This window comes from Rhamphochromis sp. 'chilingali' (genome assembly GCF_963969265.1).
Source record: "Rhamphochromis sp. 'chilingali' genome assembly, chromosome: 6".
Classification (NCBI taxonomy): domain Eukaryota; kingdom Metazoa; phylum Chordata; class Actinopteri; order Cichliformes; family Cichlidae; genus Rhamphochromis; species Rhamphochromis sp. 'chilingali'.
In genome coordinates, this window is record NC_137933.1 from 5,081,867 (window position 1) to 5,153,623 (window position 71,757).

The 71,757-nt window shown below is 42.0% G+C and overlaps 5 protein-coding genes across 6 annotated transcripts in view; 2 read left to right on the forward strand and 3 right to left on the reverse strand.

Moving 5' to 3' along the window:
* The first annotated feature begins 7,723 nt into the window (after positions 1–7,723).
* Positions 7,724–32,579, forward strand: kiaa0895l. Of its 2 annotated transcripts, none has more exons than XM_080885058.1 (7): positions 7,724–7,927; positions 8,514–9,269; positions 9,359–9,502; positions 9,775–9,907; positions 12,262–12,567; positions 28,600–28,697; positions 30,345–32,579. In XM_080885058.1, the coding sequence occupies exons 2-7, from the start codon at positions 8,562–8,564 to the stop codon at positions 30,504–30,506; spliced, it is 1,551 nt and encodes a 516-aa protein (XP_080741184.1). In that variant the 5' UTR covers positions 7,724–7,927; positions 8,514–8,561; the 3' UTR covers positions 30,507–32,579. The 2 variants fall into 2 exon arrangements, with proteins under 2 accessions (XP_080741184.1, XP_080741185.1); XM_080885059.1 differs by having other exon boundaries at positions 8,517–9,269.
* On the forward strand, positions 14,105–18,328 carry LOC308398420 (uncharacterized protein). The gene is made up of 2 exons (XM_080885060.1): positions 14,105–16,783; positions 17,672–18,328. The coding sequence occupies exons 1-2, from the start codon at positions 16,524–16,526 to the stop codon at positions 17,940–17,942; spliced, it is 531 nt and encodes a 176-aa protein (XP_080741186.1). The 5' UTR covers positions 14,105–16,523; the 3' UTR covers positions 17,943–18,328.
* A 7,412-nt stretch (positions 32,580–39,991) lies between the features above and the next one.
* On the reverse strand, positions 39,992–60,362 carry LOC308398150 (casein kinase II subunit alpha'-like). The gene is made up of 13 exons (XM_080884606.1): positions 60,118–60,362; positions 52,905–53,281; positions 52,708–52,819; positions 47,040–47,141; positions 46,868–46,918; positions 46,644–46,703; positions 45,976–46,059; positions 43,797–43,907; positions 43,611–43,712; positions 43,011–43,111; positions 42,755–42,903; positions 41,609–41,696; positions 39,992–40,437 (listed from the first exon to the last, which is right to left on the reverse strand). The coding sequence occupies exons 2-12, from the start codon at positions 53,009–53,011 to the stop codon at positions 41,623–41,625; spliced, it is 1,053 nt and encodes a 350-aa protein (XP_080740732.1). The 5' UTR covers positions 53,012–53,281; positions 60,118–60,362; the 3' UTR covers positions 39,992–40,437; positions 41,609–41,622.
* A 1,526-nt stretch (positions 60,363–61,888) lies between these two features.
* On the reverse strand, positions 61,889–66,913 carry znf319a (zinc finger protein 319a). The gene is made up of 2 exons (XM_080884305.1): positions 66,377–66,913; positions 61,889–65,389 (listed from the first exon to the last, which is right to left on the reverse strand). The coding sequence occupies exon 2, from the start codon at positions 65,219–65,221 to the stop codon at positions 63,461–63,463; it is 1,761 nt and encodes a 586-aa protein (XP_080740431.1). The 5' UTR covers positions 65,222–65,389; positions 66,377–66,913; the 3' UTR covers positions 61,889–63,460.
* A 4,235-nt stretch (positions 66,914–71,148) lies between these two features.
* jph3a (junctophilin 3a) overlaps positions 71,149–71,757 on the reverse strand; it is a 17,566-nt gene continuing 16,957 nt past the window's right edge. Inside the window, exon 5 of the mRNA XM_080884656.1 lies at positions 71,149–71,757. This exon is cut by the window's right edge and continues 1,193 nt beyond it. The gene's annotated coding sequence lies outside the window, so the exon portion shown is untranslated.

Sequence of the window (71,757 nt, forward strand, 5' to 3'; positions counted from 1 at the left end):
TGTTTTGGGGCTGTCGCCGAGCAACACGGACTTTCAACTCCCGCCACAGATTTTCTATGGGGTTGAGGTCTGGAGGCTGGCTAGGCCACTCCAGGACTTTCAAATGCTTCTTACGGAGCCACTCCTTTGTTGCCCGGGCGGTGTGTTTTGGATCATTGTCATGTTGGAAGACCCAGCCTCGTTTCATCTTCAAAGTTCTCACTGATGGAAGGAGGTTTTGGCTCAAAATCTCACGATACATGGCCCCATTCATTCTGTCCTTAACACGGATCAGTCGTCCTGTCCCCTTGGCAGAAAAACAGCCCCATAGCATGATGTTTCCACCCCCATGCTTCACAGTAGGTATGGTGTTCTTGGGATGCAACTCAGTATTCTTCTTCCTCCAAACACGACGAGTTGAGTTTATACCAAAAAGTTCTACTTTGGTTTCATCTGACCACATGACATTCTCCCAATCCTCTGCTGTATCATCCATGTGCTGTCTGGCAAACTTCAGACGGGCCTGGACATGCACTGGCTTCAGCAGCGGAACACGTCTGGCACTGCGGGATTTGATTCCCTGCCGTTGTAGTGTGTTACTGATGGTGACCTTTGTTACTTTGGTCCCAGCTCTCTGCAGGTCATTCACCAGGTCCCCCCGTGTGGTTCTGGGATCTTTGCTCACCGTTCTCATGATCATTTTGACCCCACGGGATGAGATCTTGTGTGGAGCCCCAGATCGAGGGAGATTATCAGTGGTCTTGTATGTCTTCCATTTTCTGATGATTGCTCCCACAGTTGATTTTTTCACACCAAGCTGCTTGCCTATTGTAGATTCACTCTTCCCAGTCTGGTGCAGGTCTACAATACTTTTCCTGGTGTCCTTCGAAAGCTCTTTGGTCTTGGCCATGGCGGAGTTTGGAGTCTGACTGTTTGAGGCTGTGGACAGGTGTCTTTTATACAGATGATGAGTTCAAACAGGTGCCATTCATACAGGTAACGAGTGGGGGACAGAAATCTTCTTACAGAAGACGTTACAGGTCTGTGAGAGCCAGAGATTTTCCTTGTTTGAGGTGACCAAATACTTATTTTCCACCCTAATTTACGAATAAATTCTTTACAAATCCTACCATGTGAATTCATGGATTTTTTTTTCACATTCTGTCTCTCACAGTTGAAGTGTACCTCTGGTGCAAATTACTGACCTCTGTCATCATTTTAGGTGGGGGAACTTGCACAATCGGTGGCTGACTAAATACTTTTTTGCCCCACTGTATATGATTCACTATATGAAGTAGGCCACATCTGATGTACATATTTACACCAATAATTTAGAAAAGACTTACAAAGCTAAGCAGCTATGAACATATTAACTTTTACAGTATTATACAGTCTATAAGATATTATTTTTTATGTCAGAGTAATACAAAATTTTTCACCTGAATGATGGTGACTACTCCGTTGAAAATGGATGGGGATCTTTGACTATAAATTTTGTCACTGCCCTATGAATTTTATCCACTTTTTCTTTGGTCATTTTAGCCTTTTTGGCCAGGGTGAAGGGAGTATCTGCCATCAAACAAGAAGACAGCCGCATGTAACTATGACGGTGTTTGCTAGTTCACCTTACGTGCATTAATTTAATAACGTGGTTAGCCTACTCAACGTAAATTACACATGAACAACATTAAGCTACTGACCCAGAGAAGAACGGCTGCTGCTGCCATCATCATCCGTCATCATTTCTGCTACACTGGCAGGGCTAGGGGCCAGGACTCTACTCTTCAGGTTCTTGGGGGATGTTGCTAACTCCGGGTCCGATAACCAAAGATGGACCAGTCTGTCGGATCAAAGCAGTCCTGTAGCTGGAGGATAGCATCATCTGGAGGGGTTTGTTTCCTTCCTTAGAATAGGGAGGGATGAGGAGCAGGTGAGGTGGTCATATTGTCTCAGGTGGGGGAGGGGTGTTGCTCTGTAGGTCTGTTTGATGTTGCACATGGTCCAGTGTCCTGTCCCCCCTGATAGAACATGTTGGTGGAATTTGGGGAGTCCCCAGCAATAATATGGACTTCCTCCAGGTGCTTTCTCTGCTGTTTACTAATGGACGTGGCCTCTAGATCTGGTGGCCTTTAGGTCTGGTTAGGGATGGGTATTGATAAGATTTTCACGATTCCGATTCCATTTTCGATTCTGTTTAACGATTCGATTCTTTATCGATTCTTTTTGAAAAAGGAGAAGACTAAGGTCGAAAAGCTTAGAACTTTGTTATATATCTTCTCTTTGAACAATATAGAAATTTAGGAGTAACATGGCCTAACAAACCCAACAGTGAGATCTTAAGAGATCCACAGCCTACGGCTCTTCAATGGGGTGTCACAGGGTCCCCAGGAAAAGAAATTGTAAATATAAAATAATAAAATAAATATTCTTCTGTAGCAATAACAAAGTATAACATAAATTATTCTGTAGCAATTACACAAGAATATCCAGTAATGTCCCTGCCTACAATTAAACACATTCACTTACCAAAGTGAAATCGGGGGCATCTGCTGTGGCAAATGGGTGCAAGCCTTTGACCACAAACTTAGTCACTGCTCGGTGACATTCATCTATCCTGGCCTGAGCAGTGACGATACCGGTAGACTGCAGCGAGAACTGCCAGCATCTGAGCCAGACTCTGTCTGTCTCTCTCATCATGGTCACCTAAACGCACAGTAATGGCAGGTTTTGTAATAAGGCAGATCGCGCTAACATAATATGCACTGTTAGTTGATTATTTACCTGCCATATTAACGGGAGAGGACGTGCAAACGTTACCGCTGCTGCTGGGTTGAGATTCACGAGTCCGGAGCGGAATTAAAAACATGACATTCATTTAAGGTCATCGCGTGTTTTGTGAGCAAATGCTTTTGCATATTCGTAGTGTTTCCTCCCTTAAATGAAATATCTACTTTGCAAGTATTGCAAGTTGCCCTGTTGTCATCCGTTCTCGTAAAGTATAATCAAACTTTTGAGCGTTTGAGCCGCCATGTTTCCTGCCAGGTAAATGACGCTCCGCAACGTGGTGACGTCATTCGGGGCGACTGGAATCGATAAGGGAATCGTTTGCAAAAATGGCAAACAGTTCCAGGGAATTGAAACAGTGCGAACCGGTTCTCAACAAGAACCGGTTTTCGATACCCATCCCTAAGTCTGGTGAGCAGTGACTGTCTATAATTCTACTGTTATGGGACCTGTCCTGAAGCACATAAGCACAGAGCCCACCACCGTTTTCCTTATGGCAGGGGTGGGCAACTCCATTCCTCAAGGGCCAGTGTCCTGCAGGTTCTAGATATCACCCTGGGTTAACAGGGTTAACCTGAATCACCTGAATTATTTTATTACCAGGCCTCTGGAGAACTTCAAGACGTGTTGAGGAGGTAATTTAGCCATTTAAATCAGCTGTGTTGGACCAAGGACACATCTAAAACCTGCAGGACTCCAGGACACTGGCGAGTTGGCCACCCTTGCCTTACAGAGACTTTTGGAGTCCTGCTAACTCCACTGAGGCATCAGGGATGTTTGGATGGAGCCAGGATTCAGTAACAATCAGTAGACAACACCGCTGTCTGCATCGCTTGCTGATCAAAGCGTTGCAGGAAGATGCAACGAAAAAGAATAAAAAGCACAAAAAAGATGCACCGTAGTTGGAAGCGCTGTGCTGCCTCATGTGTCCATACGCATCACTATCTTATAAAAATAATAACACAAATAACATACAAATAACAAAGTTTTACAGTTTCGAGAAAAATTATCATCATTTATGATTAATTTCTGTAATATTCTGGATATTTATAAATGAGCTATTTGTATATATTAAAGCAATTTCTTACATTTTGTAACTTTGTAATATATTTGCTTAATTTAAATTAGTTCGGTCTGTTACTGTTCTTAATGTCTTGGAGCTTGTGTAACCTTACTTAGGGAACTTAGGGAATAGTAAACCTGGTGTTACTATTGACTTTAGACGCTCATGTTAAATCTCTGGTCCACTCCTGTTTTTATCACTTGAGAAACATTGCTAAGCTGAGTTCCATTGTATCGCGCTCCGAATTAGAAATTGTCATTCATGCATTTGTTTCACCTCGTCTGGATTATTATAGTTCTTTATTTACTTGTTTATGTAAAGTTGTTCAGAACGCTGCTGCAACGCTTCTGACCAAGTCAATGTTCCCTCTAATTTTTCACGTGTCTGAGCGAACACACAAACTCCCTGAGTGGTCCCTTTGACCACTGTGAGCGACATCAGACGTGTGCACTGTGGTCACGCCGGCATCTTATCCAAACATGGTTTATTAAAATAATCAAATTACAGCGTTTACATTTATGTTAGACTACTTTTAATTAACTGCTTTAGCCCACTTACAGTAAAAATTAATAAATAAATCTTGTTCATGAGCTGTGTAGTATGTTAACACTATTGGAAGTAAAAATAACTGAACTCCAATTTCGAAAACACAACTTACTTTTTTTTATTTTTATTTTTTATAAAGCTCTGACTTGTATTATGATGATAATAACACAAAAGTTAGGCGCACACAAATTTTATAATAATTTATATAATATAATGTGTTTTTCTGGATACACTGTGCTTTTTCAGCATTCAAAGATTGATGACACCGTGTCAGAGCACTGGCTATGAATTTCAGAAGGATCAGGCCTTAACTTAACAGAAAAGTTAGCAATAGTTCTTTTCCTATTACAGCTACATCCACTTCTGTCGTGCCTAGGCTGCTCACTAGGGCTGGGTATCATCACTGATTTCTATAATCCATTCGATTCCGGTTTTCAAAGTCCCGATTCGATTCAACTTAGCCTCAGACAGTCAGAAATATTATAATTCTGATCATTTATCAGTACTGACTTCATCAGAATTGTGAACATCACAGCAGATGCCTTTGTGTGAAAGTAACTGAGAATAAAACACAGAAAAACATGAAGGAGATTTTCCTGGTCTGGCTTTTTATAGCAGATAACCTTAAAAAGATTCTACAATGTTCTGCATATAAAGTTTAAATTTCTTCAATATTGAACAACAGAAAAAAATGGGCTTTCTTGTCCGAGGTCATTTAAGTGAAAAAAAGAAAAGAAAAAGACAGCAGCCACAGCGCTGTAAACAACGGTAGACTGGTGGGTAATAAGCGAATGAATAATACAGAAAACAGAGATTGGAGACGGGAAACTATTCTTGAAGTACAGAGAGAGATAGAGAGAGAGCTAGCTGTGCATGAAGTGTGATTTTAATAGTCGTGGAAGCAAAACAGCAAAATTCATGACGACATTGATCAAATGTGAAGCTGCTTCTTTTGCTGCTGGCTCGGTGAATTTTGGCTGGAGAGACAAAACCTGCAGCTCAGAATCAGCGCAAAAAGACGTAAACACAGCGCGGACCGGACGCATCAGGATCGCTAAGCTCCGACAGCGTGTCCGTCTACGAGCCGTCGGGTGAGAAAGCCGAGAAAGACAAAGCTGATTCTGATGCATCGGTCTGTGTTTACGTCTTTGTGTGGAGTCCGTGTACCTGCTCTCATTTGCTGTTTGGTTGTTGTTGAAATGGTTTTGTGAGCTTTAATCTGAGAATCTGGCGTTTCTGGCAAAACACAGTTATGTTTAAAAGTCGATTCAGGATTTAATGAATTGATATCGCTTTATTCAAGCTACTCACCTCCCACTTCCACCTGCACTTTCAACTGGACCACGGCCAATCAGAGAGGTCCCGCCCCTTACTATCTCTGATTGGTTTAGTCCACGATAGGGGCATAACGTGTGTCTGTTGTTGACCACAGGGAAGGTTGCAGATTTTTTTTTTTTGCTACCCGAACAGTTGGTCGCACAGGTGCAACCAAATTTTTTTTTTTAGTCGCACCAATTTGGTCGCATTTGCGACCAAATTGGTCGCACTCTAGAGCCCTGCCGAGACTGTCCAAGCCGGGGCTCGAACCGGCAACCATACAATCGTATGAGTATGAGTCTGTGGTCTGGGAGAGAGTCTGTAACTCTCTGTCTGCAAAACACAGCATATAATGACCAATTTTGGGCAATTAATTATATAGTTACTTCTTCAAAAAAGTAACTCAGTTTGGCAAATAAAGTTTTTTGCAGCTATTTTTTTAAACGCAGCCAATACGTTTTTAAATAAACATTTCAAACTATTTACAGAACAATCAGCTGTTCTGCATCAAATCTGATGCCACACAAATTATTTGTGCCACTCCAAAAAATATTTCTGTCCACTATGAGATAAAGGAGAACAACAGCCTGATACCTGCAGGCCTGACAACAGGAGATGTATCACTCCTGTAACACCTGTAACATTCAGAAATTGCCTCATTGTTTTGACACACACAACAAAACTATTGACTACACTACACACTGACTACACAAGATTTGCGCTAAACGTCTCAAATCTCTCACATCTCAAAACACCGCCGTCACTCCTAAAACTTCCCCCCGTTTCTTAACAACTAGATGCCACGTCACCATATCATTTTTTGATTTGTTGACATGGTACTTTTTTTGGACCAATAGGAAAGGTGGGGGGTGGGGTTTGTTTTTGCTCACAGGCTTTCGAGCCTTTTTTCTTATAAAACGCCGTTTTTACCGTTTCTTCCTGCAGTAAATATAAACAACGACAGTATTCAGGAAGAAAACCAAACATTGCAGATATTTTTATCACAACTCTGGTTTTACGTGGCCGATCAACACAATTTAAAAGCTGGTATAAAGTCCACACTTTTTCCGTCAATTGTTACAAAACAGCTAAAAACCCATCTTTTTAAACTTGCATTTGGTTGATTTTTATTTTTATGTTTTAGCTTCTGTGAAGCACTTTGTGATTTTTATCTTGAAAGGTGCTATATAAATCACATTTTACTTACTTACATACTTTAAAGTATTCTGATTAAGATTCTTCTCTGGAATAGGAGTGTGACAACTGATTTTTCCTCAAATCTATTATCAAGTTCTTGCTGTTTTTGCTTTTTTATAGGACGAGTATATATTTTCTCTGATTTTAATCTAATTAATTAGGTGCTTCCAAACGTCTTCCTTTGTTTAAAAGGCTTTGGGATGGCCTGTTGGGCTGTGTTTAAATCCATTCAGTAGTGGCTGTAGCAGTAATTGATATAATCCTCCTGTTGTGTTAATTCCTCCAATATATTAGATATAGGAGATTATAGACAAACTCCAGTATTTACTTGTCAAAAGTTACATATAGTTTAGTTTTCTCTCAGTGCCTCGATGAATCTCCTCCTCAGAGTAACATCTTAGGATGCCTCTGATCCAATGTGGAGCAAACGTCCAAAACAAAAAGCTGCACCTCCACAGAGCCCCTGGAAGTCTTGGAAAGTGGCAGTTTTCCTTACATTATCTTTTCGAAGGACTTTACTATCTAATTTGTGAGGTCACAGTGCCTGTCACCATCTTTCATATACAGTCTATGGATAAGCAGCTTTGTTTTTGCTTGTTGTTGTATTTTCACTTATTCTTCGTTGTTATTGTTTTTAAACTGAATACCGTTATTATTTGTGTGAAGAGAGCTTTCGCTATGTAGCTCATGGCTAATGCTAATGGTGTTTAGTTGTCATAGTTGAGGTAGCTTGATAGCTAATTTGTCAGTGGATTCCATCAGGTTCCCGTCCCGTCCCTCTCCGCTTTGTACGTAATGACGCAGGAGAGCGTCATGGACGGCGTACACTGCGTGACGCGTCAAATCTTCCAACTCAACCGCCGCTTCCTGGCCGGCCCAGGCAGCCGCCTCAGGCCCCGCTCCTCACTGAACCGCTATCCGCTTATTATTGTTATCACACCGACTGAAGAGAGCTCCGCTCCGGCTGCGTGGAGCTGCCGCCGGGATGAGTGGACGGAAAGGCTAAAATTTGCACATCCTCCGCAGAAGTCTCGCCGCTTGGTTAGTGTTTGACTTCTTTTTATTTGTTTCGGTAGTTAAAGGCTTGCAGGGAACTGATTTTTTGTATTTGTCTTCCTCCAATAAGAAACGTTACTGTAAAACTCTAATGGCAGCTAACTCCACGGAGAAGCTCTAAACTGCTTATCACAAGTTTTATTGTCGCAGGAGCTGAGCGCTGCCGTTTTCTGTTTTTATTTTTTGTGTGTGCACGGATATCATCTGCTGCCACTCATTGGATCAACTCTCACAGCCCCATTTTCCTGTCCTTTCACACCCAGCAACATGAACACACAGTGGTACACTCACACATTTATCAGTCTCAATGAAGAAGCTGGAAACCTTCATTACATTTGTTTTAAAGGAGTTTAGATACATATGATGATGGGATTTTTGAGTGGTTGGTTTATTGGCTCTTAGTAATAAAATTGGGAATTTATGTTATTTCATTTCATATTTCCAAATATTATTTTTTTCCATATATATGGATTTATATGTCCGTATATAGGCTTTATTATATGCTTGTCTATAATAAGAATAATAAGTCTAATAAACTGAGTGGTGTGCATTAATCTTGCTATTGTTACAGCAGCGCGGGGCTGAGCGAGGTGCAGCCTGAGGAGCAGCTGCTGTGGTGATGGTGTTGGACTTGGGCGCAGTCTTCATGGATCGGGTCGAGGGTGAAAGAAGTGCTGGGGACCTGTTGAAAACAGACGCTCGAGAAGATCCACCCAAAGCTGTTAAAAGGTGCGGCGTCACAAAAAGGGAGACGGTGTCACACAACGGGCTCGCAGCCCCGACGAGCTGCAGCAGCCAGGTAGTACAGAGAAGATCATCAACATCATCGTCATCAAAATGTGGGACTGCATCCAGAACGCCACTCCGGAGGCCCCTCAGCCTGGAGGTGACATCCCAGCGCATGAGAGGGTCTCAGGAGCAGATGGTGGACCGGAGGATCCTACAGCCTCCTTGGCGCAGTGGTACGGCTGCCCCCTCCCCCCCGGCTCGTAGCCTGACCAGCCCCAGCCTGGGAGTGAGTGGCTGGATGCGCCGTAGTGAAAGCACCTGCTCCGTGAACTACTCCCTGGGGCTGCGGGGCAGTAAGGGGCAAATGCGACCGGCCACCTCCCTCCCTCATATTGCTAAAGGAGTGGGTGGTTCAACACTCCCTACAGCCACCAGGCCCTGCCTGCTCGTTGCCCTCAGACCTCTAAACTTGGAGCAGGAGAAGCAGGCTTTCTTCCAGTCTGACTACAAGTATGAGCCTCAGTTTGAGTATGCGCAGCCTGAGCCCAGGAGCGTGCTGGACAAGTACAGAGAAGGCTCGGGTCTCTTTCTTGAACAGGTGTGTCACATTCAACCAGTCTAACAGTCAGCTCTGAGCTCATGAGATCATGAGGATGATGATAATGATGATGATGTGTTTAACTGCAGGCAGTTGGGATCATGGAGTGTGTCCTGAGGAAGTTTGGCTCCTATGAGAACTTTGAGGAGGTGACTGGTGGCAGCGCTCTGCCTAAAAGTCAGGTGTGGGCTGCTGTGCGCAAATACCTGCAGAAAGAGGGCTGTGTGGGGGAGGTGAGTGCAGTAGCCAGATTTCAGTATATCTCTGCTATATTGTGTCCATTGGCTGAATGCTGAAAATGCTGAAAAAGCAAACAACCCCCCCCCCCCAGAAGTGTTTTTGGTGAGACAGTAATGTGACAGAACAGCTGCAGAAGTGACAAGCTAACAGTAAACCTACATCTACAGGATTACTTGAACCCTGTGACTGATTTAGCTGAATGACTTTCCACAAAGCAGCCGATGAGCAAAATCTGATGATTTTGTGTGCGTGTTTGTGTCTCCAGGTTGTTGTGCGTCTATCTGAAGAGCTGCTGTCTCAGGCTGTGATGGTGGTGGAAAGCTGTCGTCCTACTCTGACCATTAACCTATCTGGGGCTCGACAGCACTGGCTGGAGGGAATGCTGAGACATGAGATCGGTGAGCAGATAATAATACGTAAGCTTGGTAGAAGTCTTTCCACATGGTTTCTATTCCCCATAGCAGTTGTGACACAAAGAGGTAATTGATTATTATTATTGTTATTGTTAATATGGCTGACATCATTTATGGTTTATAACAGTGGTCCCCAAATCCCGAGCCATGGAACAGTACCGGGTCTCTGAGTAGTTTGGTACCGGTCCGCGAGAGTTGAGGCTCGGGTGTGAAATTTATGGTTTTCAAACTTTTCATGGTTTTTTTCGTTAACTCGGTTTCCCCGGGTCTTTCCCGTGTTGTAGCTGTGCGTCTTATTTTGAAAGAAATATTTATGCGTTACCATAGCGACCGGAGAGCATTAAGGGGCAGAGAGGAGGACGTTACTCTCAGTGTTGTTGTCAGGAGGACGCTGCTAATAAAGTTACACATTTACACAGTGAATTCATGTTTATTATTATATTTACAAACTACCACAAGTTTTTGTCTCAGTCGTATCATTTTATTTTGCTGTATTTATCCGCCACACCGGTCGGTGGCACAAAAAAGGTTGGGGACCGCTGGTTTATTATAAGCTCTAGTCAAATGATTTGATTGAGCTTGAGTTGCAGCTCCCAGAGCAGAAAAATGAAGACTGTTCTAATGTGTCAGAAACTGCCACCAGAGCCTAGCCACGAAAGTGAGTCGGTCCTTAAAGACTCCTGTGTTAAAATACCCAGCCTTACAGCAGAATTAAACATGTGTACACCAATCTATATTTTGGTGTTTATAACAAATTTTCAACTTCATGACAACAGCACGGGGCTGCGTTTTCATACAGTTAGCCTGGCGGTGTCAGAATGGTAGACAACAAACTGACAAATGGTGTCATGCTGGCTATACTTTAATAAATGTCTGTGGTTGAATCAGCAGTCAGTTGCTAAACTTCAAGTGGCCTTGAGGTTTCCATTGATGAAGAATGGACCCACTATCTGTGTACCCCATATACCACACCAAACCATCACTTTTGTTGTTCCAACAGTCTTGGAGGGATCCATCCAATGTGGGTTAGTGTCAGACCAATAGCGGTGATTTTGTTGGTTAACTTCACCATTCACATAAAACTTTTCCTCATCACTGAACAAAATATTCTGTGTGAACTGAGGGTCCTGTTCCAATTTTTGTTTTGCCCATTCTGCAAATTCTGTGCCCCAATCTGGGTCATCCTCATTGAGATGCTGCAGTAGCTGGAGTTCGTAAGGGTGTCATTTGTGAGTAGCTAATATCCTCCGATGTTCGACTAATGCCACTCTCCAGTGACATGCGGCGAGTGCTACGCTGTGGGCTCTTGCTGAATGAAGCTAGGACAGCCACTGATGTTTCTTCATTAGTGACAGTTTTCTTGTGTCCACATTTTGGCAAATCCAACACTGAACCAGTTTCACGAAACTTAGCAAGCGGTTTGCTAACTGTAGCATGGGAGATGGGTGGTCTCGTAGGGTGTCTTGCATTGAAATCTGCTACAATGACCCGGTTACTGCGTTCACCAGATATCAACACAATTTCGATCCGCTCCTCACGTGTTAACCTCTTCGACATGTCAATGACTGTGAACAAAGAGAAACTTGTAAATAACTCATGAAAGGATAAAGTTATGTTGAAACCAAGCACACCATTGTTTTTCTTGTGACATTACCAATAAGTGTGATGTGTCACATGGCCCTCTTCCTATTGAAAAAACAAAAGTTGTATCCAAGATGGCCGACTTCTAAATGGCCACCATGGTCACCACCCATCTTGAGGAGTTTGCCCCCTCACATATACTAATGTGCCACAAACAGGACTTTAATATCACCAACCATTCCCATGTTATTACGGTGTATCCATATAAATGGCCCACCCTGTATATGTATACAAGTGTGCACATAGCACTGCAGCAGACTGCTGAGGATCTGATTGTTAATAAAGCTGTATGTTCTCTATGTCAAATAAAGTTTGAATTGATGGAGCCTGTGATATTGGGAGTTACAGTGTGCCTGCTCCAAACCCACCCATGTCTGTTCAGAGATTTCCTGCTGTTATGAGAATCTGTTCTTCTCACCGGTCTGCACCTTCGTGCTGATTCCTGAAAGAACCAGATTTTTCCCAGATTACAAATTAATCTGCGGGAGAGTTCAGTGTAATGCCCTCATCAGCCCTGGGCTAAAAAAATCACTGTTACTGCATGCCAGTTAGCATGCTGGTAGCATTTGGGTCAAACCACAGTGGTACATCTGACAGAGTGGTTTTTAGATATGTGTTTTATCAAACTACAGTGTGAAGCATGTGCAGACAGCATGGAGGGCCAGCAAAGTGACTGCAGCAGCTTTCCTTCCTCTCAGGCACACATTATCTGCGAGGTGTGAACAACAGCGTGCAGCCATGGGCCACCGCCGAAGGCAGGAAGCAGTTTGGACTTAAACCAGCTAATCCCACAGAGGAGGGCCTGGCCAGCCTGCACAGTGTGCTGCTACGGAAACAGCCCTACCTGTGGCGCGCGGCTCTGCTCTACTACACAGTGTACCACGCCACCAGCATGAGCTTCAGCCAGCTCTTCAGCCACATAGCACGGTTCGTCCAGGACCCGGACGTCCGCTGGGAGTACTGCCTGCGAGCCAAGAGGGGACAGACGGACACCTCGCAGCCCGGTGAGCGTGCACGCACAAACACACACAAGAAACATGTAAAATTAATAGACTTGGCATTTTCCTAGGCAAAACCTATAAGATTGAATGCAATGAAATGTAACAGTATCAGGTTAGGATTTCATGCAGTGATTAACTTTGACTATTTAGGATTTTTTTTCTTCTATAATGAGTCTCTCCTGAGTGGGGAAAAAGCCTAAAATAACCTGTAATATAATAATATGAACACCCAAACATAAAGCCTGTAATCCACAAAATGATCCCAGCGAAAAACTGTGAAAACGTGTTTTCATGATGTTTGTCATATTGAAATGTTTCAGATGATCAAACAAATTTAAATATTAGACAAAGATAACACAAATAAACACAAATTAAACATCAAGTAACTGTGGTGTATCGCATCTTTGGAAGCATTTACGAGTTCAGTTTCCCAGCCACACCCAGGCCTGATTATCGCCACACCTGTTCACAAACAAGCCCGGCTATAAAAGGTTATAAAGCCACGTCTAAAGCTGCCAGATAACATTCTGGTGATCCCCGAGACTTTTGGGAAAATACTCTGTGGACTGATGAGACAAAAGCATGAATTTTGCTGTTTGCCAAAAAATACTCGTAAATACTCTAGGACAGGGGTGTCAAACTCAAATACACAGTGGGCCAAAATTCAAAACTGGAACAAAGTCGCGGGCTAACGTTAATATTTATTAAAATATATTTATTCCTCCAGATATAAGAATGAATCTTTTCTTATGGACTCAAACACGTTTTGCTGAAAAACTGAATATGGAACAAGCAAAGCTTAATACTAAACAATATATATATATTAGCTGTATAATACCAGTAGGCCAGCTCTAATAGGAATTTGGTATGGCTTCGCGGGCCAAATGTAATTAGGCTGCGGGCCAAATTTGGCCCGCGGGCCAGAGTTTGACACCTATGCTCTAGGAATTACAAGTAAGCCTGCAGTCTGAGAGCAAAGAGCTCTAACGGGGTGGCACGGTTAGATACGGCCTGATTATTCAAGACCTTGTATGTGGGAAGCCAATACAGGAGAAATCTGCTCTCTCTTTCTAGTCCCTGTCAGGACTCTTGCTGCAGCATTTTGGATTAGCTGAAGGCTTTTCAGGGAGTTTTTAGGACTTCCTGATAGTATAAATGCACAAACTCGTTTTTTAACATCACTCTGAGACAGGAAGTTTCTAATTTTACATGTTACAAGAAAAATGTTTTTATTTCTTTCAGTGCCACTCCCTATATAGGTTTGGACTTTCCCCTTGATAATAAACACGTTCATTTAGAAACTACATTTAGTGTTTACTTGTGTTAGCATTTAAGTGTGACAAACATACAAAAAAAATAGGAAATCAGAAAGGGAGCGCACACTTTTTTACACCACTGTACACCACTTAACACAGCTAATTACTAGTGTTGTCAGCGTTAATCTCGCCAAAATGACATTAATGCCATGACTGCATTAATGCGGCAAATCTCCGTTAGCGAGTCGCCCCGTGCGTGGGGCTGCATGCTGTCAACGCGTTAGTGTGGTTAGCTTGTTAATGCGGTTATGGCGTTAAGATCTTTTTAACGAGTGTAACGCTGACAGCACTAGTGATTAGCTGTCAAGTGTCAGTGTAGCACTCAACTACACCATGCCTCTGTGGACTGTGGTGGTGGTTTTTTGGTTTCATTAATATCAGTTTAGGGTTCTTTTTCAGCAGAGATAAATGATAAAATGAGAATTATGAAAACCTCAACTTCAATGTTCAGATTGTTCACATTTAAATTTTGGAAATATGTGCAAATTGGCTAATATGCAGATATTATTAAAATCCTATTTCTGAAAACCTAATATCCCATAATAGTCCTAACTCTTTAGTCCTTGAAAGGCATCCATCCATTTGCTTCCGCTTGTCCTTTTTAGGGTCGTGGGGGGGCTGGAGCATATCCCAGCGGTCTTAGGGAGAGGCAGGGCACACCCTGGATAGGTCGCCAGTCTGTCACAGGGCTAACACACAGACACAGACAACCAATCACACTCACATTCACACCTATGGGCAATTAACCTATCCACACTAACTGCATGTCTTTGGACTGTGGGAGGAAACCAGAGCACCAGGGGAGAACCCACGCAAACACGCGGCGAACATGCAAACCTCACACAGAAAGATGCCGGCCTGATGGTGGATTTGAACCCAGGAGCTTCTTGCTGTGAGGCAACAGTGCTAACCACCAAGCCTACTTGGAATAACCCTTGAAGTAGAGCAGGGCGATATGACCAAAAATATTTATCACGATATACATTTGAAAATTTGCAATAACGATGTAACTGACGATATAATTGACACGAGACAAAATACTTTACAATTCCACAACTTTATTAGTGTGAAAGACCCCATCAATGTATTTTCACTTAAACAAGCAGCTGTTTTTTATGTGCATTAAAGTTATATAAAAATTTAACAGTGCAAATGCAAATTCCTTGCTGACAGTTTAACCAAAAGGCATTTCCAGTGGAAACTGGGCGACATATCCTCAGCATAACCATGTATAATATGTATAAAAAACAATAATTGCTATAAGAAATTTAATTTGTAGTAAATTCTAAATGCATTTAGGACATTTTTTACTCACTTTGTCTCTTTCACGATGTTATTTCTCTCTCCAACAACGTAGGTTACAATTACATTAGCATGACCTATTATGCAAATTAGGCAATTACATCATTTGGCGACTTCTAGCGACTTTTTGGACAGCCAATAGTGATTTTCCTTACTGAGGAGTTGCCAACACTGCGTGAGGCTCTAGACTACAGTAGCCGTAATGCTCTGGCAATCCATCAAGCAGTGCGCCTTCATAGCTTACCAAAGTCGTACTAAAACATTTTTTGACAGATTTCTGTGCGCCATGTACCACATAAAATCGGTTCGCGGTCAGTAAGCACAACCAGAATTCATACACAAGGCACACTCTCGATTTTTGAGAAAATTAAAGGATTTCAAGTGCACCTTGTAGTGTGTAAAATACATTATAGAGAAGAAAAGAATATATCGCGATATATATCGTTACCGCACATGCTTCAAATTATACCGTGATATGGTTTTTAGGCCATATCGCCCAGCCCTAGTGCCATAGGGCTCCTTCCATTTCTGAATGATCGCTTGAACAGTGCTCCGTGGGATGTTCAAGGCTTGGGAAATCTTTTTGTAGCCTAAGCCTGCTTTAGATTTCTCAATAACTTTATCCCTGACCTGTCTGGTGTGTTCTTTGGACTTCATGGTGTTGTTGCTCCCAATGTTCTCTTAGGCAACCTCTGAGGCCGTCACAGAGCAGCTGTATTTGTACTGACATTAGATTACACACAGGTGCACTCTATTTAGTCATTAGTACTCATCAGGCAATGTCTATGGGCAACTGACTGCACTCAGACCAAAGCGCCCTGAATAATTACGCACACCCCACTTTGCAGTTATTTATTTGTAAAAAAATGTTTGGAATCATGTAGGGCAGGGCGATATGGCCAAAAATATATATCATACGGTGGCCCTGAGAGGCCAAACGGACTGCAACTTCAGTAAACACTTGTAAAAAGAAAAACGCTGCAAAAGCACACACAACACAATAGAAATGTTTCTGGGGAGACAATAACCGGACGGACCAGTTGCATGAACCAAAACATGTATGTACGGCTGTATCAAAATTCAGCCTTCTGCAGCCTTACGGTGTGTTCACACCGAACGCGATGGACGCGAATAAAACGCCCCAAACGCCCCTAATTTGACGCGTGTACATTCGCGTCTCAACGCGTGTCCAAGAAAAATCCATCGCGCCTCAAAATATGATATTTTGACGCGCGTGAACCGGAAATGTGGGAGGAATGTGGGAGGGAGTTGTGCCAGACTGGTATCTTTGCAAGATGGCAGCTATCGAGCTAGCGCTTGAAGAGAGAGTCTCCCTTCTCTATGTACTGTGGAGAGCAGAGCAGCAGCGTAAAAGACGTCCTCGCCGTACCTGGGTCCATCAGGTCCTCCAGAGGCATGAGCAGTTTGGTGAGTTTCACCACTTGCTCCAGGAGCTGCGCCTGGATGACGGCCGATTCCAGCGCTATCACCGTCGGCCAGTTTGAGGACCTGCTTTCCCTCGTCGGTCCCAGCATCGCCCGCTTAAACACCAACTACAGACGCTCAATCCCACCTGCAGAGCGCCTGTCCGTCTGCCTGAGGTTAGTAAAACTATTTAATACGGTAGTCCTTTATTGATATCTGTGCTAATATGCTAATCCATCCAGTTATACACTGCTAACATGGATGTGCTATGCTAACAGTGAATGCTGTCGGTGTTTACTGAAAGCAAACTGTGGTACAGAGACGACTCTTTATAATATTTCTAGTGATACTCAGAAGCTCTCATCAAGTCCCGATTTAATTCGATTTATGCTGTTATCAGTGTTTGCATGATAGCATGGCTGTGGTGTCACATCAATGTATGCGCTCGGTGTTTGCTGATATCAAACTGTAGCATTAGGACCACTGAGTTAACCTTTGTAGTGATACTCACTCCTTTTTATTTAGACCTGGTTTAATTCTGGGATAGTTGAATGTTTGTATATAATCCCTGCAGCTGTCAGACTCTATAGCAGGGGTCACAGCCTTTATTAAAACAGAGTTAGATAAAACTGTGAACAGTTTGGTTCATCTCTAGTTACATGGTTCTATCTTGATAAGCTGTCTTATCACAGATTAATTTTTCAAAAATATTAATGATTTAAGCAAGGAAAGGGCTACATGTCAACACACAACTCTTTATTTCTATTAATGTCTTACTTCATTCCTACCTGATTGACATGTTTAGGAATTATGAGTGATTGGCTCACTGTAGTTGTGAAAGTTGCTACCAATCAAATTATGATATGTTAAAGTTAAAACAAAACACAACTGTTTTAGATATGACCTAATATACATTTTGTAATTATCCTTATAATTACAAAATGTTTTATGTAAGATTTAAGTTTTGTGATTTATATCTGACATCACAAAAGTATTTTGGAATTTGAATAATGTATTTTGTAACTGCAGTACACATAATACTGATTTTGAACAATTTTGTCCAGGTTCCTTGTCACCGGGGACTCCTTCAGGACCATCGCGTTCAGTTTCAGAGTCGGTGTGTCCACGGTGAGCCAGATCACCCCCCAGGCAGCGACGTCCATCTGGGACTGTCTAGTGGACGACTTCATGGCTGTGCCTTCACCTGGAGACTGGCGGTCCATCACAGAGGGATTCCAGGAGCGCTGGAACTTTCCTCTGTGCTGTGCAGCTCTGGATGGGAAGCACATCCAGACAAAGGCACCCCATATATCATATAGGAGACACACACATTGATATACACTAAATATTCATTTCATTTCTTTTTTGTGGTGCCCAAATTGATGCACCTGCTTGATTTTGTTTAAACAATTATTGCACACTTTCTGTAAATCCAGTAAACTTCTTTTCACTTCTCAAATATCACTGTGTGTGTCTCCTGTATGATATTTAACTGACATTTTTTATTGTAACAACCAACGATTTATACAGGAAAATAATGTCTATTAACAAGGTTGCCCAAACTTCTGCATCCCACTGTATCAGTATATTTTGTCATTAGTATAATATGAAATAAATTCTACATGTGTCAAGTTGTGTGCCAACATTTGCTGTGTAGTAGAACTGAGACATTAGTCATTATAAACATTTATTTGAAATAATATTAAAAGTCTCAAACAGAAAAACATTAAACATAAATATATAAAATATAAGAATTTACAGAGAGACAGGAATAAAAAAGGACCAGCTGCTCTCCAGAGCAGGAACAAGGCTGAGGAGGAAATGCTCCATTGGAGACTGGTGTGGCCTTTTCAGGGACTCCAGGATGGCCAGCTCCACCGCCGATGGACCGTCCTGGGACCCGTCCCTCATCTGCCTCGGAGCCATCCTCCTCTGTGGGCCTGTAAAACAGCACAAAACACAAAGAAATGAGAATGCTGCTACTAGATTTTAATTTCAACATTGAAAAAAAAAAAAAAAAACAATAACAGGATATAATCAGATTGGTTGTAGATATTTAGTAAAGGTGATCACAAGGGAATCCCACCGACTAAAAAGGTATCAGTGCTTGCTGTACATATCTGTGGGTGCAGCAGCAGGAGCTCAGGGACTGGGGATGCTCTGCTGCAGAATCAGTTGGTTCTATCAATACAGTATTAAATGTTAACAGGTTGGATATAATAATCGTAGAGTAGACAGTGGTCCCTCATTTATTGCAGGGGTTCTCAGAATAACTAGCCCCTGGTCACAGTTCTCACAATTGATTCTCAAAGTGCAAACCTTTGTAGATTGCAAAACGTAAAAGTATTATTATGCCGCGGTTTGTCTTCATCTGCCCGCCACTTTCGTGCGCCTTTTTCCCTCACGGTGCAGGTGTCTATTTCCGAATGAGGCTCATAGTTATGGGTGTTTTTGTGCTGTTTTTTCTATTGGACGCGATGGTTATCAAAACCAAACGTGATAAATTTGGCAAGCGCAGGAGATTTGTCAATCAGGCTGCAGAATGCAATGCTGTACTGTGCAATAAAAAATCAGCGAAAAAGCAAAGCAGTGACGGATGAACAGCGGGACCACTGTGTGCTGTTTATTAATAAACAATAAAATATATTCCTAAATGACAACATGCATAAAAGCAGAACGGTATTTGTACGTCAGTGGGAAAATAGCGGTGGCTTGCTAGCTTTTGTGCAGCTTCCCCGGGTCAGTGAAAACTTTCAAAAGAGAAATGAATGAACTTACCAGGTTGCCCGATCTCTTCACATATATTCCTCCAAGCTCGGTCCTTTTTATTCCTGTCTCGGTACTGAAAGCAGCTGGTGTTGTACAGCTCCGAGTTGTTTGCTACCGCATTGATTAGCCTTCCCCTCCATTGAAGTATGAAAGGCTTTGGCTGGATCTGCCCCTTTGACCTAGGTAACAGCCACGTCACCAGGCTCCTGATTGGTTGTCGCGGCGCGATTTGACGCTGGAGTTCAGATTTTTCCAACTCGAGCGGTAGACGCGAAACGCGCGTATGCACAAAATGCAACACAAAAACTCACGCGCGTGGTTTTATTCGCGAGTCAAACGCGCCAGACGCGCTACACTGACGCGCGTTTCACGCGTTTTGGCGTTTTCGCGACGCAAATCTGCTTCCGAATTTTCGCGGGACCCGCAATCGCGCGTCATCGCGCCTTTCCATTGACTTTACATGTAAACCTGACGCTCTATTCGCGTCCATCGCGTTCGGTGTGAACACACTGTTGAAGTACGCAGCCTTAACGGTCCTCAAGGGCCGCGTACTCAAAGACCGCTGAGGCCGGAAGTGCGAGGCTTGTAGGCTTGTGAAATGGGACGGTCTAGCCTCCGTCGCGCTGCCCAGGTTGCCTAGCAACCATGATACTAACAGCTGGAAACGTTTTATACAGCTTTGTTTGACAGAAATGAAGGAGAACATATTTTGTACATTTGTTTCTACATGAGCTGTGTGTGATGTGATAAGTATCTGAGGCTGAGACCACAGGACTGTAAAACATGATTTTTGGGCTTCATTTCTATACTGAGCAGTCATTTAAGATTAGCTAGTAAATAACAATTAGCTAATGTTGTTCATGAGACTAAAGTCATCTCACTTTGGTAATGTAAATATAATATGGCCAATATTATATTAATCATTATTAGTTATTACAGCAGTGAACATGAACTCTGAGCTTCAGTAAAGATTCAAGTTGCATTTATTTATATTTCCTATCACCTTAAATCTTCACTTAAAGACAAGTATCTTTGACAGTGTATCTATAGATGTATTATATATAAGAGACAAATATTGTTCTTTTAATATGTTGGCATTATTAAATTTGGCTCAATGCTTATATATATGTGTGGAAAAAGCAAATGTGCGAGCTGTGATAACTGTTTCTGATAGAATGAAGAGTAGACTGATATATGAAATATTCCTTTATTGGGTGAGAAAATCAGACCATGTCATAACTGCTGTAAGTCATACAGAATAGACATCAGAGCCTTAAACAGGCTGACGTCTGCTAAATGGGTCAAACTGGGCAGAAAGTATCCAAACACATAACATCCTTATAGAATATGATGTAACACTATAGATCAACTTAGCTCAGAATATATAAAGCATATAAACAATTACAGCAATATGATGCAACAAACACAGCAGTGCTACTAATCCAAAATACTCAAAACTTCATAGAACTGAAACCAACATTTATTTTTAGCTCCATTCTGCTGCTGATACATACTTTAGGTTTCTGAACATTAAACTTGTTGCTGCCTTTCATAGTGTGTAACTTGAAGGCCCTGAGTACTTTCTCCCACACTGAAAACACTGGAATGATAAAATTATTTGAACATTACCTAATAAGACTGATTCAGGACAGACAATTAGTTATTTTAAACTTTTCTAGCAGTCCTTCACAAACAGGGAACAGTCTGTCTATTCTCTCCATCTGTCAGCTGCTGCTGGCTCTTCCTCCTCCTCTTCCTCACACACTGCTGAGTTTGTCCTGGTGGATCATCAGGGGTGCAAAGCCTCACAGATGATGTGCAGCAGTGGCTCCCTCAGTCTGTCCTCACTCTGGACACTTGCAGTCGTCACACATGGAAATGAAATGTGTGATAAGCTGCAGGATTCAAACACAAGTGTAACTTATAAACACATGTTCATACTTTTATTCCACAATCAGAGAGAAAGAAAAAAAGAGAGAGAGTGCAGGACAGACAGACAGGTGGCAGTCTTAGGTGTACACACTGCTACACAACAGCACCAGAGAAGGAGGATTTAGTGTTTGTGTTATTACGAGTGTAAACAAGTAGAGTTCCCAGATGGTACAGTGGACACACGTGTGACTGCTGTGATTAAAGCATCTTTCTTTCAGCTTAACGAGTGAACCGTCAGCTCGTTCAAACACACGTTAAAGTCCATTTGGCTCGACACCTCCGAACAGAGGCAGCAATATAACATAGCTAACATTAACAGTGCAGTGAATCTTGCTTGTGCCGTGATATTCAGGACTGCAAACCGAGCAGCATCACTGACTTTCAGCCTGTTGTGTTTGTGGATATATGACTGACTTTAATTATCCATAAAATCATCAGATTCTCTGTAAGATTAAGGTTGACTATCTAACGGCGTATAAAGTAAAGGCTTTAAAACAAAGTAAACACTGAAAGTACAAACATCGCTAATGTCACATAACTTTGCCGGCATGTGGCCAACAGTAATGTTTTAATGTTCTTCATTATTAAACATTTGCACATAAATAAGTGACATAATATTCAGAACTTACTTTTGAAAGTTTACTCTTTGGCCGCTCCGCTTCCACTTTGAAGTGTCTCCCAGTCCCAGTGCACTTGTTAGCATGTTTTGGTTCGTGCAACTGGTCCGTCCGGTTATTGTCTCCCCAGAAACATTACTGTTGTGTTGTGTGTGCTTTTGCAGCGTTTTTCTTTTTGCGGCGTTTTTCTTTTTGCAGGTGTTTTTCTTTTTGCAGCATTTTTCTTTTTGCAAGTGTTTTCTGAAGTTGCAGTCTGTTTGGCCTCTCAGGGCCACCGTAATATCACGATATATATTTGAAAATTTGCGATAACGATATAACTGACGATATAATTTCTGCGAGACAAAATACAAATCCACAACTTTACTAGCGTAAAAAAACCCCATCCATTTATTTTACTTAAACAAGCAGCTGTTTTTTTATGTGCATTAAAGCTATATAAACATTTAACAGTGTAAAAGTAATTTCCTTGCTGAAAAGTGGCCTTGCTGTACAAACCTTCATTATTAAAGTACATAAAACAATATAATAAGAAAATAAGCCTTAAAATATATATTTAAATCTCAACATCCTAAACCTTGATCAGCTGTAAAACAGCCTGTTTTAATTTAAGCATTGTTTTCAATAAACTGCATGCTCAAAAAAATGTTTTGTCTCTCTCACATTTCTTTTTGTTGCATGTTGAAGCTGTACTTGGAACCTTGTTAAGATCTAAACATGCAAAATATGATTTTTTTATTTATGTTTTTTCTACATTTTTCAAGTGTGAATTGAATTGGGACTGTATTACAGGTACTGCGCTGCAGTGGTTTGTATCATATCTATCTAATAGACTCCAATTTGTTCATGTAAATGGAGAGTCCTCTTCACTCACTGAGGTTAATTATGGAGTTCCACAGGGTTCAGTGCTAGGACCAGTTCTGTTTACACTACACATGCTTCCCTTAGGCAGCATCATTAGAAGACATAGCATACATTTACACAGCTATGCAGATGACACCCAGCTCTATCTATCCATGAAGCCAGGTAACACACACCAATTAGTTAACCTGCAGGAATGTCTTAAAGACATAAAGACCTGGATGGCCTCAAAGTTTTGGTCATCTTTGCTGCTAAATTCAGATAAAACTGTGTAGGGCTGCAACAATTTGAGTAATTCAAATTATTTAAGTTAAAAAAATTCTCCACCCAAATTCTTAGCTTCAATGCTTCGTTAAATCCGCGGCTGTGTAGTGCACCATTGTGTTAAACACAAGTGAGACCCGGGCCCTATTTCAGGAAGCCGGTTTAGTGCAAACTCTGAGTAAGTATACCCTGAGTTAACGAAAACTCTGGGTTTTCGGTTTCACAAAGCGAGTTTAGATTAATTCCAAGCGAGTTACTATGACGACACACTCCATGAAGCTAACCTGCCCCCTAGCAGGTTTACTTCAACTAACCCTAACTTTCTCCGCCTCTTTGTCGGAAACCTGACTGTGGGAAGTGTCAGACATGGCGTGCCCCTTCCTTGAAGAGCCAGTAGATGTTGAAGCCCAAATTCTCCGCAGAGCTCTCCGCCGGGAGAGAGTGATTAGAGCGCGTTCGGACATTTTATCATTTCCTGATGATCTCCTGTGTGAACGTTACCGTTTTTCAGCACAATCTATAATTGATTTGAATAACATCCTCAGGCCTAATATTGCTCATGTGACACATCGCGGACATTCTCTCAGTTCTGTACATATTATTTGTATTGCACTTCGTTTTTTTGCAAACGGGAGCTTTCTGTATAATATTGGTGACGCTGAGCACGTTTCCAAGGCTACCGTCTGTCGGGCAGTCAGGAATGTTACAGTTGCACTGAAACGTCTCCTGTACTCGTTTGTGGTGTTCCCCGATCATAGACCCACAAGATTTATCAAAGAGGGATGCCACAAAATTGCAGGTATCAGGATGAACAAAACTTAATTCATGATGTGGTGATACTTGAACTACTACTTCAATTTTACATTTATTCCCACGGTTCCCAGGCGTGATTGGCTGTATAGATGGCACTCACATTCCAATCATTGCTCCTTCAGTAAATGAAGGAGACTATGTGAACAGGAAGTCTTTCCACAGCATTAATGTACAGGTACATAGTTCCCTGTAGCATTTCAAACTAACAAATTATTTCATTATAGTAATGGATGCTAATTTGTGTTCTCTGCACTGTGAAGATCATATGTGATGCTGCCAACATTATCACAAATGTGGAAGCCAACTGCTCAGCCTCTGTGAGTGGTGGTGGTGGAGGACCCCCACCTGTTTTTCAGGCCTCCGCTTTTTTTCTGTTGGCTATAACGGGTCACATTTGAGCATACAGAGTAAGCAAATATGTACTTGTAATGTGCTCAGATAATTTCAATAAGTGCTTACAGAGCGGAAATTAATGTAGCCTCTAACTGCAATTGATTTACATGGGACAAACAGACCAAGCACTATGGCTCATAATACAATTACACCTTACCTGTTTGGACTATATTTTTATATTTCATTTTTACTTGCTGCCAGGAACGTTGGGGGCCTGTTGGGTTGCACCTGCGCTCACATCACATCACAAAATAAAATGTATAAATTAAAAAATAAAATAAAATATAATAAAATAACGTGTTAAATGGGTGGAAATCCCTAGATCAATGTTTAAATTAACACTCACGCATTGACTCTGTCGGCTATGTTTTGCCATGCATGCTCCCTTTCTTTTGCAGCTGAGGCTGTGTTACTTTTTTTCCGCAAAATTTGCATGTTATCGGCATATGCTGCCATCAGAATTTCGGCCTCAAGCGCTGTAAAATACATTGACCGCGCCTTCTTTCCCTCCATCTCCATGGTGACTCGCTTAATCTGTGCTCCACTAATCAGGGCTTTATGTATCCTCGTGCGCGCGCTTAACTTGGGGTTAAAGCAACTCCACGTTGACTGAACTAATTGTTATCAGCCTTTCTGAAACCGAATATTCCGAGTTGGACAGTTCGGGGTTACTCAACCCTGAGTATCGTTTTTCACTCTGAGTTTTCTAAACCGGCTTCCTGAAATAGGGCCCTGCAATAGAAACATATTTAGGAGCAACACATGAATAAAAAGTTTGACAACATTAAGTCCACGCAGCCCTCAGTTTTAAACAAGCAGCAGCTTTCCTGTAACCACCATTAAAACTTTACTGGGAAAAAGCCCGAAGGAGTTCTTTGTTATTTTACTCAGCCCTAAAAAATCTCTGAAATATGGTGCTTTTAATGGGGCTTACACTGGATAGCATTACTTTGTCCCCCAGTAACACTGCAAAGGATCAATCAATCAATCAATCAATCAATCAATCTTTATTTATAAAGCACTTTTCATACAAAAAAAAAAGTAGTACAAAGTGCTTTACATGGTTAAAAGCAGCCCACCCCACCCCACCCTCCAACTCACTCCCCACACTCCAGGGCTGGACTGGGACAAAAAATCGGCCCGGGCATTTTGACTAGAGACCGGCCCACCAAAAATGTGATGTTATTCAGGGGTAAATCCGCAAAGGATTCTGGGAACTTGTGGCAAGAGGTACTAGCGCATGCAGGCTTTCAATTGAACTCAGTTACACAGCGATAAAAAGAAACACAAAAAATGGCAAGAAGCTGTTGTATTATTAACTGCAATAGCCGGTGTTGTGCCAAAAACTGATTGTCTGCCAAAAACTGATTGCTCGTATTTAAATTGGTATAAGTAACTTGTTGGGCTATAATATGTGAAACATATGTCAAATGCATCCCTCATGGATGACATAAAGTCATCTCTCCGTCTCAATCTCTCTCTGCTGCTCTTCTGTCTCCTCTGTCACAGACTTCTCCACTTTTGATGATAAATCAGCCTGGTGCAACATGTAAGGATTGGCACAATTTGTTAAGATTTTGAGGAGTTTGAGAAACTAACCTTAAGCATAAAATAAAATTTACTATCAGTAACTTCATAGCACCCGCCCAGCAGTATATAAACTCTGTCATGCTAGCTAGTACGCAGTACCAGTTATTCTAAGCGACTGTAAAAAGTCAGCACAACGAAAACAAACTACAACTAAACTTGGTTTATATCTGACACAGATAGACAGCAGGTCATAACTTCTTACCTGAAGTTCAGTTCCTCTGCCACTATGACCGGCGGCCGCCTCGGGTCTCTCCTCCTCTTGCCTCCCCTTTCCCTTATCCACCTGCTGGCCTCCACCACTTGCTGATGTTGCTAAATCTGTGGAAGCTATGCCATAGCTACCGCCAAACAATTCAGTTATTTTTACACATTTGGCAGCGTCTGCCTGAAGGGCTTGTTTCTTTTTGGCCCTAATTTTTTCTGCACCTCCTTTCCTTTTTTTGTTTTCCATTTTCTTTAGTTCGTCTATAAGATTGCTAAACAAGGGGGAGGGTGCATCCGACCTCCTCGGCTGTAATTGGTCCAGCCCAGAGTCGATCATGACAAATCGATCGGCCCATAAAAACAAAATATCGCCATCGGGCATACCGGCCAGTCCAGCTATGCCACACTCTCATTAACATAAACGATGTGAATACACGCATATCCCCCCCTCCCCCCACACACACACGCACACACACGCACACTTAAAGAGTAAAATTGGGCTGGGTACGCATGTGCCAAGTGAAGAAACACTATAACAGGGCCACAGCAGCCACGGTCGATCACAGCCCCGGTGCGCAGAGAGCGCCCTCCGAGGAAACACTGGAGATATGACACAATAGGATATGTACAGGGTAAAACGATAAAATAAATAAGAACGGGATACAATATAAATATAAATAGAGTAAGAAGATTAAAAAATTAATAAGAATAAAATCAATAAATATTAGGTAAAGCCTAAATTAATAATAGAATAACCGGATAGAATAAATAAGCAGAAAATAAATAAACGTTAAGTAAAAGCTAAATTAAAAAGGTGGGTCTTGAGCCTGTTCTTAAAAACATGTACGTTCTCTGCGGCCCTGAGCTCCTCCGGCAGGCTGTTCCACAGACGAGGACCATACCACTGAAAAGCTGCCTCTCCGTGAGTATGTGCCCTGACTTTAGGGGCAATCAAAAGGCCAGTACCAGAGGACCTCAGGGTCTGCGAGGGTTCATATGGTAAAAGCAGATCTGAGAGATAAGAAGGCCAAAGACCATTAAGACATTTAAAAACCAATAAAAGAACTTTAAAATCGATCCTGAAACACACGGGGAGCCAATGCAGCGATTCTAAAACCGGTGTAATGTGGGCCCGCCCTCTGGTCTTCGTCAGCACACGAGCTGCCGAGTTTTGTAAAAGTTGTAAAGTTGAAATATTCTTTTTAGGAAGACCAGAGAGCAGGGCATTACAGTGATCAATGCGACTGGTAATAAAAGCATGCATCAGCATCTCTGTGTTGGCCCGAGAGAGAATAGGGCGGACTCTGGCTATATTTTTTAGATGATAAAATCCAATTTTGGTTACATGTTTAATATGTGGGATAAAATCAAGCTCAGAGTCAAAAATAACACCCAGGTTTTTGACTTGTAGCGAAGAACATAGTGAAAATGCCTCTAATTTAGACAAGAGTTTCTCTCTCTGAGCCTCGGGACCGACGATTAAAACTTCAGTTTTGTCCTGGTTAAGCTGTAAAAAGTTTTCTGCCATCCAAGATCTTATATCTAGAATACAGTTAAAAAGGGCATCCATTGGTCTGGTGTCATCAGGAGACACAGAGATGTACAGCTGAGTGTCATCAGCGTAACTGTGAAAGTTCACTCCATGCCTCCTGATGACACTGCCGAGAGGGAGCATATACAAATTAAAAAGTATGTGGCCTAAAACCGACCCTTGAGGCACACCACATGTCATTTTATGGGTCTTAGAGGAGCATGTATCCATACTCACCATAAAAGTTCTGTCTGAGAGATAGAAAGTGAACCAGTTGTGTACAGCACCAGAGAGGCCCACCATGTGTTTCAGTCTGTTTAAAAGAATAGCGTGGTCTACTGTATCAAAGGCTGCGCTTAGATCCAGTAGCACCAGGACTGAGAGCTTTTGGGTGTCCCAGTTACATCTAAGATCATTTAAAACCTTTAGGAGAGCAGTCTCTGTGCTGTGGTTCACCCTAAATCCAGACTGGAATATCTCCAGGATCTGTCTATCATTTAGAAAATCAGTAATCTGAGTAAAAACAAGTTTTTCTAAGATTTTACTTAAAAAAATCTTAGAGAAACTTGGAAAAACTTAGAAAATCTTAGAACTCTTGGAGTTCTTTCTGACCAGGATATTTTCTCAAGTGTGTGTATCAAACAAATATGTAACTGCTTTCTTCCATTTTATGGAATATCTCTAAAATGAGAAACATCCTGTCTCAGAGTGACACTAAGTCTTCACCTTACAATATAAGTACGTTGAGGCAACTGTTGTGGTTTGGTGCTATATAAACAAAATTGAATTAAATTGGAAAAAAAGATTTAATTGTGCAACATGACAAATAATCGTAATTGAAAAGTTAGAGGCTATTTAAATCCTGTAAGCATCATTTTACAAGCTCTTCTGTTAATCTCGCTAAATTAAAGAGCTAAACAATCAGAAGTGTCAGTTGACCTTTAAATGAGCAAATCAAAGTGAACTCAAAACTGTAATCTGTAACTTTGATTATTATTTTTGTATATTTCTGTCTTAGGTTGCTTCAGCAAAGATCAGGTGTATCTGGACGGGATCCTGCGGATTCTTCGGCATCGAAGGACAATTGACTTCAAAATGTTAACTTCTTTAGGCAAGGTCAGTCAGACTACCCACAAAAAAGACTTAGAATTAGATTCAGAAGTATTAAATTAAATCATACATGGCATTGAGCTCCCTTCATTGTGTTGCAATATGTGATAATATGTACACTCTCTGCCCTCCACATGGTTTCTACAGTTTGGTCAGAAGTATTGAATAAATGTAAAACTCAAGGACTGGGTACATGAGTTGGAGTTTATGTTGAATGTGGTCCCCCATCTGTTTTGGGGATAACCACCTCAACAGCTACCAACCACCATGCTCCTTGCAGCAGCCTGGAACCCTGCAGAACTAGGCACCAACTCTTTATCCTCTCAAGGATATTTGAGGGTGCATGGCAGTTTGCACATTCAGTTCACATATGTTCTGTGGACTTGGAGAAAGCATTCAACCACATCCCTCGGAGTGTCCTGTGGGGGGTTCTTTGGGAGTATGGGGTGTCCGGCCCGATGCTTTGAGCCATTTGTTCTCTGTATAACCATTGCTCCCCTTTGTCACTGATTCTGTTCATAGTTTTTATGGACATAATCTTTAGGCACAGCAAGGTGTTTGAAGGTTTCTGCTTTGGTGGCTTGGGCAGTACGGTGGCATGGTGGTTAGCACTGTTGCCTCACAGAAGGTCGTGAGTTCGGTTCTACTATCAGGCCGGGAGCTTTCTGTGTGGAGTTTGCATGTTTCTTCCCCGTGTTTGTGTGGGTTTTCCCGGGTACTCCGGCTTCCTCCCACAGTCCAAAGTGGGGATAGGTTAATTGGTAACTCTAAATTGCCCATAGGTGTGAATGGTTGTCTGTGTCTATGTGTTAGCCCTGCAACAGACTGGCGACCTGTCTAGAGTGCACCCTGCCTCTCACCTTTAGACAGCCGGGATGGGCTTTAGCCCTCCCACAACCCTGACATAGATGCTATGGTGCCTTCAGAATCTCATGTCTGCTTTTTGCAAGTGATGTGGTGCTGTTGGCTTCATCAGGTGGTGGCCTCCAGCTCACACTGCAGCGGTTCAAAGTCTTAGGCCATGGTTCTCAGTTACAAAAGGGTGGAGTGTCTACTCATTGCAGGGATAAATTGCTGCCCCAAATGGAGTAAGCTTTTTATCCATTGAACAACCAGCTTTGATGCATGGTTGGGATCATTGTTTTGTGGAACATCCTGTTGTTTACAAGAGTCAATCACGTAGCTGAAGATCTGAGGTGAAGTTCAAGAAGTGGGTGGTAGTCCTACTCCTTCATTATATCATCCTCTTTATGCAGTGTACCACTGTCAGCAAAATAGCTCCAGAGCATAATGCTACCACCACCCAGTGCAATGTTCTTAGGTTTGAAAGCCTCGCTTTGCTCTTCCAAATATATCTCTCGTCATTGTTGGCAAATAACTCGGTCTTTGTATCGTCTGACCATAAAACGTTTCCCCAGTAGGTATTTGGCTCGTCCATGTGGGCAGCTGCAAATTTCTATGTAAAACTTGCTTCACTGTGGACAGCGATCCTGGTTTTCCACCAGTTTCCAGTTAATGGTAGGCTTGAGCCTGTGTTGTTCATGAACATACTAACCAGTTTTCAGTCATTTGAGGGTACATATTGAAAAAAGTGTGGGAGCAGTGCTTTATGTTTGGACGGTTCATGAGTCCTTTCTCCCTTGACATTTGTAGGTGTCTTATGAAGATGTGGAGAGACTCCGACATCTGGCAGTGCTCTCCAAAACTAGAATCCCGCATTTCATGCGAGACCAGGAGCGGTACCTGCAACATCTGGACCACATCATCACCATCAATGAGCTCGAGGATTCAACTCTGGAGCACCTTCTACCGTGACCATCCCACCCAAAGAGAAGAGGAACTGGAGGATCTTCAGACTCTACCATGTGGTGACCCAATTCTTGCTTAAGAGATCCAGTATTACTGATGCTTTATTGGAGCAATTTTGTTTTCTTAAAACTTGAATGACATGAACAAAAGGGACATACACACTAACACCTCTATCTACATTTCACCTGTGTCCAATGCATGTTTGTGTGGCTTTTCCACAGAGCCAAGTACAGTTTCTGTGCGCCGTCGCCTTTACTGCTATTATGAAATTACCTCAGTACTAAAACTTTATGATGTAATCAACTTTATATATGTAAACTCACTCATAATCACAGAAATGTTCACAATCACAAGCTTTATTTATGCAATTATTTAAGTTTTTCTTTTTTTTACTTTGAGAAAACAGACTGAATGTTTCTGGTATTAGCTTTATACGTTCTTTTTTAGACTGCGTTGTTTTTATGCCTTTGATTATTTGCATTTTAAAAAGAAGACACCAAGGACACATTTCAAAACTGAGACCATGAATCTTAAAGATATCAAGTGCCAGCAGACTCAGTCTGACCTTCCACCAGGGATAATTAAAATATCAGTGTTATTAAGAAGATAATCAGCTCTTTTATCACTGTCTTAACAGTGTCCTTGGTGGTCTTTGATTATCAGTATGCTACTGTGATGTGTGCCCGAGACCCTGACCCCAACTCCACCCCACTGCGCAACAACCAAATTTTCCTTTGAAATGTCAGAGGAATGGTTGGACATTTTGGGTTGCTTACGTTTATTGAATAACTTGCAGAGTTATATTACGATTTATAGGATTGTCATGTCTTTGTAGTTAAACTGCTTCTATGCTTGTGTTAAAGAAGGCAAATAAGGGTTTGCTTACCCTGAGCTGAGTCTGTCTAAAAATACTGTATTTCATTACTTGGCACATCAGCCTCGTCAGTCTGGTTTTTGCTATGTGCTAAAATTACAGTCTTTTCTAAACAAACAGTAAAAACGTCCTGGCCGGAAAAATGAAGTCACTGCAGAACTTGTGACAATAGGTCTCTGTTTTGACCTCTGCAAACACTTTGCTGCTGAGCTGATGGGCTCAGTCACTCGTTTGGGGTCATAAATGCAAACTAATTAGGTCTGTAAATCTTGGTCATACCATAAAAATCTATATCAAGTGAGTCATGACAACAAAGTCCCTGATATTTCAGTTGAGCTTTGCAATGCTGCTTAATACCTTAATGACTCATAGTTAGTCCTGTGGCCAGGAATCACGATCTTTATTCCCGTTGTAGCAGTGAAACTGAAGCTCAGTTCTCTCGGTGCAAACAAAGAGTCACACAAAAAATTACATTTAAGTTACAGTTCCAGCCAGGCTAAACGTTCCCCGATTAGTGTGTCGCTGTTGGTGGCCTTTAGCTGTGGCTTTATATTTAACGTAGTCTTTTCTGTGATGGAATCAGTCTCTTATGACTCTGCAAGAGAGCAAATGTAGGTATTTCCCCTAAAAGTCTGTCTTTATTGGAAAATGTGCTGAAGTAACATTTTTAATACTGTGTTGGGCTTTTTGAGACCGTCTCATCCAGACTGAGTCTCTTGTTAAGGAGGAAACAGGGGTGTAGTGGGTGTGCCTTAAATGGGTGTAGCGCTCATCTGCTGTAGCTAGCCATGTGTTTTGTAAGCTGCTTTTATTGTGTTTGACACTTCAAACTTTAGATGTGAGTCATTTTGGGCCAAGCTGTCAGTCAGCACAGAGAAACCAGAAGAACCAGGTCACAGCAGCATCACGACACTAGCCTTGAGTTTTTAACTTGAAGATGAAAAGACCGAGCCAACATGTGAACTCTACAAACACGGTGCATTTTAAACACTTGGATTTGAAGATCAACATGTAACCCAATTATATTCTGCTGTGTTTAAGTTTTTAGCCACGTGATAAGCTGATATTTAAGATCTGACCTTAACGGCAGCCTGGTTTCACCTAAACGAATGCACCGATTTATAAACGCACGAATGTTGCAGAAGTGTTATTTTGTGGAAAACAACTTGAATTTCCAGTTTATTTATTAAAATGTACATACACTGTTTCTGGTCTGTTTCATGTTGCACATCACTCACCAGGACAAACCAAACTCTAATCAGGATTTTTAATTTTTAATTCAATTCAATTCAATTTCTTTATTGTCCCACAAGGGGAAATTAGTTTAGCAATTCAATTCAATTCAATTTTATTTATATAGCGCCAAATCACAACAAAAGTCGCCTCAAGGCGCTTCATAGATACAGAGAAAAACCCAACAATCATATGACCCCCTATGAGCAAGCACTTTGGCGACAGTGGGAAGGAAAAACTCCCTTTTAACAGGAAGAAACCTCCGGCAGAACCAGGCTCAGGGAGGGGCGGCCATCTGCTGCAACCGGTTGGGGTGAGAGAAGGAAGACAGGATAAAAGACATGCTGTGGAAGAGAGACAGAGGTTAATAACAGATATGATTCAATGCAGAGAGGTCTATTAATACATAGTGAGTGAGAAAGGTGACTGGAAAGGAAAAACTCAATGCATCATGGGAATCCCCCGGCAGCCTAAGTCTATTGCAGCATAACTAAGGGAGGATTCAGGATCACCTGGTCCAGCCCTAACTATATGCTTTAACAAAAAGGAAAGTTTTAAGCCTAATCTTGAAAGTAGAGATAGTGTCTGTCTCCCGAATCCAAACTGGAAGCTGGTTCCACAGAAGAGGGGCCTGAAAACTGAAGGCTCTGCCTCCCATTCTACTTTTAAATACTCTAGGAACAACAAGTAGGCCTGCAGAGCGAGAGCGAAGTGCTCTAATAGGGTGATATGGTACTACAAGGTCATTAAGATAAGATGGGGCCTGATTATTTAAGACCTTGTATGTGAGGAGCAGGATTTTGAATTCAATTCTGGATTTAACAGGAAGCCAATGAAGGGAAGCCAAAACAGGAGAAATATGCTCTCTCTTTCTAGTCCCTGTCAGGACTCTTGCTGCAGCATTTTGGATTAGCTGAAGGCTTTTCAGTGAGTTTTTAGGACATCCTGATAATAATGAGTTACAGTAGTCCAGCCTGGAAGTAATAAATGCATGAACTAGTTTTTCAGCGTCACTCTGAGACAGGATATTTCTAACTTTAGAGATGTTGCGCAAATGGAAGAAAGCAGTCTTACATATTTGTTTAATATGTGCGTTGAAGGACATATCCTGGTCAAAAATGACTCCAAGGTTCCTCACAGTGTTACTGGAGGCCAAGGTAATGCCATCCAGAGTAAGAATCTGGTTAGATACCATATTTCTAAGATTTTCAGGGCCGAGTACAATAACCTCAGTTTTATCTGAATTAAGAAGCAGAAAGTTAGCGGCCATCCAGGTCTTTATGTCTTTAAGACATTCCTGCAGTCTAACTAATTGGTGTGTGTTATCTGGCTTCATGGACAGATAGAGCTGGGTGTCATCTGCATAGCAGTGTAAATGTATGCTATGTCTTCTAATGATACTGCCTAAGGGAAGCATGTATAATGTAAACAGAATTGGTCCTAGCACTGAACCCTGTGGAACTCCATAATTAGCCTCAGTGTGTGAAGAGGACTCTCCATTTACATGCACAAATTGGAGTCTATTAGATAGATATGATACAAACCACTGCAGCACAGTACCTGTAATACCTACAGCATGTTCTAATCGCTCTAATAGGATATTATGGTCAACAGTATCGAACGCTGCACTGAGGTCTAGCAGGACAAGCACAGAGATGAGTCCACTGTCAGAGGCCATAAGAAGATCATTTGTAACCTTCACTAAAGCTGTTTCTGTGCTGTGATGAGCTCTGAAACCTGACTGAAACTCTTCAAATAAGCCATTCCTCTGCAGATGATCTGTTAGCTGTTTGACAACTACTCTTTCAAGGATTTTTGATATGAAAGGAAGGTTGGAGATTGGCCTATAATTAGCTAAGACTGCTGGGTCTAGAGATGCTTTTTGAGTAAAGGTTTAACTACAGCCAGCTTGAAGGCCTGTGGTACATAGCCGATTATTAGAGATAGGTTGATCATATTTAAGATCGAAGAATTAATTAATGGCAGGACTTCTTTGAGCAGTTTTGTAGGAATGGGGTCTAAAAGACACGTTGAAGGTTTGGAGTAAGTAATTATTGAAGTTAACTCAGAAAGATCAATTGGAGAAAAAGAGTCTAACTTAACATCAATGGTACTAAGAGTAGCTGTAGATAATATTACATCTGTGGGGTGATTATTGGTAATTTTTTCTCTAATGATAAAAATTTTATTTGTGAAGAAGTTCATGAAGTCATTACTAGTTAACGTTAAAGGGATGGTTGGCTCAACAGAGCTCTGACTTTTTGTCAGCCTGGCTACAGAGCTGAAGAGAAACCTAGGGTTGTTCTTATTTTCTTCAATCAGTGATGAATAGTAAGATGTTCTGGCTTTGCGGAGGGCTTTCTTATAAAGCAGCAAACTTTTTCTCCAGGCTAAATGATGATCCTCTAAATTTGTGACACGCCATTTCCTCTCCAGATTACGAGTCATCTGCTTTAGGCTACGTGTTTGAGAATTATACCACGGAGTCAGGTACTTCTGATTAGAGACCTTAGTTTTCACAGGAGCTACAGTATCCAGAGTCGTACGTAGTGAGGAGGTGAAATTATTAACAAGATAATCGACCTCTGTTGGAGTAGCGTTCAGATAGCTGCTCTGCTCTGTGTTGGTACAGGGCATTGAAGATGATAATAGTGGGTGGATTATATTCTTAAACTTAGTTACAGCGCTTTCAGAAAGACATCTACTTTGATAAAGTCTACTCTCCACCGCTGTGTAATCAATTATTGTAAATGTAAATGTTATCAGGAAATGATCAGACAGGAGAGGGTTTTTAGGAAACACCGTTAAATGTTCAGTTTCTATGCCATATGTTAAAACAAGATCTAGAGTGTGATTAAAGTGGTGGGTGGGTTCTTTTACATTTTGAGAGAAGCCAATTGAGTCTAATAACAGATTAAATGCCATGTTGAGGCTGTCATTTTTAGCATCTACATGGATGTTAAAATCACCCACAATAATTATTTTATCTGAGCTCAGAACTAAATTAGATATAAAGTCTGAGAAATCAGACAGAAACTCTGTGTAAGGCCCAGGTGGACAATAGATGATAACAAGTAAGACTGGTTTCTGAGTTTCACAGCTGGGGTGGACAATGTTAAGCATCAGGCTTTCAAATGAATTAAAAGTCTGTCTTGGTCTTTCATTAATTAACAGGCTGGTGTGAAAAATTGCTGCCACACCGCCCCCTCGGCCTGTGCTTCGAGGTTTCTGGTAGTTAGAATGACTCGGGGTGTTGATTCATTTAAACTAACATAATCATCCTGCTGCAACCAGGTTTCTGTAAGGCAGAGTAAATCAATTTGTTGATCAATTATTAAGTCATGTACTAACAGAGACTTGGAGGAGAGAGACCTAATATTTAATAATCCACATTTCACTGTTTTACTCTTTGGTTCAGATGTGGATACTGTATTGTTCTTTCTTTGTAATTGTTTATGTTTAAGTTGTTTGTTGCTGGTTTTTAGTTTGTTTTTTGTCTGTTTGGGAGCTGACACAGTCTCTATGGAGATGGGTTTTTGGGGGGGTAGCAGGAGGAGAGAAGCTGCAGAGAAGCGTGTAAGACTGCAACTCTGCTTCCTGGTCCCAACTCTGGATAGTCATATTTTGGGGGGTTTAATAAATTTGTCCATATTTCTAGAAATGAGAGCTGCTCCATCCAAAGTGGGATGGATGCCGTCTCTCCTAACAAGACCAGGTTTCCTCCAGAAGGTTTGCCAATTATCTATGAAGCCCACATCGTTTCTGGGACACCACTCAGACAGCCAGCAATTTAAGGAGAACATGCGGCTAAACATGTCACTCCTGGTCTGATTGGGGAGGGGACCAGAGAAAACTACAGAGTCCGACATTGTTTTGGCAAAGTTGCACACCGATTCAATATTGATTTTAGTGACCTCCGATTGGCGTAACCGGGTGTCATTACTGCCGACGTGAATTATGATTTTACTGAATTTAGCAGCAGGATATAAATAAACAGAACAATACTATAAAATAATAATGACAATAATAGTGATAGAAAGTCCAAGGGCAGTTATTTGCCATTGAGGAGACAAGCCCTGAAATTTTGCTAGCAGTTTTTAGCAGAAGTCCCAACCGATTCTTATTCTTCACCGTCAGGTTACCAAACCAGGCAGCGATACAAAAGGACATCACAGATTCGATAAAACTTCTATAAAACAAGGACAACATCTCAGATGAGACATTAAAAGATCTCATTTTCCTTAAAAAGAACAGTCGTTGTTGAACTTTTTTAGTAGTGGCATCAGCATGAGATTCAAAACACAGTTTATGGTCAAGTACCACACCTAGATATTTATAACTCTCAACGATCCCAATATCGGCAGTTTTAATGATAGTGGGTGATGAGCTATAAGAGGACTTCCTAAAATCAATAATCATGTCTTTAGTTTTTGACACGTTAAGTGAAAGGAAGGACTCATCACACCAATTCACAAAATCATCTACAACCTGTCCATGGCCTGACTCGCCCCCACAAGAAGACTGACGATTACTGTGTCATCACCAAACTTCAGGATGTGTCTGTTCGTGAAATTGCTGCAACACTCACTCGTGTACAGAATGAACAGAAGGGCAGAGAGGCAGCATGCTGGGGTGATGCAGTAGAGGAGGAGAGCACATCAGAAAACACATGATTCACCATCACGCATTGTGACCTATTAGTCAGAAAGTCTGTCACCCAGCCGACCAGACTAGTGTCAAGCTTGAAATGATTGTAAAGCCTGTCAGCAAGTAAGAAGGGTTGAATTGTATTGAATGCCGATGAAAAGTCAGCAAATAATAATCTTGCATGTGGGTGGGGGGCCTCAAGATGCTTATACAAGAGATGCAGGAGTGTGACAGCAGCATCCTCCACACCTCTCCCTGCTCTACAGGCGAACTGGAAGGGGTCAAGATGGTGTTCAACATACATTAAAATCTCCTTCTTAATTATCTTCTCAAATGTCTTCATCACTAAAGAAGTCAGAGCCACAGGCCTAAAATCATTCAGTGCCTTAGGAGAACTGCCCTTAGCAACAGGAACAATGACAGCATGTTTCCAAATCTTAGGTACCGTCTGTAGCTCTAAAGAAAGTGAGAAGATATAGTGAAAAATCCCACTCAGCTGATCAGCACAAGTTCTCAGTACCTGTCCACAGATGTTGTCAGGTCCAGGACTCTTACTTTTAGTGTGTCTAAAGAGATTAGCTACCCCCTCTCATCAATACAAATTGATGGGGGAGTGATGGTCTTTTCCCTCAGTGTGCTGGTCTGCCTAGAAGTCAAAGTTCTCAAAACGAAGGTTAAAAACTGTTAAGACTGTCTGCCAGATGTTTGTCAGAGGTAAACCCCTCTTAAGTAATATTACTTTTACCTTTCGTCTGTAGCCCTGCCATTGTTTTCATACCAAGCCAAGCTCTTTTGAGGTTGTTACTGCTGAGTTCTGCCTCAATCTTATTTCTTTACCTCATCTTGGCGATCTTTATTGCAGCCCTCACCTCCTTCCTCAATATTCTCATAGTGGGAACGTCTCCCTCGTTAAAAGCAATTTCCCTTTTAAGAATCAGATCCTTAATATCTTTAGAGAGCCACGGTTTGTTATTAGGGAAAGTCTTAAATTCTCTGACTGGAACCACAGAGTCTTTGCAAAAAGAGACGTAGCTACACACCACATCGGTGAGTTCATCCAAATCAGAAGTGCTCTCTTGAAACAAGGACCAGTCAGTGCAATCAAAACACCCCTGAAGGGCAACACAACTGTCTTTTGTCCAGACATTAGTCCGCTTCACACAGGCCTTCTCCCCCCTAATCACAGATCTGTAAGCAGGGAGGAGGTGAATAACATTGTGATCCGAAGAACCTAGCGCAGGTCCAGCCACAGACTTATATGCCCCCTTAATTGGTCCATAACACAAATCCAGCGTTTTGTTTTGCCTTGTAGGACAAGTGACATATTGAAAGAAATCGTTCAGTGATTTCTTAAGATTACAATTGTTAAAATCACCAAGAATAAGTGAGAGTCTGCAGATTGTGTACCACTTTAAAAATGGCATCGGCAGCAACTTTAACGTCAGCTTTAGGATGAATGTAAACAACAGTGACAAAAATTTGAGGGAACTCCCTCGGTAAGTAAAATGGCCTGACAGATACTGAAAGTCGGTAAGACACAACCGCTCCGGCACAGTAAAGTTATTACACCAGCCCTGGTTGATATACAAACATAGCCCTCCTCCGTGGGATTTGCGTGTTACTCCACAGTTCCGATCCAATCTGACAGGGGTCCCAAAGCTGCTGATTTGCAGTGAAGTGTCACTGTCCATATCGGTCAGCCACGTCTTGGTAAGCGCCATCAGACAAGCCTCCCTGTATTCCCGTAGATGAAGCACATTTCCTTGTAATTCATCCGTTTTGTTTCTAAGAGATTGGACATTGGCCAGAATCATAGAAGGCAGAGGAACACGATTCTTCCTCTTCGGAGGAAGAATCGGGACTAACTTTTTAGTTAGTCAAGATTAGTCTTAGCGTTTCTTATAAACAGTTATTTTAGTTGTCACGTCAGGACCTGTGCAGTCTTGTGAGAAACAAAAATAAGGTACAGTAGCCTCCAAGGACTGAGTTAGTTACTGGCTACTGGGGCTGTTCGATATAACGATTTATATATTGGACGATGATATAAAAACGTCTATCGTTTCATTTTATGCTATCGTTTGTTTCGTGGTGTCATAAAATAAAATGTTTACAGCATTATTTTTTCATGGTTTTGATGGTCACTGTACTGGCTATATTAATTTATTAAAGTTCTCTCTTTCTCTTATATTTAATATAAACACACTATGGACGACAAGCGCTAGTCATTGTTGCGTTTGCGTGGCTCTGCTGTCCGCTTGTTTGTTTTCCATGTAAACCTTTCACAATAAAGCTCAAGATCCTGTTGACTTTTCAAAATAAACTGAATCAAGTGAAAGAGTATGCAGAGTTTACGGATGAGAAGAAAAAAAAGATCCGTCAGGTGCTAAAAAATAAACCTTAGACTCAAAATTTGTAACGGCCACCATTTTCTTTCAACTTACATCTAAAAATGTATCGTTTCATGCATCGGTTAAAACACTAGAGTCCAGCTACACGACGCCCAGCTGGAAACACTTCACACAAGGTGAGTATTACAGAATTTACAGAAAATATTACATTTTGTGATTTATATCGTTGTCAGGACGATAAATGTCTTATATCGGGATATTAGATTTTTGTCATATCACACAGCCCTACTGGCTACACTAAACTTTAGAGACCAGGTCTGAGCAATGTGGACCATAGTGTTTGAAGATAAATTTCAGTTCAGAGACAATAAAAGTCCAAAAGACACACCTTTAAATAAAAATGGTTTATTCTCTTTTAATATAGCTTTTGTTCTATCCATAGCAGAAAAGAGCCTCCACGCCACTCAGTGCTTAAAACCTGCAACTGGATCTGAAGTCGTCGCTGCAATAACCGACAAAGGTCTTCACAGCAATAACACCAGCTTGATACCCATCCAACAAGTCACGTTGCTCATTTTAAAAACAAGTGGAGATGTTGGCAGGTAGGAAGAGGAGGAGGAAGAGGAGGGTGAAGGGGTCAGATCTGATTCCAGATCTGATTTATTTGTGACTCAGACCAAGCAGCGCAGATTCCCAGGGTTTTGTTGGGAGGAGTTTATTCCGTGCGTGTTTGTTTGTGCTGCAAAATTGACATCTTGCTCCAGTATGGCTGTTGATGTGGAGGCAGAGGTTTCTGCCACGAAAAGGTCACAAGTTGAGGTAATAAAGATTCTTCCTGAATGGACAGAAAAACAAATACTGAAAACTCATCCTGTAATCACAGAGGTGTGAGCAAGCAGAACACAAGCAAAAGGATACCATTTGATATTCATAACAGGCCGGCTTTGTCCAAGCAGGTTCTGTTGCAGTAAATATTTCATACTGAGCCTGTCTACAAATGCTGATGCACAGCTGCTGCTTTTTATTTTAAGGAACAATAACTTTGGCTCGTGAAGGATTTTATTTTGAGTCAGGTAGTTTAAAATCACCCTAAAATTTTCCAGTAATGTTCCGCAGTCTTTCCCGGGTCACCACAGGGTGTCTGAGTAAATAAAGAAGACAACAACCAGAGTTGTCTTAAATGGAGTGCGTGAAGATGCCGGGTGAAGAGGAAAGATAACAGTGATGGTCAACATGAGGAGCAAGAGGTGAACAAAATCATCAGATTTCAAAACAACAGTGTAGACAGGCTGTTGGCTGCAGTTTCAGTTTACAGTGTTTGAATCTTGGTCTCAGGCCTTATGCCAGCTCACAGAGTGAACAGGCTGAGGTGCACCTTCCTCCACTGCTTCCTTTCTACTCTTCACTGCGCTCGCTGATTAAAATGTCTCTGTGGCGGGGCGGGGCCTGCGGTGCCGTGCAGAGGAGGCGGACGCACCTGCACGGTACCGCAGGCCATGCCCCGCCACAGTCTCCAAAAAGAAAAAACATTAGTTTTACATCACCCCAAAGTAGTTGTTTTGTCTTTATTGATTACTGTGCTCACTGTGGTAGGAAATAAACTAAAGGAACACAAGAACATACATCGGCACCCCTGGTGATGCAACATGTTCTAACACTACCCCCTGGTGACAACAAACTGCTACCACATGCAGAAAACAGCCTGAAGCACAAATGCACGACCACGTTACGTGCTGCTAGATAAAAATTCAGGTCCCTTCTGAAGAAGCTCGACTTGTGCTGTTTTTGTATCGTTTTTGGTTGATATTTAACATTCACAGAAATAATATGTAAACAGACTCAGACTAAAGCATCAGCATTTGTAGGAAAGCCCGTAGCTTCTGCGTGCTGCAGTGGCTGTAATCATTCGCACACGCATTGGCATGGCATGTAAAGTGGCACATCCAAGCTTTTGCATACCTCTACATCTCTACATATTATAAATAGAGTATTGTTGTGTGTCTTACCTGTTCTCTGGGTATCATGTTGCATTGGAGCTGCTTATTGCCTTTGATCCATCTGTGTTGGCATTTGCTTGTTCCTTCACCACAGGATCTGAGACATAAACACAAAATGTTTTCCGTGAGCTTTCTTGTCGTTTGTTTAGGCCGTCTTCAGGCAGGAGGACAGAGAGAGGGAGAGAAAGCAGACGCAGATGTGGCCAAGCACAACTTTCTGACATGACTTCTGTAAACTCTGCTGATGAGTGCACGGGCTATCACTTGTTATGGGTCACGTTAAATTTTTAAAAATGACGTCATGTTTAAAAACAGCACTTCCTCATCACAACCTGATTACCAGTGGCCAAAATACCTGGAACAACATCAATCTTTTATCCTGCCTACGGACACAGAAAGAGCAGAAGCTGAGAGACGGAAAGAGACGTGAGACAAACCATAACTCTAAGTCACTGTAGCTTTCTGTGTTGATGGATTTTTCTAACCCAGTTATTATTCTCTTTTTTACTTTTGTCCTTGTTTTCAAATTGCACCATCTTTCTTAATGTTTTTATAATGAATTTAGATGATGTCACCCCTTATTTATCCCCCCCCCCCCCCCCCCCCCCCTTTTTATGTATAATTTATGACCCAGGTAAGAATGCAGATGTGTAAGGATGAAAAAGGAAACCCTGGATGTGAAAAGCTGTATTAATAATCATGCAGTGCACATGCATCTGTAATCAGTACACATAACAGACAGCTTTGATGTGGACTGAGACATTTTGCTTTTTATCTTTTAAAAAGCAAACTGAAAAGTGAATTTCTACATGCTCAAAAAAAGAATTCTCCTGATTTTAAACAATGATTCTGGAAGACGAGTAAAGTATTTTACTATAAATTTTGCTTTGTCAGCATCATAAGGAGTATCAGCTGATCGAGTGAAAATATCAGATCAGGTCCACAAGGCTGAAGATGAACGGCCTGCTGGTGCTTCAGGTTACTGTGTGTTTGGCCACTGTGGTCACACATCGCTGCTTTATATTTGGTGAATGGAGTTAACTGATAAAATGGAAGAAGAGCTTGTATAATCTTGAGAGTGAAATCAGATTTGTGACTCATTATTTCAGCAGGCAGCTGTTGTTGCAGACGTGCTGCGGCTCGCGCGGTACTAACAGAAGTACGGTTGCTGCATGGCCTCGGCCGCCGTCAGCCTCTGCTGGTGGTCATAGCGCAGCAGCTTGTCCAGCAGGTCCAGAGCCTCTGGACTCACCAGGTGCTGGTTCTCTGATTGGATGAACTGCTCCCAGCGTTTCCGTGTTTGCCTGGAAACAAGTGACTATTAACATCTAGTTAAGCTGCCTGGGTGTGAGCTGCTTTCAATACATTTGAATATGTTTCAGCAGTTTTACAGGAAGTCAGCGATACTCACTGCCCCAGCATGTCTTTGAAGCGAGTGTCCAGTTCTATGTGATATTTGTGCAGGTAGCCAAAGAGCTCATCGGTGCCGAGAACCTTAGCGATGCGGACCAGCTGGAAAACAAGATGCATACCACGTCAGTGCGCCCCCTAATGGCTCAAATATGTCAGTGCACTGTCACAGCAGAAGACACTGTTTATGAAAGCAGAAACAAAGACAACACAGTCAGTCAGTGGCTTTTTACATCACTGTTCATCGAGACCTGAACTCTGACCTTTTAAAAATAAAATGTTATCTGTTGGCCGTTTTATCCTAATTGAGTGAACTGTTGTTACAGTTAGTGTAGAAATGTCTTGAGTTACAGCTTTCAGAGCATGAAGTGGAGGCTGACACAACAAGCTGTCGCTCCTTTTAAAGCAGCTCCTTCGACTCACTGCTGTCTGGATTTTTCTTAGAAAACACACGGCTTATATTCAGGTCACTACTATGTATTATTATTGGCTTACAATTTATTATAGTTCAAAAGCATAAGTATAACCCACCATAGCATTTTTGTGTCTGACCTGCAGGATCACACATTTCTGAAAAACCACTTCATGTTGTCTCTCTCACCTGGTCATAGTTGTCCTGGCCATGAAAAAACGGTTCCTTCAGGAAAATCATACTGGCCAACATGCAGCCGAGACTCCACATGTCCAAACTGTAATCATACATCTGAAAGAACAACACACAACTAAAAATGAGCTCAGAGAAAACTGAGACGGGCAGGTGACCGTGTTCTGCTGAGTGGAAGCATACCTGATAGTCCACTAGCAGCTCAGGGCCTTTGAAATAGCGCGAGGCCACCCTGACGTTATATTCCTGAGCGGGATGGTAAAATTCAGCCAAACCCCAATCTATAAGACGCAGCTGTCACATACAAACAGAAATCAGAATCAGAATCAGAAAGGGTTTTATTGCCAAATGTTGAGCAGGTTTACAACATTAGGAAATTGCTGCGGTGCTTCAGTGCAAACATACTGTCATAAATTGCGCTTAAATAGACATGAAAAAATAAAAGTAAGAATAAGAATTAAAAGTGCTACGTAGAAAGATATATACATGAGTGCAGGTGGTGATCAGTGCCAAACATGGAATGATGCAGTGAACACAGCGTAGGGTCATGTGTTAGTGGTGGGAACAGTCGTACGTTTATTGTTCATGTGTCCAACAGCAGAGGGGAAGAAACTGTTCTTATGGCGAGAGGTTCTGGTGCGAATGGACCGGAGCCTCCTGCCTGAGGGGAGCAGGTCAAACAGACTGTGTCCAGGGTGAGAAGGGTCAGCTGAGATCCGAGCTGCACGCCGCAGTGTCCTGGAGGTGTACAGGTCCTGCAGAGATGGGAGTCTGCAGCCAATCACCTTCTCAGCAGAGCGCACAACACGCTGCAGTCTCTGTTTGTCCCTGATAGTGGCTCCAGCGTACCACACGGTGATGGAGGAGGTGAGGATGGACTCGATGATTGCAGTGTAGAATTGCATCATCGTCCGTGTTGGCAGGTTGAATTTCTTCAGCTGCCTCAGGAAGTACATCCTCTGCTGGGCTTTCTTGATGACGGAGGTGATGGTGGGCTCCCACTTCAGGTCCTGGGTGATGGTGGTACCCAGGAAGCGGAATGAGTCCACAGAGGTGATGAGGGTGTCAGTCAGGATGATGGGGGGGAGTGGGGCTGTGTGCTTCCTGAAGTCCACAATAATCTCCACTGTCTTCTGGGCATTCAGCACCAGGTTGTTGTGGCTGCACCAGGACACCAGACGTTCAACCTCCCTCCTGTAGGCAGACTCATCCCCGTCCGAGATGAGCCCAATAACGGTGGTGTCATCTGCAAACTTGATTAGCTTGACAGACTGGTGGGTGGAGGTGCAGCAGTTGGTGTACAGGGAGAAGAGCAGAGGAGACAGAACACAGCCCTGAGGGGAGCCGGTGCTGATGGTCCGGGAGTCCGAGACATTCTTTCCCAGCCTCACATGCTGCTTCCTGTCCGTCAGGAAGTCAGTGATCCACCGGCAGATGGGATCAGGCACATTCATCTGGGAAAGCTTGCCTCGGAGATGGTCTGGAAGGATGGTGTTGAAGGCAGAGCTGAAGTCCACAAACAGGATCCTGGCGTAGGTTCCTGGGGAGTCCAGATGCTGCAGGATGAAGTGTAGGGCCATGTTGATGGCGTCATCTACAGACCTGTTGGCTCTGTATGCAAACTGCAGGGGGTCCAGGAGGGGGGCCGTGAGGGTCTTGAGATGGGAGAGAACTAGGCGCTCAAATGACTTCATGACCACAGATGTCAGAGCCACGGGTCTGTAGTCATTTAGTTCAGTGATCCTAGGTTTCTTGGGGACAGGGATTATGGTAGAGGACTTGAAGCAGGCAGGCACATGACATGCCTGCAGTGAGGAGTTGTCATGTCATGTGACAAATGACAACATTACACACAGTGTCTTGTTGAACCATTCTGAAGGTTCACATTGTGGTTTGACAAAGTTACAGCTCAAGTATTAGCCGTTCTCCCACTAGTACCTACTCGACATGGTTTTTAGGGTTTGCTATTAGGGGCCAGTATCTGGTACTTTTATAGTACCCACTTGGCCGGGGTTCCAAGCGATCAACAGACAGCATGTGTTTGACTGGTTAGTCAGTTATGTCACTCGACAGGGTATGGGAGTGTTTCCTTCACGAAAATCAAAACTGCCATTTTTTTAAGGACTCGGAAACGATGGAAAGCCTCACAAAAATGAACCCGTCACCCAAAAACTCCACAGACTGAGCAGCAGGTGTAACATCGCCTAGACTACAAATGACGTCTTGTGGCTAGCACTCGATTGTAATGGATAATTAGTTGAGCCGAGCACGTCCTAATGGAAAAAGGGCTACAAGTGTTTGCAGACACACAACTTGCCAACATTCCAGCATACAAAACAACCCATAGAAGCGTCAGTAGCACCTTCCTCAGCTGGTGGTCAATCATCACATTGTGCGGCTTCACGTCCCTGTGCATGATCCCCATACTGTGACAAAAGTCCAGAGCCTGGAAGAACACACAGAACAGGCTTAGTGAGGTGCTTATCGTGGTGGCGTTCCATTCAAATGTACCTCCAAAAGTCACTTTTCCCCTCCAGGTCCGTCCCATTCAAATTCAAAGGTTGTGCGCATTCAACATTTTCATAGATAGCATTAATAAAAGCACTGAGGCCACTGCTTTGTCTGCTAATGCTCAGGACAGCTTATCTGAATGAATGTTTAACGACGTTCTATCATCAGTGAGTATTCCCGGAGCAGTCCATATGGACTCGTATGTTATCATGTAACGGTGCAGGCTGTTTAACACTTACAAACTTTGCTTTCATTTTTATTAAACTAAAGTGTTTAGCAGTCGTTTTATAACTTTACTTAAAACGTCCTGAATAAACTGTCCCAAGGATGCTTTCATATTTGACTCGTGCTGTGTCATTAGATATAATCCTGGCTCTGCTGCTGGGCCCTTGTGGCGACAGATTCACACTCTGAATTAGGAAGTCCCTCAGTGACCGCAGCACATTTGAAGAGTGGTACTCTGCAGTTCCACTTTGAAAAGTGAGGATCAGTTTACATGTGAAAACAAAGTAATATTACCTTTAGAAGCTCATACATGTAGTAACGGATATCGTAGTCTGTCAGCTTCTGGTAAAGCTCCTGTGGACCGCACGAGAGACATCAATGTATAAAAAGTGTTCTGATGTGAGCAGCTGGCCTCTACACATGTGGAGCAATAACTGGAGGGTTATTCATGTTATTAATAATGGACATCAACGTGTTTGCATGGATGGTAACCCTGCTGGTAGTCCAAACTTGAGTACCTTAAAATCTGTGTTATTGATGTACTCAAAGACTAGCGCTGGTGTTCTGGACTGCAAAGAGAGGACAACACATGGCTTCACTGAGGAGAACAGCAGGTATCACTGAGTTACAAGCATGACTGGATTACATGGCTCACACGCACGCATGCAGCTGCCGGTTTTCACAACTCACCACCGGGTCTTTGACCGTGTCCACCAGGCGGATGATGTTGGTTCCTCCTCGCAAGTTTTCAAGAATTTTGATTTCCCGTTTGATCTTCTTCTTCTTGACAGGCTGAGTAGAGATGGACACTCATAGTCAGCACAATGGAAATAAGTGAAAATGAAAATAGGGCGCTGCTGAGAGAATCCATCTTTGGGCATCCAAACACACACACACACACACACACACACACACACACACACACACACACACACACACACACAGTATTTCCAACATTATGCTGCTCATTTAAAATGTTTAAATGTTCTGTGGATGACAGAAATAGTTACAATAAAGCTGCTACAATAACCATAAAGTGATACCACATAAACACTGAACTTACCTTCATTTGCATCATGTGTTAATAAAAGCTTGTCACGGCACAAAAATATCTACTTATTAAATATTCCTGCTGATTTTTTCTAGATCATCAACAGCTTCTTTATGTTCTTTAGCTTCTTTACCTTTATATTCTACTTAAGGGTTTCTGTAGCATTAACTGCATAGTTATTTGGTAGGGGTGCAACAATACTCAATTCAATTCAATTCAATTTTATTTATATAGCGCCAAATCACAACAAAAGTCGCCTCAAGGCACTTCATACTCGTATCGATATTGAACCGTTCGATACAGTGCTTTCGGTTCGGTACGCATATGTATCGAACAATACAAAATTTTTAATTTATTTGATCAACTTTTCTTCTGACGATGCTGTGTTGAGAGCTCAGTGGATCTGCATTCGACTACTCTGCCTAGGCTGCACTGTCGAGTGCAGATCCACTGAGCGCAGCGTAAGCTAGCAAGACAGAAGCTAAGCTCGTTGCAACATGGCAAATTGAACCTCCCCCACCCTCATTCAGATCTGGCGTTTGGAACTATTTTGGTTTTCATGTGACGTATGACCCTGAAGGTAAGCGCGTCATGGACTAAAGTAAAACAGTATGTCGGATGTGCCATGCAATGCTCAATTACATGGGTGGGAACTAGTGCTTTAGCGCAGTTAGCTCGTTAACGTGTTGACGCCGTCCAGCCCCACGCACGGGGCGATCCGCGGTAGCTCGTTAACGGAGATTTGCCGTGTTGTGGCGTTAACGTCATTTAAGATTAACGCTGACAGCACTAGTGGGAACACAACAAATATGACTGCACATTTATGCCGACATCATCCTAGTGCAAAGATAAGTGGAAGCAGACAAAAACAACAAGCATGCTACAAACTTTAGCCGAGTCATTTAGACAGCCGTTAGCACATGATTCTGCTTATGGGGACCTGATATGTTTATGCTGCTGAGAATATAGCCCAGAAGAAGTGGATAGTATAGCTTTTATTTTTGAAAGAGCCATTTCTCTGTAATAAACTCTCTTTTCCAAAGATGAGTGATTTCTCGATCAGATAGATTTATTATTTTATTACTTTGTTGTTTCAGCAACATTAAATTTAAGAACTCTACCTTTGAGTTAAAATATATATTTATAATTTTAATAAATGACAAATTAAAAAAGCATGAACATTTTTTGTATTGAAAGTATCAAACCGAACCGAACCGTGAATTTTGTGTATCGTTGCACCCCTATTATTTGGTAAAGTGTTGGGTATCTCATTCACTTGGCTGTTGATGCCACAGCCTTTTTTTTTTTTTGTTAACTCCTGTCCTGTCTGGCAGCTTATGCAACCAGAGTTATGATCTGAATGCACTGTTGAGCCAAACAACTTGTTATTCCAAGATCAGCTCTATAAATTCTCTATAGGCTCCTCTGGTATACAGTTTGATAATGTATAAGACAGGATGGGTAGTAGAAAGGGAAAAAAAATGGGGTGGGGTGTAATAAAACGACAGGGTACAAACTAGGGCTGCCACGATTTGTCGACTAGTCACGATTACGTCGACTATCAAAATCGTCGACGACTGATTTAATAGTCGACGCGTCGTTTGAAGCTTTGTAAGATCACAAAAGACGCAGGAATAAGTAGCAGGATTTAAGAGTGTAATAACGGACTGAAACAGAAGATGGCAGCACTGCATGTACAAGGATGCCAGCTGCCGTTAAACCCCGAAGAAGAAGAAGAAGAAGCAGCTGTGTCCCAGAAATCATAGCGCGGCCCAGCTTAGTTTCCAACAATGGCGGCAGCTAGTTAGTTTTAATGTTACTCTTATTATTCTTTCTGGGTCACAAAATAAACGTTTAACATATTTTCAGGCGAGAATGTAGCTGTGTAAACCTCAAATATCGGCTCAGTTTATCAGGACACCACATATTTTCCAAAAGCGCTCCGACGTTTTCGGAGACGTCTGTTACCCACCAGCTCGATAGCTAGCCGGGGGCTAGGTCACTAGCGCGGTGAGAACACCGGACTCCCGGCAAATTGTTTTCTAACCCACCGCCGTCTTTCGCTACTCAGGTTAAATATATATGAGTCACTTAGATAAATTAAAAATGTTGTTGTTTGGCTTTTTTTTTTTGTATTTTATTTGTTCCTGAGTAAATCGGTTTGTCTGAGATTAAAGTTATAGTTTTTACACAGCTGAATAAACGTCAAGCAGACAGCTGATTATCAAAAGTGTGAGATGCTCGAGAATTTACTCCGGTGTCCTGTTATATTTTAGATAGCAAGGAGTTCATTAAACTTCACCGAAACAATCTGCAAATTTCATTAAAATTGAATAAACTATCATCTTGTCTTTATTTTTAGTTAGCACCTTAAACACTTAAAGCTGTAAGCTAATGATAGTTATATAAGAGCAGATGCTGCTGGTGCAATAAGCTGTACGTTTTACGTCCAGTGGATGATGATCTGATTAGTCGACTAATCGCATAAATAATCGGTGACTAGTCGACTATCAAAATAATCGTTTGTGGCAGCCCTAGTACAAACAGAAATGCACAATACATCGCCAGTTAGTGCACCTTAAAACAAAAACAATAATACAGCACCTGGAACAAAATCTTGAAAATGCACAGGTAAATGGTAAATGGCCTATATTTGTATAGCGCTTTACTAGTCCCTAAGGACCCCAAAGCGCTTTACACAACCAGTCATCCACACATTCACACACTGGTGATGGCAGCTACATTGTAGCCACAGCCACCCTGGGGCGCACTGACAGAGGCGAGGCTGCCGGACACTGGCGCCACCGGCCCCTCTGACCACCACCAGTAGGCAACGGGTGAAGTGTCTTGCCCAAGGACACAACGACCGAGACTGTCCAAGCCGGGGCTCAAACCGGCAACCTTCCGATTACAAGGCGAACTCCCAACTCTTGAGCCACAATCGCCCCGGTACATAAGAGCGTGAAAGTTTGTGAGTGTGTATGTGTCACAAAATACACTTGAAAAGAGGGTGAGAAGCAATACTACCCCCCAGCAGGGGTGGGAGTCCAGGACCAGGGGCGATGGGCAGCCAATCCCACTAGAGGCCTGCCACCCCGGTGTGAGCTGAGTTCAGGATCCCAAAGCAACAGCAACGTCCAGTGGGGAGTGGTAGGGGAGGTGAACCCCTTCCTCCAATACCAGGCTCAGCAAATCCACCCATATGACTGCTCTACCCACTGTGACACTGTATGAACAATGTGCCGTATGAGGGAGTGCTGGGATATGTAAGACCAGGAGGACAAGAGCACTAGCCCAGAAGGAGAGAAGCAGCAAACAAGTGGCTCAGTGTGCACCCCATTTCTCACGCCCCACCACAGGGGTGTGCAGATGAGCCCAAAGAGACCACTCAATTACAACAGACACACAGCAAAAGGGACATGGCACACTCATCTGGGTCTTGGACGAGCTGCACCCAGCAACGGTTGCCCCCATAACCTGGACACCCTACCCCATCCAATGGGCTTGCAGTTACACATGACCGCCATGGTGCAGACCGGACATCCCAACGTGCGCTAACACACACTACACTGCAAGGCAGTCAACGGGGTGCAGACCAACCCTGTGCAAGAAGGTACCCAGCCGGACACCAGGCAACCCCGGGCACCTGGGCAGCCATCCAGCCTGGGATCAGGACCCACCACCACAAGGACCCCAGGCCCCACACCCTAAGATTGCTAGGCAGCACCCACCCCAGTCCCCACCGCTACCAACTGAGGCAGAGACCCAGACACCCCAAAACAGCAACTGCAGCTCCCAGGGAGATGCCAGATCCCAGTAGTCCCAGAGACCACCTTCATCCTGCTGCAAGTCATACAGGGAAACAGGACTACAACCGACCATCCCCACTAAGTAATGGAACTGATCAGTGGGAACCAGAGAGAAACACATTCATCCAGCTGGTTTTCTGAGGGGGAGGCATTCTCTCCAGACTGATGGGATCCAGAAGTAAATTGATGCCACAGGCTGTTCATAAACCATTTGACCAATAGATGATGCCAGAGTACAATGTAAGGTTTGACAGGATTAAAGAAAGTAATCTGACAAAGAAAAGTCAGCAAGTGCCAAGAAAAGATTTAACAGAAGACATTTTAAAAATGTTTGTGGATTTGATGAGGTTTTCAGAAATGGATAACTGCCAAAGCGAGAAGACTCATGTTACCACAATCAGAGATGGGCAGTAACGCGTTACTGTAATCTGATTACTTTTTTCAAGTAACGAGTAAAGTAAGGGATTACTATTGCAAAATCGGTAATTAGATTACCGTTACTTTCCCGTAGGAACGCTGCGTTACTGCGTTACTAAAACCGTGATTTTTTTTGCGAGAATGTCTCATGACAGTGACGTAAGCAAGTGCGACGTTGGTGACAGCAGCTGTGTGCAGATCAACAATGGATAATATATCGAGTGCGGGAGAGAGTATGAGCGTGCAGCGTTTAAAGTGTGGAAGTACTGACCTTACTTTGAGTTTGATTCCATAAAAAGTGACAAAAACATTAGCGTCCATCGTGCGTGGGAAGAAAACTTCTTTTTACAGCGAAAAAACCCCCTAAACTTCCGAGCAAGCACCGAGTAGCTGCGACGTGATGGGAAACTCACAGAGACACTCGCGCGGATTCTTCAACTGACCGCAGCACACCTACACCAGGGTAACCCTCCGCCTACCCTGCTCCTGCTTTACAGGTGAAAATAGAGCAAAAGGACCGCTGAGTCTTTGACTTTATTTATTTTCTGCTGTGTTTTACTTGCATCTGTTTGAAAGAGTGAGTGAAAACACAAAAAATATTTTATTTTATGTGCTGGAATGTGTAGAAAATAGGTTTAAATGTTAAACTAATTTATTCAAGTCAGAGAATGTTGCATATAATTAAATGTTTTGCTTGATGCATAAAGTTAAAAGATTAAAACTGATAAAACAAGTTAAAAAAAGAGACTTTTCCATTTGATTACATTTTGTATGATGGATTATGTAGAAAAAGTAGAATTGGGCTGAAAGATCTATCACTTTATCACCTCTTCAGGTTGTAAATCGTGTTTTTAAAAAGTAACTAAGTAACTAAGTAATTAATTACTTTTGAAAATAAGTAATCAGTAAAGTAACGGGATTACTTTTTGGGGGAGTAATCAGTAATTAGTTACTGATTACTTTTTTCAAGTAACTTGACCAACACTGACCACAATACAAATTAGAGATTGTAGGTATAAAAGGTAAAAAACAGACACACACACACACGCAGCCCTAGCAAAAAAGTCAGTCTAGTGCTTACCTTGAGGATTTTCACCACCACTTTCTCGTTATTGGTCACATTTATGGCCTCAAACACTTCACTGTACTTCCCTCTGCCCAGTTTACGCACCAGCTGATAGTTGTCTTGATTACTGAGAAAAGCAAAAACACTTTGGCAGTGATTAAAAATTCATTAAAAAAATCATGCTCTCACGAAGCCAACATGTATATATATACCTCCAGTTTGGCACATGAGCATCATAGTCCCAGTACTCTCTGTTCTTCTGTGTATTAACGTCGGTGTAAACCCGAGCTTTGCTGAGGGTCGGTGTGGGGCCAGGCATTGCTAGCTTTGAGGATCCGAGTCGAGGACCTTCACCTCCTTCTAAATACTTGCTGGCTCGATACTGGAAGGCAGCGCACCGACTCTCCAGAATATGCGGCTCTAAGGTCCCCGAGCCGTGCTTACCATTGGCTTTGGCTGCTCGTGGCCTCTGATGAAAGCTGTCAGGCTGGTCTGACACAGTCGCCGTGCAGACTGACAGAGCTACAATGACTGACTGAGTGAAGCCCCTGAGCAAGGTGTTCAGTAGGATGGGATGAAGAGCCGCCAGCTGCAGGAAGACAGGAGAGGAGCATAACTATGGGTCTTTCTTCAAAGTAAAGCTCAGACTCTTTGGAAATGTATGAACATTTCCATGTGGTGGCAGATAGCTGCATAACATTAAGGACACAATAATACAGGTCAACAGGTCAAAGTCATCAGAGATAAGTTTATGTGGGTTTTTCATGCCGATTTCAAATCTGTGTTTAGTTTTTTTTAAGCGCGTAGCTTCTGTGATGAAGCTAGTTACATATTGCATGATAGTTGGAATAATTAACCATAAGTGTATTGCCAGATTTAATGACAGTTCCCTGTGTTTTATGTTACAGACTGAATTAACTGTGATTGATTTCAGTTGTTACCATGCCTAGAAATTGTATCAATCATCCAGACACTTTCAGTTACGTGCAGTTCATTCACGACGTCGCCCAATTACCACAGACCTTAAGATGATGTACAAGTTGTACTTTATCCACTGGGTGACCAGGATAAATCTTGGGCTCCACATGTCATCTGCAACAGTTGTTCCAATGGACTGCGTGACAGCTTAAATCTGCGAAATGCCACTTGCAATCCCGATGGTGTGGCTGGAACAGTGAGATCATCTCAGCGATTCCTATCTTTGCCGCGTGAATACAACAGGATTTTCAAAAAATTGTATATCCCAGTCTGGAATCTGCAATAAGGCCTGTTCCTCATGATGACTTACTGCCTGTTCCTGTACTGGCATATGATGGATTAGCTTCTGTAGAAGGTGACGAGGAACACGGTCAAGCTGCATCTGGTTACAATCCAGAGTCATCAGATCCTGATTACATGGCCAATGAAGATTCAGAGACTTTTACACAAACAGAGCTGAACGATCTTGTTTGTGCTCTAAACCTGTCGAAAGACAAAGCAGAACTTCTTGCTTCGAGGTTTAAGCAGAAGGATTTGCTTAAACCTTTGTGGACCTGGCCCATGTAGACCGCGAAGGCCGGGTCCTCCGAAGAATGCAGCCGACGTTTTGGGACACAGCTATAATGTTGTGCTATGTGATTGCTAGCGACATAACATTAGCACAGTGTTAGCATAACATTAGCACAGTGAAGCTGGAGGATGAACGTCAACTTTTTTTTCCACTCGATAAAAGTTAACGTGAGGGATTCTGGTGGTTAGGGACAAATGCAATCGCATAGCAGGATGCTATACACGGGCCAAACTTCAGTCAGGAGAACAACTGAGATTATTCATCCACTATAGAGATTGACAGACCACGTGACTTTCGCGCATTGCATGCTGGGAACTCAGGACCGCAAAACGTTCATTCTCTGGCTCCAATACCTTCTTGGTTTTTCTTTGCCCCCCAAAAAAGGAATGTACAAAACGAAGGAGAACAATGCCGGTCCGTACAAAGACAGACTTGATGAAAAGTCAAAGAAAATATACGAGGACAAAATCAAAGGAGTGAAAGGTTTAGACCCTTACGAGTAGAGCTGGGCGATATATCGAGTTTTTAAAAAATATCGATATATTTTTATACGAGATATAAGATGTGACAATATCCTTTATATCGATATAGTCTATGTTACGTTATAATTATACTTGTGGAGCCGCAAGTTTCCCTCTCTTTCGTCCACTTTCGTCTTTTCGCAACGTTACTCGGACTCGCCTCTCCTTCACTGAACACAACTCCCCCTCCTCCCCCATCGCTTCACCTGCAGGAAGCGACAAGATGGACACGGCAAATCTCCGTTAACGAGTTACTGGACGGCGTCAACGTGTTAGCTAGCTAACCACGCTAACGAGCTAACCACGCTAATGCCATGCAGCCCAGAGGTGCTGCACGGACTAAAATCCTTTCATTTTCTCAAATGTTGACAGCGCGCCTTATGTATGAATTCTGGTTGTGCTTGATGGCCGCGAACCGATTTTATGTGGAACACAGCGCTCAGTAATCTGTCAAAAAATGTTTTAGTACGACTTTGGTAAGCTACGGAGCTGCACCGCTTGATGGTTTGTCGGAGCATTACAGCTGAGCCTCGCGGAGTGATACATACTGTGCTTCAACGTAATATTACCTTACTGTGTATAAGGACCATAAATGGCACCTGTTAAGAGACGTGGTTGCGAAGCAGATTTCAAACTCCAGGCTGTCAGTACAAGTTGGGAACAGAGCAGCTGTGAAATCTGTCTTTGTTATTGTGCTCAGCGTCTTTTAGTTTACATTTTGACTGCACAATTGTGAGCTTTTTGTTATGCAGAAAAACAACACTGTTTTCTTTTATTTATGGAGCATTATTATTTAATAAATGCTCATAATTTATTTTTGAGTAAATTTTATGTACATCTATGCTCTATGTTAATAAAAGTGCCTGTGTGACATCTGGGACACAGCTTTGACTAAGAACTGTCTTTTTGTTCTTACTTTATGGCTTTAAAAAATATATCGAGATATATATCTTATATCGCCATCCAGCTAAAAAATATCGAGATATAAATTTTTGGTCATATCGCCCAGCCCTACTTACGAGCACACAGAGTGGACAAAAGACGTTAGCGTGCTGCCCAACTTTCACCACGCTCATATTTATAATTATATGGTTCTTGGAGTGAGTGCATACACTCATGAAGTTTAGTAACTACAGGTCACTGCAACAAGCCCAGGTACAGTTTACCGACGGATGGGTACAGGACCTTGAAATGCACCGTGTAGAACGAAAGACCATCGTACGAACAAAGGTAAGTTTACCAGTCTCACAAATCGTCTTCATAAATACACATTCGTTAACCGTTTATTAATAGGACCTTTGAGCTTAACGTTAATTAATTAGCAGTGGAAATAATTTCTGGTACGCGTTACAGAAATGTAGCAGTGACAATAATATTGTATGCTGTAATCGTACTGGGCAATTAGTGATACAAAAAAAAAAACGTTTTACCCTGTGAATAAAAATATATGTTTTTGTCAATGTAACATGGTAATAACAGAAGCGAAACGCAATATTGTGTCAGGACAATTCACTATTTATGCACAATAAACAAAGGAGCATAGCGCGACAATTTCTGTTCAGCGCCAGACTTGCTTGTAACCTATATCACCAATTATGTTATGAAAAATGACGTATTAACTACTACAAAACTCTGACCTTCGTGGAAATGCTTGGAGCAGACTAACATGTGAGCTGGAGTGTTCTGGGACGTTATATTTGGTCTTTGAATGGCTGCAACCCAGGCCATCCATTGGCTCTTTGTTACTTTGGAAACATGACTTGAACAATTTCTCTTCAACGACGTAATCCGATAACAACCGATCTCTTCCCGTGGCTGACATGCGACTTGCTATTACAGTTAATGATACAACAGCTTCTTGCCATTTTTTGTGTTTCTTTTTATTGCTGTGTAACTGATTTCAATTTAAAGCCTGCGTGCGCTAGTACCTCTTGCCACGAGTTCCCAGAATTCTTTGCGGTTTTGTCCCTAAATGACGTCACATTTTCAATCTCTATACAAGGTTAGTTATTAATATACTGCAACAACATGGGAATAGAGCAGCTGCGAGAGAATTCAACATTAATGAATCAATGTTACGGAAGTGGAGGAAGCGCAGTTTTTGGCTTTCCCCATATTTCAAAAGTGCTTCATCTCTTTGCTGTGACTTTCGGCATAATTTGCAGATGATAATGGTTGTAGCCACTGCGATGCTTTCGATCAAAACAGGCGCAGCTTGATGACATCATCAACCTGCGCTATCGCGATAGAGCAGTATAGTCAAAATCTCTATTGTTGGCCAAATTTATATCGTTCCTATCATATATCGTTTATATCGCCCACCCCTACCACCAACCTTCCGATCAGTATATGACCTGCTCTACAGCCACCCCATCAGCGTCTATGGCTTTGGGGATCTCAGCTGGGTTCGGTGGGACCAGCTCCACTTGGGCGTAGTGCCAGAAAGTCGCTAGCTGGGGTTTGGAGTATGTAAGAGCGGCGCCGACTAATGCAGGAACTTTATTCACAACTTTCTTAACTGCCTGCGCCATGATGAGGACTTCCCAGGAGGTCACCAGAAGAAGAAAGCAAGTCTGTTTTGCAGGATGAAAGATACAAACAAACTCTCTCAACAGTTGAGTTTGAAGCTTGGGTGGTGTTCAAGTGGCTCTGCAAAAGCTTTCTGGACATCCACAAGTCTCCTGGATACAAGGAAGAAGTTCAGCATCTGCTCGATTCCTACCAGAAGCTGGGCTGTCGCATGTCATTGAAAATACACATCCTGCACTCACAATTTGAGTTCTTTCCAGAAAATGTTGGCATGGTGAGCGATGAACAGGGAGAGCGTTTTCATCAGGATATTCAGTTAATAGAGCGTCACTACCAAGGTTTCAGGAATTGTAGCATGATGGCCAACTACTGCTGGATGCTGTACCACAACAATCCAGACACAGCATGTGATTTTTCTTGTGTATACTAAGTGTTTTTGAAGAAACTGTGGTAGCTGAGCAGTTTTTATGCTTCTTCATTTCACTTTGTAAATATACTTGAATTCAGCTCCTATTTCATTCACATATTATTTGAGCTTTGCATTTACCAATTTTAGATGTCTTATGTGCACCCCTTCCCTTCTTTTTTTATAAAGTTTGATATAAAAGTAAACGAGTGGTTTCTTTTTTAAATTTTGGCAGTTTCAGTCATCCACAGAGGAAGAAAATCACCTGGACTAGATTAAAGCAGCGACTACAGCTCCACGATTATGGCCAAAATATAAACATAAGAATTTTAACATGTAAATGCTTCCACATCCATGTCACGCTACATTCCAACTAATATACAAATCGTTACTTCAAAATAAAATTCATCCTCCATCACGTGAATATCTTAAAAAAATATATGTGTATGTGACAAAAAAAAAAGTTTATCACAAAGGCTTCCAATTTTATATTCTGCTGCATTCGTGATAATTTCTTTACAGACATATAAGGTGTTTATTCACCTGTTTCAAGCAGATCTTCACAAAGCAAAGGTGAAAGATTTTCACTCCCTTCACTGTACCTGCCTGATGTGAATAAAACTTGCAGAAAAGTACTCAACAGCTTTGAGTTCCCTCTACAGTTCCCCATGTTTTGCGCAGTAACAAAACCTGCACAAGACTTTCACATATCTTTAGGCAATAAATCTTTGTTACCTGGTGTTTATTGGACACGTCTTTGGCCAAATAAAATCCGAAAGCACTGTTGACTTCACTATATCTTTGGCATTAATTTAAGAACCACATGATTATCTTTTGCTTTGCATTATATTGGTGAAGTATGCATTTTCAATATCGGTTAATCAAGTTAATTTAATGCTGGGAGGCCAAAATTGTGATTGAAATTAAAGCTGATTAACAGTGGAACCCTATTAAAGACTTATCAACGTGCTATTGAAAGTGATTTTCAGAAAAAGTCTGTACAATTCAGGTTCAATCAGGTCAGATAATTGTGTGCAGTTGCCTTTTCTCACATGTAACATATGACAGGACAGCGCAATGCAGGTGCACTGTAAAGAACTGGAAATGCCACATTTGCTTTAGGGGAAAGTGCTGCCTGAGTAAAACACGCAGGAGGAAGGACTTCACCAGACTGTGACCTGCTCTAATTTCACATGCAAGTACATTGTGTGATACATACAAATGTTCAGTGCTGCAGTGTGTGTGTGTGTGTGTGAGAAAAGATATTCCCGTCAGCACCTCTCAGGAGTAAGAGCAGTTTATAGTCATTTTCTAACTACTGGTCATTTTGTGCCCTTTTGTATTATCACTGTGTATCCATTTGTGGTTTTGGGGGTCATTTTTACATCTTACTTTAGTTTATTTTAATTTATTTATTTAAATCTGTAGTAGTTTTGGTTAATTTCTTTGTGGTTGTTAACATTTTGCTTCTCTTTACTAAGAACAGCAACAAGAACTGGTCTTAAGAATTTCAAGAATGAGAAACATGCCTCCCAGCCTGTCAGTCCCAGCATGCATTTCTGACAGTTGTGCATTAATAAACAATGATGTCACGCTCATAGCAATGGAACCTTTTTCTCCTTGTTATGTTTCTCCCCTGCATTCAGAGTCACAGATAATAACATAATTGTACTGATGTGAATCTGTGCACACCTTTGTTGTCTCTGTTCATTTTTGAGTATCTGTTGCAGTGTAATCTTTTTGGGTGTTTCTTTCCTTTTCACCATGTTCGCACTTTTTGTGTTTGTGTAGCTGGCTCTCTCTGCGGTGGGCAAAGGTTTCGATTGAGTATTGGGAGAAACACAATTTAAGATGGGGAAATGAGGGTCCTGTCTCAGAAATGATTGAACATCAGACGATTTCAGGAGATTTTTGTAGATACAGATATTTTACTTACTGGGGGTACAGGTCTCCCGCGTTCCCCCTTTAAATCTACAGCTATTTGCGATTTTGCAGGTGCAGTGCTGGGGACCCTCGCATCCCTTGGGCTCATGCCCAAAAGGCCTGTTTTTAATAATCCATCTCTGCCTGTTTTGAACCAGCGCCATAAACACCTTCCCCTTAAAGACAAACCCTGTGGATTTTTCACCAACCACATTTACACTGTATAACAGAAACTGTAGCATCCAGTCCAGCTGGTCACCACTAAACTACCGTAGCATATCTGAAACATACCCCTAACGCGAACTAGCAACGTTTACCTAGCTAGCTTCCTTAGCATAAAATCTTAAAACGTCAACAATAATGGAGCAAGACAAAGACGATGGATGATGATTGTTCTGTCTTTATGCATAAGGGACACATACACGCCACAGGCTGTGTGTCAGTGTGACATTTCTGTGACGAGAAATCAATAACGGGGCTAAAGTTAGCCTGCTAACCTCGTCGTAGAAATATCCGAGCTCGGAGGAAGTCCGCCCAACATCAGAGTTAGCTCGCGGGCTCCGGTTATACGTCGCTCTTCGTGGACCGAAGCCGCTGCTGCACGTCTGAAGTTATTGAAATGGGTGTGATAGTCACACTGTCAATGATGTGATAGTTATTTCACTGGAGGGGTGGTGGTGATGATGGGGGTACATCTAGCCGCGGTTCGTTAGCAGAAATAGGATGATCTTCCCTTAGACAGTCAACGTCACCCGGAAGTAAAGCAAGCCTTAAACGACATAATTTAGATGTGAAAAATAAGACCCCGTTTAAACGCGTAATTATTACAAAATATTTTCCCACGTATTATTTTCCGTTAGTAACTTTTGAAAGCTGCTAAACATTTATCTGCATTTATTTATGTTTGTTTTTAGTAGCAGGATAGGCAAGTACTGCAGCACAAATCTGCTGCAATTTTACCTTCTACTTGCAATCAACATTAACTATTTTGTCAGTCTTTACTAAACGTTATTTTACAAATACATGTTAATATAATATATGTATCTAAAATAAAGCAGCGGATGGTGTGACAGCAGAGTATCTGCTTTTTCGTCCACTTCTTCTCCTGCCTGGCATCTCCATGTTCAACATGCTTTGTCCAATAAAGTCACTATCCCTCATTTCCAAACCATCGCAGCTTCGCCTCAGTGTCTCCAAACTGCTCAACCCCCATGTCTCCCTAACATCTCTCTCCATAACTCCCAACTACAATCTTCAGTAATGCTGCTGAATTGCTTTTTGTCAGAGCCACTGTCCCCAAACTACACATCAAGTTCAAACCACCATCTTGTAAATTTATCCAAACTACAAGTGAAATGATTTTCAGTTACCAGATTACTAGTACAAGTTGATCTAATCAAATTTATAATAATAATAATAAATAACTAGTAGGGATTTACTGTTGATTGTACTGCAGAATTTTCCAAATTACATTAAAAACAGCTACAATTACAATTCCTACAATACCTAAAAAGAATGCGCTGCTCAACTAAGTTTAGTAAATATTAGCTATTTTATGTAAACCCTCATATCCCAATTTGTTCAGTGGTTAAAAAATATAAATGGAGTTCTCCGTGTATTTGTTTATACCCAGTTATTCTTTCCCTACTGACAGACAACCTGGCGTTTGGCTTGTGTACTCTAAACATATTCAACTTCAGGACATTTATGTTAGTACACGAGGAAGAACAAGACTGCCAAGACACATAAACAGCAAATAAACAATAAAAAACAAAATGACAGAATATCATGTCAGTTTTATTTTTTTATATTTAATCTGAGGAATGTAATGGGATATATCTCTTTTCAGTGAGCTACTGTAAAGGCTTTCCTGTCTTAATAGCAGGTCAATTATAAATTAGTAACAGTTGCACCTTTGTCCCTAAAAACTCACCTCGATGTCCACGTACACCCATCAACGCAAACTTGACAGTACAAAGCAAATTCAGTTTACATTGGAGCTGGAATATTATGATTCAATTTTATGGTAAATGGACTGGTTCTTATAGCGCTTTTCTACTCTGAGCACTTAACCTCCTTTCAAACGCCAAACGCTGCCGTATTTATTCAATTAATTCTGATTATAAGTAGAATGTACGTTAACCTGCCTTATGTATGGTTGGCTTGAAAGGTCACACCATCCCTGATGTCTATCCTCTTTAACGTTCATCATCATCATCCATTCATTCTCCTGATAATACAGCTGATGAAAACACTGTACACTTTAACTGTCATAAGGGTGGTTTATTTTAATTGTCTGTATACAGTATGAACAGGAGCCTATATTTGATATCCATATGTGTAAATCAGTGCTCCATTACAATTGCTAATCCCATACTGCAGCGTGAAGCAGACTCACCAGGATCTTTTAACCATGGCACACAATCCATCCATCTCACTTTCCCATTGCTAATCCCAGTTTGTGATCTTTTAAACCCCCAAATCCTTCTTTTAAATATACTGCAAAGATTGTACAGAATATAGAAATCCACACAGTAAACTAAAGGTACACACACTTTTTTTTTTTAAACTTTATCCCTGGTACAAACCAACACATAAGTGGCAACTTTGAGGCTAGTCATATTAATCTGCTGAACATCTGATCTGGACCAAGGGGAGGCTACAATCCCATGAAAACATTACAAGGCCAATTCTTGAAAAAAAAAAAATAATAATAATAATAAAAATAATAATAGTAAAAATAAAAATAATAATACTTTTGTTAGATCTATCATACAGTAACTAATGCAGCTAATTTGTGGCAAGTGAGCAACATAATGCTTTGAAGTCCTGTTGGGTTAAACATCCTTCTGGAAATGGAACTAAGGTGCTTGCAAAATACAGCAAGCTCATTCATAGTAAATAGAAAAGCAGGTAACGTAAGCACTATACAGTTCTCAATGTTTACATAGCGTATACACACAATCTATAATATAACAGAGTAGACTATGCCATTAATCAGTAGTCATAAATATTACATTGTGCATGTTCTATTGCACATGTCAAGTGTTCGTATGACATAATAGGTATAGGTTAGTTACCTACATGTCATCTGTTTTAATACAAAGATGCAACAACACACATTTCATAGGACACTGGCTATACATTTTCACAATCCACTTGTATTTTTTTCCTTCTTCTTGGATGTTTTTCTAAATAAATCAAACCTATAATACAACAGTGATATTAAAGTGTGATAAATATTCATGCACAAACAGATGATACTACCTAAGACCTAGCATGTGAAAAGATACTGCAGCTCAAGCCAACTGCTGGAAGGGAGGACTTTTCTTTGCGCTATACTGGACATAAAATTAAACACCACAAAATGATTGATTGATTTTAAAAAAAAATTAACGAAAAGAAAACAGAAAAAACAAACAACAGAAAATGAAGGCACACGGATTGCAGAGGAGCCTACACATGTACTGGAAACAACTATCGGGACTTTCCTGCCATCTTTCTTAACAGAATCAAACGGGTACAAAACAGACGACCACATGCAACCACAGGATAAGGTTCCACACAGTATTAAACAAAATCAAGATCTTTCCACGTTTGACATTACACATCTTTCTCTTGCATTAAAAAAAAAAAAAAGGAAAGGAGAAGAGAAGAGGGAGCCTAACCCCCTCTGGCGATTTACCTTTTACTCAGAGGATGAATCAAGTCTTAACATTACTGATCAAGTCTTAACATTACTGATGCTAAAACTCATAGTTAATGGGGGCATGTTCTAAAATACAAATGAGCAAGTGGAGGCTGGCACATTTCCTGCCCAGGGCTTGGCAGCAGCTCAGCTCACGGGATGCAGGGAGCTTCAGGAAAACTCTCGCCCTCTGCGGTGTGCTGGACCGTGTGCTCCTGCAGGGCTGTGAGGTCAACAAAACGCTCGCCACACCACACGCACTTAAACTGCGTCTCACGCGAGTGCACACTCTGGTGCTTGGCCAGGTGCTCACGCTGCTTGAAGCTCTTGTCGCAGTTTGCGCATTTGAAGGGCTTCTCCCCCGTGTGAACGCGGCGATGGCGTTGCAACTCGGACGAATACCTGAAGCGCTTTTCACAGTCGGGGCATTTGAGCGGCTTCTCTCGAGTCGGGTCACAGCGGTGCTGGACGAACTCTGAGGATGACACGAAACGCTTGTCGCATAGCGAGCACTTTAGCGGCTTCTCTGTGCAGTGAGAGTTCTGGTGGCGCTGCAGCGTTGAATTCTTTTTGTAACCTTTGCCGCACACATCGCACTTGTAGGGTTTCTCCACTTCGCCGCCGCATTTGTGCCGCAAAAGTTCTCCCGACTGACTGAACGACTTCTGGCAGGAGGCGCACTTAAAGAGGCTTTCCATGCCATGAACCTGCTGGTGGTACAGCAGGTGGGATGGCTGGAGAAAGCCCTTATCGCAGAGGTTGCACTTGAAAGGGCGGTCAGCTGGGTTCTTGTGAGTGCGACGGTGGCGAACGAGGGCATACTGCTGTTTGAAGCTCATCTGGCACTCCTCGCACTGGAAAGGTCGCTCCTCAGAGTGGGTGCGCTCGTGTTGTCGCAGGTCAGACGGCCGCTTAAAGCTCTTTCCACATGACCCACAGCGGAAAGGCCTCTCGCCTTCTGGCTGGCATTGATGATGCAGAAGCTCGGATGACTCCTTAAAGTGCATCTCGCACAAATTGCACTTGAAAAGGTGCTCGCCTGAATGAGCGTACATGTGCCGCACGAGGTGGGAGCGGTGTTTAAAGCTCTTCTCGCATACAGCACATTTATATGGTCTCTCTGAGCTGTGCGTACGCTGGTGGTGTGCCAGGTGTGAAGACTGACTGAAGCTTTTATCGCACGTGTCACATTTGTATGGCTTTTCGCCAGTGTGTATTCTTTCGTGACGTGTCAACTCTGACAAATGGCGAAAGGACTTGTGGCACACGGAGCACTTATATGGCCTGTCTGGTGCAGAAGCCTCAAATGCAGGAGGAGACGAGGCACTGATTGCTGCGCCTCCACCGGATGTCTCCCCGGTGGAGGGCTGCTGAGGGTTGGCAGCTGACGAGGTGGGGGTTGCGTTCCCAGAACCCGGCCGGTAGGTTTTCTCACAGATGGAACATTTCATTGGATTGTTTCCGTTGCCATGTGAGTTGTGATGCTGAGCCAAGGAGGTGAGTAATGAGAAACCCATCTTACATACACCACACACAAAAGGCTTCTGTTCCACCTGCACACACTGATGCTCTAAAAGGTCTGTCGCCTGACTGAAGATCTTCATGCACTGCGTGCACTGGAAGGATCTGTCTTGAGTTACCATACACTGGTGCTCATGGGGGTTGGCCAGGTGAGATATGTCGTGGCCACAGGCTCCGCACTTGTGCCCTCTCTCGCCCCCTACCTGCAGCGAAGGCTGCTGAGCTTGAACAGCATGCTGCTGGCCATGCTGGGGCTGCTGCAGGGAGGTGTCTGGCTGCAGGACGACTCCATACACAGCGCAACCCAGAGGGTTGTCAGTCCCTTGGGGAAGCGTGTGCACAACAGAGGGTGGAGCCACTGCATGCTGTTGCTGTTGCCACGCCTCCGTCATCTTCCACTTCGCATGCAAGGGCTCAGCACTCGGGAGATGACAGGGGAATTTCAGTCCCAAACTGAGAGAATGGTGGATGTGGTTTTCAAAAATGGTAATGAGCTCACTGACAAGAGCTCAGTGCAGTATCTCTGTTTACACGTGTCCTCTGAGACTAGGAGAGAAAACCTGTTTGGATAGAAGAACATAGATTTAAGTATGATTGGCCAGCGAACACACAAAAGGGAGTGTAAAATATTAAAGCATGCAGTTACCACAGTATGTAACACTCAATATCGACAACAATTTACAAAACTTGCTATTGGCTACAAGAAAGTAATACAAACCTGCCTGAATTTCAGGTTTAGACTGTGGTGAGGAAAAACTGAAAAATACCCCAAATTTGAGGCCTAAAACTTGACCCATACTTATACTAGAGACAGAAGTCAAAGTACTTCGTACATTTAGTTAGCTAATGCAGATGTAGAGTGCATGTATGTACTTCTCCAGAAAACCCTAAAACCCTCAGCTAAGCTAGCTTTGAGCATTACCATAACCACAATTATTTGGTTCGGTCTAATTCCTGAAACGTAACTCGGGAAATTAACAGACGAGTTTTTCCAATTACAAGTATGTTTTAAATGCAAGTGGTTCACGAGTCAAGGTTTTGTCTACTTGGTCCTGAAAATAAACGCTTTCTTACAACGTATTTCATTATTTTTTTCCCCTCGGTTCCAGGGAGTAGCTTGCTACCCGACGTTAGCTTGTCAATTGCGAAAGCTAACAGCTAACCACTAGTAACAGCTAACGACACTAAACAACTGGACTTCCTTAGCAAATAATACCGGTTTTCTTTCACTAGAAAACCACTCTAACTTCCCATATTTCTTGGTCATAAACTGCATATCGTGTCGTAAGTCAAACATTGCAAAAGCGACTCAAGTACCACGGGCTTTAAGCTATATTTTTTGGCTTCAAAATGCCGCTTCATGACAGGCCACAATAGCGTTTATACTGGTCTAACATTTGATATGAACCTTCACTGTATGCAGGACCCATATCAAACTAGGCCTCCCCGAAGCTGCGGGAGGAAATCCGCCTCCTGCAGCGGAGTCTCGCACGTTTGCAAAGAAAAAAAAATCGCATTCAGAAAAAAATGAATTCACGATAACTTACTTGAGCTGCTTAGCATTGCTTTTCACGGCCGTCTTCGGCCTCTGGTCGAAAACCGTCGGTGTTTTCTGGACTCGGAGGACCAGCGGTGGTAGGGATGCGGTTGAAGCCGGACGCCATCCTCTAGCAGACGGACGGACACCGGAAACCGCCACGCAGCGAGCTGTCGTCGCTGTTACTGCGATACTATGTTAGAGAAGCACCGAGGAACCAAAACGAGCTCCGGTGGAGATAAAATAACTCTCGCTGATTGTTGGAAGAGTTTACAATCCACCACAAAGCTAAAAGGTGTTGTTAACGTATCAGAAAGTCTACTTCCTCGTTTTGACAGTAGGGGGAGTGTTTCAACTGTGTACTCTGTCTCATCAGCTCTGTCGTGTACACCATGAACCCCCACAGTCTCAACTGATACCATCGTTTTCAACCGACAGACAAAACCGCACAAGTTAGGTGAAATTCTCAGCAGCGATACTTTTGTCTAATATAAAGCTCATTTCACTTAATGTCTTCCCCAAAAAAGCACCGTTGCCCAAAATCAATGTTAAAGGCAACAATTTTAATAACAATGTATTCATATTTTTCAACATTGTTGATATTGTTCACTCACCAACAGGAAGAACATGTTTCTGTGTGTCACAGGAAGCGAGAGGCAGCCTTCCTTTTTTTACATTCTACATTTTCTCAAGTATTTTTAAAAATTAGAATCCACAGTTTTATTTCTAACGTGGGGGAAAAACCTGTCTGTCTGGATAGATAAATAGACAGATGGGAGAAGCATTCTGTTTATTTAGTAAAATATGCTCTTTATTACCACCAAAGAGGAAGATAAACATTGTTATAACGATGAGTTTAATGGGTTCCTCGGCATCACGGTGGGATCCGCATGCAGCACAGAATTATCACCTTCTGTGTCCTATGGGCTCAAAATGTGGTCATAAATATTTTGTACTTGTAAATCAGGATTTGTATGTGTAAAAAAAATTTGTGTGTGCGTAAAAAAGATTTGTATGTGTAAAAAAGATTTGTGTGTGGACTTAGACAAAAAAAAACCCTGCAAGTTACAAATACGAATTTTGACCCCATTTTTCTTCCTTTCATCTGATTGGTGAATGTCATGTCAATCACAAATGTAACAATCCAATCAGAGAACAGATGGGTTTGGCTCTCGGAGGGGCACTTTTTTTGAACTGCAGGTCTTTGAAGGGAATAAATGCCTGTTTTCATGCCAACCCAGCGTTTTCCTTCATCACCACGAAGGAAAACAGTCTGTGGTCGTCCGAGTTTGGTGATTTTTGTGTCACAGGTCTACGTGTTTAATACAGGGACTTCCACAGCCTTTTCAACAGCGCTGCGGACCGCGGGGTGGGGGCGGGCAGTGTTTTGGAAATGACAGTCTTCATTACAAAGCTTTCTTCGTTATGAATTAGCATACATGTTTTTATTTAACATTTGAAGAACTAGCAAGAAAAACAGAAACTCTTGTAGAGGACATAAAGTCAGAGATAGAAACGACAAGGAGCAGGTGCATCTAGTACAGGTAGAGCTGCTGCAAAAACCCACAGAGCCCAGCAGCCAGCGTAACAAATTCTGGATCCTTTGCTTTTAGTTAGCAGTTAGCATTAGCAGCACATCCTGCGTCCGATGTGAAATGACTTTTATGCTGCGCACTGTGACTCACAGCAATGGTCCCGGGTCAGCCCTGACTTTGTGTTAAACTAATCCTAAAGTAATTTGGTATTTCTAACCACTGATATACCACAACTTTTTCCTTTCAACAGCTACTGAAAGTTAGAGGACCTAGCTGCTATCGGATATTTATATAGAGATCCTCCAGCTTCAAACTGTATTACCCTTCAAGGACCAGCAGTTCAAAAAAGCGCCCCTCTGACAGCCAAACCCATCTGTTCTCTGATTGAATTGTTACATTTGTGATTGACATGACATTGACCAATCAAATGAAAGGAAGAAAAATAGGGTCAAAATTCGTACTTGTAACTTGCAGGGGTTTTTTTTGGCTAAGTCCACGCACAAATCTTTTTACACACACAAATCTTTTTTAAACACACACAAATTCTTTTTACACATACAAATCTTTTTTACACGCACAAATCTTTGTTACGCACACACAAATTCTTTTTACACATACGAAACTGATTTACAAGTACAAAATATTTATGACCACATTTTGAGCCCATAGTGTCCTTTTATCAAAACTGAAAAAGATCATGTATTTTAGTTCAAAGGTGGCAGACTTTTTAACATGGGCTTCAGCTTCCTTAAGCACTTTTCAAACTGTTTCTTTGGATATAGGCGGCTCACTGGAAGCATGGCTGTCAGGAAGCAATCTGAAGGAAGTGAAGTGGCAAGAAAAGAGTGAGTTATGCCACATTATATAAGAACTGGACTGGAAATTGTTGGCAATAGGTTTTGTGGAGTGAGGAATCCAACTTTTAATTTAAATCATTACATTGTTTAGAGGAGGTCAGGAGAGAGGTATGACTGTCTCCACCTTCTATAAAACATGATGGAGACTGTGTCATTTCAGCCACCCGTCCTTCAACACCGTGGAAGCGGTGTGGGAGCTTTGAAGCCTTGAGCTATGGAATTTGGTTGTTTTGGGGGGGTTCCTGACAAGAGTCGACCAGCATCCAAATACGAATGCTTCGAATGTACATCAGAAAGACTGGAGAAATATTCCTGAAGACAACTAAAAGAAATAACTGGAGAGGTTTCAGGTTCAGACTGTGGCGAAGCCTCAAAGTGGACACACCAATTATTAACGTTCAAGTCTGTTAGAACAACACAAACTGTTTGTGCCTTATATAATGTATTTTCACAGACTATTCCCTGTTTCAATTAATCAGTTATTTAACATTTTCATAGCAAAATGTAATTTAAAAAACTGAATAAGTAAAATTAAATTAAATAAAATTAAATAAATAGGCTGCATAAGCTTCATTTGGGCCAAATACAAAACAAAAACTTGCTCCACATAAAGATAAGTGTTGCTGGAGCCTTAGACTTAACATTTTTTGTACTGACTTTGAGCTCATTATTATTCAAAATCATTGTTTTAAAAACTTTTTATTACATCACCCACCATTATCATATGACCTTTTTACTTTAACTGATCCAATACAGTGATAGCAAACTGGATAGCCGTATAGGCTAATGGTTCTGTTAAATGCTGGGTTTTCCATTATATTTCACCAATTGTATAATAAATATCACCACCTGTGCTCCTACAGCTTTGAACTATGGAATTTGGTTGCATTTTTCTTTCACCACATTTGGATGAGCGGGTTGAGTTGGGAGGTTATCAGACTAGCTAGCTAACTAACCCAACTAGCATTACTTACTGTCATATTAATGGAATGTTAATATTAACTAGAAAAAAATATAAAAATACAAAAGCTTAAAACTCAATCAATAAACTGTAACACTGATTCTTCAGTGTCTTTTCAGCCCATTTGCATCCCCAGGGCATGACAAATTTGGCTGTTTCAATTTGACACTTTCAAAAGTGTTACTGTTGTATGACAGTGCATTTTACACTAGAATCTGGTCTTCTCTTAAACTTAACCACTTACCTTTTAATGGCTAAGCCTAACAAAGCTCTTGCTAACAGATGAGCAAAGTTAAAGTAGTACCTCAAAAAGCAGATTCTGTTCATCTGGAGTGTTTTAAGTGGGAGAAATGTTTCGTCACTCATCTGTGTGACTACTTCAGTCTCATCTGACTGCAGGTTTCCCCAGCCGTAGCAAAGTAGTAAGTAAAAGTGAAAAAATAAAAGTGTCTCCCAATCAAATTTAAACCAAAGGCTTATATAAGGCTTTTATACCTGCAGCTTAATTCACTGCTTCACCTCTAAGGTCCAACCGTGGGCTCAGAAATGGAGAAGACTTCTCATGGCAGACAATAATGCTGCAGCAGTTGCATCAGGACAACAACACCAGAGGACACTTTGTGCATAACATGGCATTAAGGAGAACGTGTTGGTCTTTTAGTAGTCAGACAAAATACACCAACTTGTCAGAGCCGCCATGCCAAAGGTTACAGCTGTAATATTCTTTAAAGAGGTGAGTTATCCTTAAATTGCCCCACACGCAGTTGGCATTGATGAGGATATGAACTCTATAGACTGACACTGTTCTAGACTCTAAACATGTTTTTTTCTGCTGTAAAGTTGGGCATTTTAACATTCATGTCTATGGGGATTGTCTATAGGTGGCCACTGGAGGAACTGGAATTTTAGTAATGGGGCGTCAAACATAAGGCCCGGGGGCCAGATTTGGGCCAGCAAAGACTCCAATCTGGCTCAATGGATGGCTTCGGAAAATGTGGACATGTTAGACTTTTAACTGTATTTTCACAAGTTTTAGAGCTTTTCCTACAGTTAAAGGCCTCCCTATGGCCATTGATACGACACCAAAACAATTAAGTGATATATTTCTATATTTTACACATTTAGTCCTTCCAATTTAAGTCCAAAGAGTCATGTTGACAGATTGCGTTCATATATTACAGCAGTCTTTCTTTACCACATGGGAAAGTTGCACTTCTTTTTCTTATATACTGACAGAAAGGGAAGTTGCACTGGTCCACTTCACACAAGGCCAAAGAGGGCTGTATGTGTAAAACCATGTAAAATGAGTTTGACATAAAGTGCAGGGCAGATAGCTTTTAGACTTCCTGCTGAACATGTAGTCTGTACTGGCTGTAGTATGGGCTGTAGATTAAATTACTTTCAGTAATAACCACACCAAACTCTTTAATTTCAAACATTTCATTATTTTCTCCACATTAACTTTGAAACAACCTCATAAACCAAAGAGTAAGAAAGAGCATGCTCGGGCATGCAATGATGTCACAACATGATGATGCCACTGGGTGCGAAGTATAAAACATACAGTAGCAGAGAGTTTCTTTTATATCATTCATAAACTCGGGACATTTCAGTATCCACTGAGAGTTAAAAGCTAGCGTTTATTTTACACTGCTCTCCATGTCTCACGTAGCCTTGTGTTGCTGGATAAGAGAGACAAGAGGGAGAAATTCACAAACTGACACCAGATTGAGCAGGCTAAACAAACATGCTGGAAACAAAAATCTCATCCGGTCTCAAAAAAAAAACAGTTTTCTGGAAATGACACCGTAGAAACCCCATTTTTCCCTTTTCGACTGGTCCAAAAGGGGCGACTGGGAGAGAGAGACAAAACAGTGCATGCCATTTCAGGGTGAAGAGGGAAGGGCTGATTGTGTGGAGGGCCGAAGGATGGGGATCGCTTTTTTTAATTTTCAAGGTTATTTGTCTCCTCTTAGCCTGCCCGTGTGGGGTGTTTGATCTAGGGTTGGCTTTTAAATCAATTTGAGAACCAAAATGA

Coding starts and splice junctions, on each gene's coding strand:
- kiaa0895l (XM_080885058.1), top strand. CDS start 8,562: ATGGTGTTGGACTTGGGCGCAGTCTTCATGGATCGGGTCGAGGGTGAA. Junction 9,270..9,358: donor CGGGTCTCTTTCTTGAACAG/GTGTGTCACATT, acceptor GTTTAACTGCAG/GCAGTTGGGATCATGGAGTG. Junction 12,568..28,599: donor GACGGACACCTCGCAGCCCG/GTGAGCGTGCAC, acceptor TTTCTGTCTTAG/GTTGCTTCAGCAAAGATCAG.
- LOC308398150 (XM_080884606.1), bottom strand. CDS start 53,011: ATGCCTGGCCCCACACCGACCCTCAGCAAAGCTCGGGTTTACACCGAC. Junction 52,820..52,904: donor GCTCATGTGCCAAACTGGAG/GTATATATATAC, acceptor TGCTTTTCTCAG/TAATCAAGACAACTATCAGC. Junction 43,908..45,975: donor TTGACCACCAGCTGAGGAAG/GTGCTACTGACG, acceptor TGTATGTGACAG/CTGCGTCTTATAGATTGGGG.
- LOC308398420 (XM_080885060.1), top strand. CDS start 16,524: ATGTACTGTGGAGAGCAGAGCAGCAGCGTAAAAGACGTCCTCGCCGTA. Junction 16,784..17,671: donor CGCCTGTCCGTCTGCCTGAG/GTTAGTAAAACT, acceptor AATTTTGTCCAG/GTTCCTTGTCACCGGGGACT.
- znf319a (XM_080884305.1), bottom strand. CDS start 65,221: ATGACGGAGGCGTGGCAACAGCAACAGCATGCAGTGGCTCCACCCTCT.